The sequence below is a fragment of the Scardinius erythrophthalmus genome, assembly GCF_964197995.2.
Source record: "Scardinius erythrophthalmus genome assembly, chromosome: 14".
NCBI lineage: Eukaryota > Metazoa > Chordata > Actinopteri > Cypriniformes > Leuciscidae > Scardinius > Scardinius erythrophthalmus.
Genome location: NC_138234.1, coordinates 39,268,707 through 39,340,795, shown reverse-complemented (window position 1 = coordinate 39,340,795; position 72,089 = coordinate 39,268,707).

Here is a 72,089-nt window from a genome sequence, read left to right as displayed (position 1 = left end):
CCAGACAAAAGTCCATATTTGACATACCGAATTTTTTTCTGTCCAAGGAGTATTCGAAACTTGGGCTTTCTATACATACTCCTTCTGATGCTTCAAAAGCCATATATATGTCCATATCTGACCTTTTGAACTTATTTGTGGTCAAAGGGTCCTCAAAATGTTTTAAACTAAAGTTATATAATCCTTTTGATGATAAATCAGCTATTCAGAGCTTTTAACCTCCTGAACATATTTCTGGCCAAAGAGTCCTCGATCTTGGGCTTTCTATACATACTCATAGACTCCTTCTGATGCATCATAAGCCATATAGATGTCCATATCTGACCTTTTGAACTTATTTGTGGTCAATGGGTCCTCAAAAGTTTTCAAACTATATAAAGTTATAGAATTCTTTTGATGATAAATCAGCTATTTAGAGGTCATTTGACCTCCTGAACATATTTCTCGCCAAAGAGTCCTCGTTCTTGTGCTTTCTATATATACTCATAGACTCCCTCTGATGCTTCAAAAGCCATATAGATGTCCATATCTGACCTTTTGAACTTATTTGTGATCAAAGGGTCCTCAAAATGTTTTAAACTATATAAAGTTGTCGAATCCTTTTGATGATAAATCAGCTATTCAGCGGTTTTGACCTCCTGAAAATATTTCTGTCCAAAGAGTCCTCGATCTTGGGCTTTCTATACATACTCATAGTCTCCTTCTAATGCTTCATAAGCCATATAGATGTCCATATCTGACCTTTTGAACTTATTTGTGGTCAAAGTGTCCTCAAAATTTTTCAAACTATATAAAGTTATAGAATTTTTTTTATGATAAATCAGCTATTCAGAGGTCATTTGACCTCCTGAACATATTTCTGGCCAAAGAGTCCTCGATCTTGCGCTTTCTATATATACTCATAGACTCCCTTTGATGCTTCAAAAGCCATATAGATGTCCATATCTGACCTTTTGAACTTAGTTCTGGGTAAAGGGTCCTCAAAAGTTTTCAAACTATATAAAGTTATAGAATTCTTTTGATGATAAATCAGCTATTCAGAGGTCCCCTTTTGACCTCCTGAGCATATTTCTCGCCAAAGAGTCCTCGACCTTGGGCTTTCTATACATACTCATAGACTCCTTCTGATGCATCATAAGCCATATAGATGTCCATATCTGACCTTTTGAACTTATTTGTGGTGAAAGTGTCCTCAAAATTTTTCAAACTATATAAAGTTATAGAATTCTTTTTATGATAAATCAGCTATTCAGAGGTCCCCTTTTGACCTACTGAACATATTTCTGGCCAAAGAGTCCTCGATCTTGGGCTTTCTATACATACTCATAGACTCCTTCTGATGCTTCATAAGCCATATAGATGTCCATATCTGACCTTTTGAACTTTGGCCAGAAATATGCTCAGGAGGTCAAAAGGGGACGTCTGAATAGATGATTTATTATCAAAAGAATTCTATATCTTTATATAGTTTTAAAACTTTTGAGGACACTTTGACCACAAATATGTTCAAAAGGACAGATATAGACATCTATATGGCTTATGAAGCATCAGAAGGAGTCTATGAGTATGTATAGAAAACGTCTCCGGTTACTTAACTGTAACCTTGTTCCCTGAGAAAGCGGAACGAGATGCTGCGCTGCTCAGCGCATTGGGAACGTCTTTAGTCGTGACCAGCTGTGAATATTGTGTGTAACACGTCGATAGAATTGACCCGGAGGTAATATAGCCTCGGTCGATGACGTCATCGGCGCGCACCCGCAACACGAGGCTATAAATAGATGAGCCACAGGTGCATCGTCAGGATATTTTGTCTGAAGAGCAGTCCTGGGACATCTTCAGCACGGCAAAGTAGCGCAGCATCTCGTTCCGCTTTCTCAGGGAACAAGGTTACAGTTAAGTAACCGGAGACGTTCCCTTTCGAAAGCTACAATCGATGCTGCGCTGCTCAGCGCATTGGGAACGAGAATACCCACGCCGCCGTGCTCGAACATGTCTGGACCCCCACGGTTGTGCATGTGTGTTTCACAAGAACGCAAGAAGGCCTAGACATTAGCTTGCAGTGTTGGGCAAGTTACTTAAAAAAAGTAATTAGTTATAGTTACTAGTTACTTCTCACAAAAAGTAACTGCGTTAGTAACTGAATTACATCATTACAAAAGTAACTAATTACCGGGTAAAGTAACTATTGCGTTACTTTAAAAAAAAAAAAAAAAAAGTGTAAATATAAGAAATTTCTTGGATACCCCAATATGAAATGTTAAATGAATTAAATAGACACTAAATAGAACATGCTTCTTAAGAAATGTACCAAAAATAAATAAATTGTCATAGAAAATATAGCCTTCTTACACATACACTAGTGCATATCATTAAAATGATAAAACTCACACACCTTTACAACTGGTAGACTGTATTGCCTACTTGAAGTATTTTCTTCCTCACAATATTAAGTTTAACAAAAAGTGCTCTCAATATAATACTGAACAATGTACCAACATAAATAATAATAATAAAATATAATCTTTTGGGGCTTTATTTTTATAACCTACAGAGAACGTCATCATCAGAGGTTAGCCAAATTCTAGTCGTGTTAACAACCGGTCAAACAAATAGCCATGTTTGAACGTTCCCTGCAGGTTATTTTGGAGTTTATGTTAGGCTATATAAACTAATTAAAACATTGCATATGATACCAATATGCTACAGAGATTATTCTAATGCTGAAATGTGTAATTTATTTATAAAGTAAAGTATTCAAGTATTTATGCTCGTTGTTCGGACACATTCGGTCTCTGTCGCGCACTGTCGAGCGCGTTCTCGGACACACTCGGTCTCTCTCGCGCACTGTCGAGCGCTTTCTCGGGCACACTCGGTCTCTCTCGCGCACTGTCGAGCGCTTTCTCAGACACACTCGGTCTCTCTCGCGCACTGTCGAGCGCTTTCTCGGACACACTCGGTCTCTCTCGCGCACTGTCGAGCGCTTTCTCGGATAACGGTCTCTCTCTCGCACTGTCGAGCACGTGGACACACTCAGTCTCTCTCGCGCACTGTCGAGCGCGCTGGCTTAGAGAGAGCCTACTCGGATGAAAACCGCTTCAGTGAGCTCAATTATAGTAACGCCGCATTTTTATTGACAGTAACGGCAACGGCGTTGTAACGGAGGAAACAGTAATTAGTTTGATTACTCGTTACTGACAAAAATAACGCCGTTAGTAACGCCGTTTATTTATAACGCCGTTATTCCCATCACTGTTAGCTTGTGATGTCGACTCAAGGACATGAGAGCCCGGAGTGGCATGAACATCCAAACTATAAAATCTTATGAATGTGTGCGGAGAGGACCAACCTGCCGCATCACAAACCTGTTGTAGGGGGGCACCTCTTGCCAAAGCACTAGAAGATGCGACCCCCCTGGTGGAGTGAGCCCTAAGACCTTTAGGCGAAGCTTGACCGCGCGCCTCATAAGCAAGAGCAATAGCATCCCTAACCCAATGAGACATGGTCTGCTTGGTGGCAGCTGATCCTTTGTTACTACCACCATAACAGACGAAGAGTTGCTCTGACTTACGCCACTGGCTAGTGCGGTGGACGTAAGCCTGAAGAGCACGAACTGGACACAGTCTGTGAGATTTCTCCTGCTCCGGCGTTGTGAACGGTGGAGGGCAGAAGGCTTCTAGAATGACCGGATGTACAGCCGAAAATGGAACCTTAGGCAGGTAATCAGGATGAGGATGCAAAATCACTTTCACCATTCCTGGGGCAAAGTCTAAGCAGGATGGAGAGATAGACAGAGCCTGCATATCCCCAATTCTCTTCAAGGAAGTTATTGCCATTAGAAAAACCATTTTTAGAGTCAGAAGTTTATCAGACGCTGATTCTATAGGTTCAAAGGGGGTGTCAACCAGACCCTCGAGAACTGTAGCTAAGTCCCATGAAGGGATCTTGGTTTTTACTGGAGGCCTCAATCGCCTGGCCCCACGAAGGAAGCGAGAGAGCAGAGGGTGTCTCCCGAGCGGAGCCCCGTCTACCAAGGCGTGGCAAGCCGAAAGAGCGGCCACATAAACCTTAAGAGTAGCAGGGCATGTGCCCGTTGACAATTTCTCTTGCATGAAGTCCAGCACTGAAGCAACCTGGCAGTTGACTGGATCCACATTGTGTACAACACACCATCTTTCAAAAACACCCCATTTCTTGGCATAACTTTGTCTAGTGGAGGAAGCCCTAGCACTTAGAATGGTCTCAATAACGGCAGGCGAAAGCCCAGTGTCCCTCAGTTGGTTCCCATCAGGGGCCAAACGTGAAGATTCCACAGGTCGGGCCTGGGATGGAATATCGTGCCCTCCGCCTGAGACAGAAGGTCCCTCCTCTCCGGAATCGCCCACGGCGAGCCGTCGAGGAGAGATATTATCTCCGAGAACCATACTCTGTTCGGCCAACGCGGCGCTATCAGTAAGAGGCAAGACCCTTGTTGGCGAACCCTGGCTAGAACTCCCGGGAGCAGAGAAACTGGAGGAAACGCATACAGGCGCATTTTGGGCCATGTGTGCGCCATCGCATCCAGACCCAGAGGAGCTGGGTGACTCAGAGAGAAGTAAAGGGGACATTGCGCTGTCTGTTGTGAGGCGAAGAGGTCCACCTCCGCTTTGTAAAATTTGGTCCAAATCTGTTTCACTACTTCCGGGTGGAGTTTCCATTCCCCCGTCGGTAGTGTCTGTCTGGACAGTAAATCTGCTCCCACATTCAAATGCCCTGGAATGTATACTGCCCTGAGTGACAGGAACTTGTCCTGGGCCCAGAGAAAAATCTGCCTCGCTATTCTGTTCAGATTGCGTGAGCGCAGACCTCCCTGGTGATTTATATAAGAGACTGCAGCTGTGTTGTCCACCCGCACTAGGACATGACAACCCCTCAATTGATGGAGAAAATATTTCAGAGCCAGAAATACGGCCATCAGCTCGAGGCAATTGATGTGCCAATCGAGCTGATGGCCCTCCCATTCCCCTTGAGCTGGACGGCCACCTAAGACCGCTCCCCAGCCCATCAGGGAGGCGTCCGTCGTTAGCAGTCTGCGACGACACGGCGCCCCTAGAGTGGGACCCAAGGTTAGGAACCGGGGTCTGAGCCACAGAGATAGTGTACGAAGCCCGCGGCGCGTCACTTTTATTTGCCTTTGAGGATTGGCTCTTGGATGAAACCCTCTGGCTTTTAGCCACAACTGAAACGGTCTCATGTGCAACAGCCCCAGAGGAATCACCGTGGAGGCTGATGCCATGAGACCCAACATTCTTTGATACTGACGAACAGTACGAACTTGGCCTAGCTTGACTTTGGTCATGGTCTGCCGTATGGTCTCGACTCGAGCAGGAGACATTTGTGCCCGCATCGTAACCGAATCCCATACGATCCCGAGATAATTCGTTCTCTGAGCAGGAGAAAGAACACTTTTCTTGGTGTTGAGCTTCAGCCCTAGAGAAACTAGATGAGCTAACACGATATCTCTGTGTTGGAGCGCCATCTCTCGAGATTGTGCTAGAATTAACCAATCGTCTATGTAATTCAAAATGCGAATGCCCCGGAGTCGCATTGGAGCCAGTGCTGCATCCATGCACTTTGTGTATGTGCGGGGTGACAGTGCTAGACCGAACGGAAGAACCCGAAATTGGTACGCTTCGCCCCCGAAAGCGAACCTCAGGAATTTCCTGTGTTGTGGCAATATTTCTATGTGAAAATATGCGTCCTTCAGATCGATCGTGACGAACCAATCGTGATGTTGTATTTGCGACACGACCGTCTTGACGGTTAACATCTTGAACTTGAGTGCTTTGACTGTGCGGTTTAAGCCTCGAAGATCTAAGATTGGACGCAACCCCCCATCCTTTTTGGGTACTAGGAAGTATCTGCTGTAATAACCTGACTCCCTCTCTGGAAGAGGAACACGTTCTATGGCCTCTTTGATCAGAAGAGTTTGCAGCTCTTGCAACAGTACATGCATCTGCTCCGGTTTCACGGTAGTGAAAATCACGCCGTTGAAACGCGGAGGACGACGAATAAATTGGATTCTGTATCCTAACTGTACTGTGCTTAATACCCACGCAGAAACGCCCGGCAGAAGTTTCCACGCTGCCAGACTTTCCGAGAGTGGTATTAATTTTAATACTTCCTTTTGAGGGGATATTAGATGTTCCGTGTCCAGAATGACGGCCGGAAACGACGGAACATCTAATATTTCGCTGGAAACCGCTGCCCCCCGAGGCACGAGAGGTGGCGGGGATGGAGTGGTTTTGTGAGGGTAGCGGGAAGGGGCGAAGAGATCTTGAACGCGCCCCATCCCGCGGGGGACTACCCCCACTAGATTGGGCGCCAGACCATCAGGACTTTCTCTTTTTATTGATAATAGTCCTGAGGTCTGGTCTGGGAGGTTGCTGAGTCTGGCGAGTCTGTCTCCAGTCTTTCTGAGGGGGAGCACGACTTGCCACACTCTGCTTTTTCTCCTCCCTAGCTTTTGAAGGACCGGGGCGGGGCTGGGTGGCCGACGGCCCCTCCCCTTGAGTGCGGCGAGGAAGGAACTGAACATACGCCTCTTCGTGTTTTTTACGCTTCCTCATCGATCGTATTGCCTGCACTCAAATCCTTCAACAGGTCAGCCTGGTACGCCTGTAACACTGCCATAGTGTGCAGCGCAGCACCAGCCTGACCTGCAGCTTGATAAGCTTTCCCTACGAGCGCTGATGTTATTCTACATGGCTTCGAAGGGAGGGTAGGTCTCTTTAACGAAGATGCCGCGCCAGGCGAGAGATAGCCCGCGAGCGTCTCTTCAACCTGTGGCATCTCCGTATACCCCCGCGACTTCGCACCCACGATAGTCGAAAAAGTCGACGTCGAGGGTACAAAGACACGGGAAGTATATGGTTTACTCCATGACTTAGATAGTTCGTCATGGAGGTCCTCGAAAAAGGGGAGAGACTGATGTTGCGTTCTCTCCCCCTTGCCACCGGACAGAAACCTATCCCCTAGCTTAGACTGTTTGGGGGTCTCTTGTTCGCGTGGCCAGTCAAGCTGTAACCTGGCCACCGCGCGAGTAACCACCTCGAGTAATTCCTCGACAGATCTTTTATCACGAGTGGAATGCTCAGAGGCGGGCTGCTCGCGGTCCGAAGACCCAAGAGATATATCATCCCCCTCGTGAACCGAAGAGGCGCCGGAGCGCGCTTCGAGATCACCAGGAGGGATGCGTGGATCTGGTGATGCAGCAAGCGAAAGGGACGGACCCGTCTCTTGCTCATCATGCAGATCCATACGAGAGCCCCACGATGGTAATGCGGGTGCGGACTGGAAATAGTTCAGACGGGAGCGAAGCATCTTAACTGTGAGCTGGTCACAATGCTCGCACCCGCCTTTCTCTATAGCCAGAACCGCGTGCTCTTCCCCCAAACAAACAAAACAGTAATCGTGTGTATCCAGCTCAGACATGGGACGGGAGCATGGAGGAACACAACGCTTACTGATTTGTTGGCTCATTTCTCTTTCTTTTTTTACTTTTTAAACTCTTTGTTGTAACGTGAGAGAAAAAGATTTGAGAATGAGAAATTTCTGCACACTGCCTGACAAAAACTAACTCCTAACAAAGATCTGAGAACAGATGAGAGTAGAGAGAGTGTTTTCAACGCACACATGCACAGAATGGTCTGAAGACAAAAGACCTGACGATGCACCTGTGGCTCATCTATTTATAGCCTCGTGTTGCGGGTGCGCGCCGATGACGTCATCGACCGAGGCTATATTACCTCCGGGTCAATTCTATCGACGTGTTACACACAATATTCACAGCTGGTCACGACTAAAGACGTTCCCAATGCGCTGAGCAGCGCAGCATCGATTGTAGCTTTCGAAAGGGAACCCAAGATCGAGGACTCTTTCAGTAGCACCTCAATGCAGTACACAAGATCCGAGGGGAGGAGTCGGATCTTATATAAGGGGTGGAGATTGGTAGGTTTAGGGGTGGAGATGGGTAGGTTTAGGGGTGGGTTTAGGGATCAGGGGGTGGAGACGGGTAGGTTTAGGTATATGTAAGGTGGGAGGAGTTGGATTTTATCCAACTCCTCCCCCTGGATTTTATGCTCTGCATTGAGGACCATCTCGACTCTTTGGCCAGAAATATGTTCAGGAGGTCAAAAGAGACCTCTGAATAGCTGATTTATCATCAAAAGAATTCCATAACTGCATACAGTTTGAAAAATTTTGAGGACACTTTGACCACAAATAAGTTCAAAAGGTCAGATATGGACATCTATATGGCTTATGAAGCATCAGAAGTAGTATGTATAGAAAGCCCAAGTTTCGAATACTCCTTGGCCAGAAAAAAATTCAGTATGTCAAATATGGACTTTTGTCAGGAGGATATAGAATCCGAAGATATCAGTCTGAAGATATCAGTATTAATCTTGTAGGACTCTTTGGCCAGAAAAATGTTCCGTAGGTGAACAGGGGACCTCTGAATAGCTGATTTATCATCAAAAGATTCCTATAACTTTATAGAGTTTGAAAAATTTGGAGGACACTTTGACCACAAATAAGTTCAATAGGTCAGATATGGACATCTATATGGCTTATGATGCATCAGAAGGAGTCTATGAGTATGTATAGAAAGCCCAAGGTCGAGGACTCTTTGGCCAGAAATATGTTCAGGAGGTCAAAACCTCTGAATAGCTGATTTATCATAAAAAGGATTCTATAACTTTATATAGTTTGAAAAATTTTGAGGACACTTTGACCAGAAATAAGTTCAAAAGGTCAGATATGGACATCTACATGGCTTATGATGCATCAGAAGGAGTCTATGAGTATAGAAAGCCCAAGATCGAGGACTCTTTGGCCAGAAATATGTTCAGGATGTCAAAACCTCTGAATAGCTGATTTATCATCAAAAGGATTCTATAACTTTATATAGTTTGAAAAATTTGGAGGACACTTTTGACCACAAATAAGTTCAAAAGGTCAGATATGGACATCTATATGGCTTATGAAGCATCAGAAGGAATCAATGAGCATGTATAGAAAGCCCAAGATCGAGGACTCTTTGGCCAGAAATATGTTCAGGAGGACAAAACCTCTGAATAGCTGATTTATCATCAAAAGGATTCTATAACTTTATATAGTTTGAAAAATTTTGAGGACACTTTGACCACAAATAAGTTCAAAAGGTCAGATATGGACATCTACATGGCTTATGATGCATCAGAAGTAGTATGTATAGAAAGCCCAAGTTTCGAATACTCCTTGGCCAGAAAAAAAATTCAGTATGTCAACTATGGACTTTTGTCAGGAGGATATAGAATCCGAAGATATCAGTCTGAAGATATCAGTATTAATCTTTTAGGACTCTTTGGCCAGAAATATGTTCCGTAGGTCAACAGGGGACCTCTGAATAGCTGATTTATCATCAAAAGAATTCTATAACTTTATATAGTTTGTAAAATTTGGAGGACACTTTGACCACAAATAAGTTCAAAAGGTCAGATTTGGACATCTATATGGCTTATGAAGCCTTAGAAGGAGTCTATGAGTATGTATAGAAAGCCCAAGGTGGAGGACTCTTTGGCCAGAAATATGTTCAAGAGGTCAAAACCTCTGAATAGCTGATTTATCATCAAAAGGATTCTATAACTTTATATACTTTGAAAAATTTTGAGGACACTTTTGACCACAAATAAGTTCGAAAGGTCAGATATGGACATCTATATGGCTTATGAAGCATCAGAAGGAATCAATGAGCATGTATAGAAAGCCCAAGATCGAGGACTCTTTGGCCAGAAATATGTTCAGGAGGACAAAACCTCTGAATAGCTGATTTATCATCAAAAGGATTCTATAACTTTATATAGTTTGAAAAATTTTGAGGACATTTTGACCACAGATAAGTTCAAAAGGTCAGATATGGACATCTATATTGCTTTTGAAGCATCAGAGGGAGTCTATGGGTATATACAGAAAGCCCAAGATCGAGGACTCTTTGGCCAGAAATATGTTCAGGAGGTCAAAACCTCTGAATAGCTGATTTATCATCAAAAGTATTCTATAACTTTATATAGTTTGAAAAATTTTGAGGACACTTTGACCACAAATAAGTTCAAAAGGTCAGATATGGACATCTATATGGCTTATGAAGCATCAGAAGGAGTCTATGAGTATGTATAGAAAGCCCAAGGTGGAGGACTCTTTGGCCAGAAATATGTTCAGGAGGTCAAAAGAGGAACTCTGAATAGCTGATTTATCATCAAAAGAATTCTATAACTTTATATAGTTTGAAAAATTTTGAGGACACTTTGACCACAAATAAGTTCAAAAGGTCAGATATGGACATCTATATTTGGCTTATGAAGCATCAGAAGGAGTCTATGAGTATATATAGAAAGCCCAAGGTGGAGGACTGTTTGGCCAGAAATATGTTCAGGAGGTCAAAACCTCTCAATAGCTGATTTATCATCAAAAGGATTCTATAACTTTATATAGTTTGAAAAATTTTGAGGACACTTTGACCACAAAAAAGTTCAAAAGGTCAGATATGGACATATACATGGCTTATTAGAAGGAGTCTGAGTATAGAAAGCCCAAGATCGAGGACTCTTTGGCTAGAAATATGTTCAGGAGGTCAAAACCTCTGAATAACTGATTTATCATCAAAAGGATTCTATAACTTTATATAGTTTGAAAAATTTTGAGGACACTTTTGACCTCAAATAAGTTCAAAAGGTCAGATATGGACATCTATATTGCTTTTGAAGCATCAGAGGGAGTCTATGGGTATATATAGAAAGCCCAAGATCGAGGACTCTTTGGCCAGAAATATGCTCAGGAGGTCAAAAGGGGACCCATGAATAGCTGATTTAGCATCAAAAGGAGTCTATAACTTTATATAGTTTGAAAAATTTTGAGGACACTTTGACCACAAAGAAGTTCAAAAGGTCAGATATGGACATCTATATATGGCTTATGAAGCATCAGAAGGAGTCTATGAGTATATATAGAAAGCCCAAGGTGGAGGACTGTTTGGCCAGAAATATGTTCAGGAGGTCAAAAGAGGACCTCTGAATAGCTGATTTATCATCAAAAGAATTCTATAACTTTATATAGTTTGAAAAATTTTGAGGACACTTTGACCACAAAAAAGTTCAAAAGGTCAGATATGGACATATACATGGCTTATTAGTAGGAGTCTGAGTATAGAAAGCCCAAGATCGAGGACTCTTTGGCTAGAAATATGTTCAGGAGGTCAAAAGGGGACCCATGAATAGCTGATTTAGCATCAAAAGGAGTCTATAACTTTATATAGTTTGAAAAATTTTGAGGACACTTTGACCACAAATAAGTTCAAAAGGTCAGATATGGACATCTATATGGCTTATGAAGCATCAGAAGGAATCTATGACTATGTATAGATCGAGGACTCTTTGTCCAGAAATATGTTCAAGAGGTCAAAACCTCTGAATAGCTGATTTATCATCAAAAGGATTCTATAACTTTATATAGTTTGAAAAATTTTGAGGACACTTTGACCACAAATAAGTTCAAAAGGTCAGATATGGACATCTATATGGCTTGTGAAGCATGAGAAGGAGTCTATGAGTATGTATAGAAAGCCCAACATCGAGGACTCTTTGGCCTGAAAAATATTCCTTGGGTCATAAATGGAACACTGTATGGTTGACGTAACAGAAAGAAACAACGAGTATGTAGGGAAAGGTCAAGTTTCGAGTACTCCTTGGCCAGAAATATATTCAGTATGTCAAATATGGACTTTTGTCAAGATTATATAACATCCGAAGATATCAGTCTGAATGTATTGTATTAATCTTTTAGGACTCTTTGGCCAGAAATATGTTCTGGAGGTCAAAAGGGGACCTCTGAATAGCTGATTTATCATCAAAAAGATTCTATAACTTTATATTGTTTGAAAAATTTTGAGGACACTTTGACCACAAATAAATTCAAAAGGTCAGATATGGACATCTATATGGTTTATGAAGTATCAAAAGTATTCTATGAGTATTTATAGAAAGCCCAAGATCGACTCTTTGGCCAGAAATATTTTCAGCAGGTCAATTATGGACTTCTGTAAGGCTGATTTAACATCAGAAGGAGTCGATACGTTTATAATAGTAAAAATCATTTTGAGGATTCTTTGGCCAAACATATGTTCAATTGGTCTTATATGGTCTACAGTCTGGCTGATATAACATCATGAGAAGTCTGTATAGTTTGAGAAATATGTATAGTAAGGTAAATGTTCAAGGTCTCTGGCCAGAAATATGTTCAGAATGTCAAATATGGACTTCTGTATGGCTGATTTAAATTCAGAAGGAGTCTATTCGTTTATGGTAGACAACATCATTTGGAGAACTCTTTTGTCAATGATTTATTATCAGAAGGAGACTATAACTTTATATAGTTTGAAAAATTTTGAGGACACTTTGACCACAAATAAGTTTAAAAGGTAAGCCATAAGCCATATAGTTATCCATATAGATATCCATGGCTTATGAAGCATCAGGAGTCAATGATGTATGTATAGAAATCGAGGACTCTTTGGCCAGAAATATGTTACTTTGGTCAAATATGGACTTCTGTATTGGCTGATCAGGAGTCGAAGAGTATTTATAGAAAATTAACCTCAGTATAAGTAGATTAATTAATGTGCAGTAAAGGAAAATCATTGCACTGGCTTTTGAAACAATTAACTCATTCCGTTGGACAACGATAGAATGCACGGTAGAATAACGGAACATATAGATAATGCACTTTTCGCATTGCATTGCACACCAGAACTAACTCCTTCCCATGTTCTTTAAAGAGATAACATTTATGTTGTTGCATTGCATTGCACAAACGATCTAACGTTGTCCACTGAACAATAACATATAGGCTATGCACTTCTTGGATTGCATTGCATTGCGCACTACAACTAATTTATTCCCATGTTCATTAAACAGGAGGTCAAAAGTTGAAAAAAAAAAATTAACATATGTTGTTGCATTGCACAAACGATCTATCGTTGTGCATCATTGAAGAAAAACATATGCACTTCTATCCCTGCATTGCACACCAAAACTAACCCCTTCCCATGTTCATTAAAGAGATAACATCTGTTGTGCATTGCATTGCACAAAAGATCTAACGTTGTGCAATGAAGAGTAACATAGGCCATGCACTTTTTGCATTGCATTGCATTGCACACCAGATCAAACTCCTTCCCATGTTCAATAAAGAGATAATATGTTGCATTGCATTGCACAAACGATCTAACGTTGTTACACACCCGAACTAACTCCTTGACATGTTCATTAAACATGTTATGCAACATTGCTTTGCACAAACGATCTAACGATGTGCACTGAAGAATAACATTTATGCACTTTTTGCATTGCATTGCACAGCAGTACTAACCTCTTCCCATGTTCATAAAGAGATAACATTTTGCGTTGCATTGCACAAAACGATCGTTTGTCTCAACGATCAATGTTGTGCATTGGAGAATAACATATAGGCTAAATGCATGCATTGTATTGCATTGCACACCAGAACTAACTCCTTCCCATGTTCATTAAAGAGATAACACATGTTGCATTGCATTGCAGAAACGATCTAACGTTGTGCATTGAAGAATAACATTTATGTACTTTTTGCATTGCATTGCACACTGAAACTAACTCCTTCCCATGTTCAGTAAAGAGATAACATGTTGCATTGCATTGAATTGCATTGCATTGTAGAAACGATCTAACGTTGTGCACTGAAGAATAACATTTAGTGTGTGCACTTTTGGCATTGCATTGCATTGCACACCAGATCTTACTCCTTCAAATGTTTATTAAAGAGATAACATAGGCTATGCACTTTTTGAATTGCATTGCACATTAGAACTAACTCCTTCAAATGTTCATTGAAGAGATAACATTTTGCAATGCATTGCGCAAACGATCTAACGTTGTGCATTGAAGAGAAACATAGACCATGCACTTTTTGCATTGCATTGAATTGCACACCAGAACTAACTCTTTCCCATGTTCACTAAAGAGATAACATGTTGCATTGCATTGCATTGCATTGCAGAAACGATCTAATGTTGTGCACTGAATAATAACATTTATGCACTTTTTGCAGAACCAGCTCCTTCAAATGTTAGAAAAGTTAGTTATGGTGTGCAATGCAATGCAAAAAGTGAATAGCCAATGTTACATTTCAATGCAAAACGTTAGATCGTTTGTGCATAACATATGTTATCTCTTTAATAAACATAGGAAGGAGTTAGTTCGGGTGTGCAATGCAATACAATGCAAAAAGTGCATAAATGTTATTCAGTGCACAGCGTTAAATCGTTTGTGCAAAGCAATGCAACATATTATCTCTTTATTGAACATGGGAAGGAGTTAGTTCGGCTGTACATGCAACACAATCCATGCATTTAGTTATGTCAACTATGTCATTCTTCAATGCACAACGTTAGAGCGTTTGTGCAATGCAATGCAAAATGTTATCTCTTTAATAAAAATGGGAAGTAGTTACTTCTGGAGTGCAATGCAACGCAATAAGTGCACAGCCTATATGTTATTCTTCAGTGCACAGCGTTAGATCGTTTGTGCAAAGCAATGCAATGCAACATGTTATCCCTTTAATGAACACGGGAAGGAGCTAGTTCTGGTGTGCAATGCAATGCAAAGCAAAAAGTGAATAGCCTATGTTACTCTTCAATGCACAACGTTAGATCGTTTGTGCAAAACAATGAAATGTTGCATAACATATGTTATCTCTTTTATGAACATGGGAAGGAGTTAGTTCGGGTGTGCAATGCAATAAAATGCATGCATTTAGTCTATATGTTATTCTTCAATGCACAAAGTTAGATCATTTGTGCAATGCAATGCAAAATGTTATCTCTTTAATTAACATTTGAGGGGTAATTCTGGTGTGCAATGCAATGCAATGCAAAAAGTGCATAAATGTCATTCTTTAGTGCACAGCGTTAGGTCGTTTGTGCAATGCAATGCAAAATGTTATCTCTTTAATAAACATTTGAAGGAGTTAGTTCTGGTGTGCAATGCAATGCAATGCAAAAAGTGCATGGCCTATATGTTATTCTTCAGTGCACAACGTTAGATCGTTTGTGCAATGCAATGCAAAATGTTATCTCTTTAGTAAACATTTGAAGGAGTTAGTTCTGGTGTGCAATGCAATGCAAAAAGTGCATAAATGTTATTCTTTAGTGCACAGCGTTAGGTCGTTTGTGCAATGCAATGCAATGTTGCATAACATATCTTATCTCTTTACTGAACATGAGAAGGAGTTAGATCTGGTGTGCAATGCAATGCAAGAATTGCATAGCCTATATTATTCTTCAATGCACAACGTTAGATCGTTTGTTGCAATGCAATGCAAAATGTTATCTCTTTAATAAACATTTGAAGGAGTTAATTCTGGTGTGTAATGCAATGCAATGCAAGAATTGCATAGCCTATATTATTCTTCAATGCACAACGTTAGATCGTTTGTGCAATGCAATGCAAAATGTTATCTCTTTAGTAAACATTTGAAGGAGTTAGTTCTGGTGTGCAATGCAAAGCAATGCAAAAAGTGCACAAATGTTACTCTTTAGTGCACAGCGTTAGGTCGTTTTTGCAATGCAATCCAAGAAGTGCATAGCCTATATGTTATTGTTCAGTGGACAACGTTAGATCCTTTGAGCAATGCATAAATGTTATATCTTTAATGAACACGGGAAGGAGTTAGTTCTGGTGTGCAATGCAATGCAAAAAGTGCATGGCTATGTTACAATTCAATGCACAACGTTAGATCGTTTGTGCAATGCAATGCAAAATGTTATCTCTTTAGTAAACATTTGAAGGAGTTAGTTCTGGTGTGCAATGCAATGCAAAAAGTGCATAAATGTTATTCTTTAGTGCACAGCGTTAGGTCGTTTGTGCAATGCAATGCAATGTTGCATAACATATCTTATCTCTTTACTGAACATGGGAAGGAGTTAGATCTGGTGTGCAATGCAATGCAAGAATTGCATAGCCTATATTATTCTTCAATGCACAACGTTAGATCGTTTGTGCAATGCAATGCAAAATGTTATCTCTTTAGTAAACATTTGAAGGAGTTAGTTCTGGTGTGCAATGCAAAGCAATGCAAAAAGTGCACAAATGTTACTCTTTAGTGCACAGCGTTAGGTCGTTTTTGCAATGCAATCCAAGAAGTGCATAGCCTATATGTTATTGTTCAGTGGACAACGTTAGATCCTTTGTGCAATGCATAAATGTTATATCTTTAATGAACACGGGAAGGAGTTAGTTCTGGTGTGCAATGCAATGCAAAAAGTGCATGGCTATGTTACAATTCAATGCACAACGTTAGATCGTTTGTGCAATGCAACAACATTGCAACTTATCTGTTTAAAGAAAATGGGACTGAGTTAGTTCTTGTGTGCAATGCAAGAATTGCATAGCCTATATTATTCTTCAATACACAACGTTAGATCGTTTGTTACAATGCAATGCAAAGTGTTATCTCTTTAATAAACATTTGAAAGAGTTAGTTCTGGTGTGCAATGCAATGCAATGCAAGAATTGCATAGCCTATATTATTCTTCAATACACAACGTTAGATCGTTTGTTACAATGCAATGCAAAGTGTTATCTCTTTAATAAACATTTGAAAGAGTTAGTTCTGGTGTGCAATGCAATGCAATGCAAGAAATGTATAGCCTATATTATTCTGCAATGCACAACGTTAGATCGTTTGTGCAACGCAATGCAAAATGTTATCTCTTTAGTAAACATTTGAAGGAGTTAGTTCTGGTGTGCAATGCAAAGCAATGCAAAAAGTGCACAAATGTTATTGTTCAGTGGACAACGTTAGATCCTTTGTGCAATGCATAAATGTTATATCTTTAATGAACATGGGAAGTAGTTAGTTCTGGTGTGCAATGCAATGCGAAAAGTGCTTTATCTATATGTTTATTCTTCCGTGCATTCTAACGTTGCCCGACGACAGAATGCACTTAAGAATAAACATATAGACAGAGCACTTTTCGCATTGCATTGCACACGAGAACTAACTCCTATAGTTGTGTCCATTGTAAAGCAACAGCTAGTGCAATGATTTTCCTTCACTGCACATTAACCTACTTATATATTCAGTCAACTGATGTTAACTTTCTTTACATACTCTTCGACTCCTGATGTACGTAAGTACATGTTTGACCAAAGTAACATATTTCTAGCCAAACAGTCCTCGATTTCAATACATACTCATTGACTCCTGATGCTTCATAAGCCAATATAGATATCCATACAGATATGGCTTATGGCTTACCTCCTGAACATATTTCTGGCCAAAGAGTCCTCGATCTTGGGCTTTCTATATATACTCATAGACTCCCTCTGATGCTTCATAAGCCATATAGATGTCCATATCTGACCTTTTGAACTTATTTGTGGTCAATGGGTCCTCAAAACTTTTCAAACTATATAAAGTTATAGACTCTTTCTGATGATAAATCAGCTATTCAGAGGTCCCCTTTTGACCTACTGAACATATTTCTGGCCAAAGAGTCCTAAAAGATTAATACAATACATTCAGACTGATATCTTCGGATGATATATCCTCCTGACAAAAGTCCATATTTGACATACCAAATTTTTTTCTGGCCAAGGAGTATTCGAAACTTGGGCTTTCTATACATACTCTTTCTGATGCTTCATAAGCCATATATATGTCCATATCTGACCTTTTGAACTTATTTGTGGTCAAAGGGTCCTCAAAATGTTTTAAGCTAAAGTTATATAATCCTTTTGATGATAAATCAGCTATTCAGAGGTTTTGACCTCCTGAACATATTTCTGGCCAAAGAGCCCTCGATCTTGGGCTTCCTATACATACTCATAGACTCCTTCTGATGCATCATAAGCCATATAGATATCCATATCTGACCTTTTGAACTTATTTGTGATCAAAGGGTCCTCTAAATATTTTAAACTATATAAAGTTGTCGAATCCTTTTGATGATAAATCAGCTATTAAGCGGTTTTGACCTCCTGAACATATTTCTGGCCAAAGAGTCCTCGATCTTGGGCTTTCTATACATACTCATAGACTCCTTCTGATGCACCATAAGCAATATAGATGTCGATATCTAACCTTTTGAACTTATTCGTGGTCAAAGTGTCCTCAAAATTTTTCAAACTATATAAAGTTATAGAATTCTTTTGATGATAAATCAGCTATTCAGCGGTTTTGACCTCCTGAACATATTTCTGGCCAAAGAGTCCTCGATCATGGGCTTTCTATATATACTCATAGACTCCCTTTGATGCTTCAAAATCCATATAGATGTCCATATCTGACCTTTTGAACTTATTTCTGGTCAAGGGTCCTCAAAATTTTTCAAACTATATAAAGTTATAGAATTCTTTTTATGATAAATCAGCTATTCAGAGGTCCCCTTTTGACCTCCTGAACATATTTCTCGCCAAAGAGTCCTCGATCTTTGCTTTCTATATATACTCATAGACTCCCTCTGATGCTTCAAAAGCCATATAGATGTCCATATCTGACCTTTTGAACTTAGTTCTGGGTAAAGGGTCCTCAAAAGTTTTCAAACTATATAAAGTTATAGAATTCTTTTGATGATAAATCAGCTATTCAGAGGTCATTTGACCTCCTGAACATATTTCTGGCCAAAGAGTCCTCGATCTTGGGCTTTCTATACATACTCATAGACTCCTTCTGATGCACCATGAGCCATATAGATGTCGATATCTAACCTTTTGAACTTATTCGTGGTCAAAGTGTCCTCAAAATTTTTCAAACTATATAAACTTATAGACTCCTTTTGATGATAAATCAGTATTTCATGGGGCCCCTTTTGACCTCCTGAACATATTTCTGGCCAAAGAGTCCTCGATCTTGGGCTTTCTATATATACTCATAGACTCCCTCTGATGCTTCAAAATCCATATATATGTCCATATGACCTTTTGAACTTATTTCTGGTCAAAGGGTCCTCAAATTTTTTCAAAATATATAAAGTTATAGAATTCTTTTTCTGATAAATCAGCTATTCACAGGTCCCCTTTTGACCTCCTCAACATATTTCTGGCCAAAGAGTCCACGATCATGGGCTTTCTATATATACTCATAGACTCCTTCTGATGCACCATAAGCCATATAGATGTCAATATCTAACCTTTTGAACTTATTCGTGGTCAAAGTGTCCTCAAAATTTTTCAAACTATATAAAGTTATAGAATTCTTTTTATGATAAATCAGCTATTCAGAGGTCATTTGACCTCCTGAACATATTTCTGGCCAAAGAGTCCTCGATCTTGGGCTTTCTATACATACTCATAGACTCCTTCTGATGCACCATAAGCCATATAGATGTCGATATCTAACCTTTTGAACTTATTCGTGGTCAAAGTGTCCTCAAAATTTTTCAAACTATATAAACTTATAGACTCCTTTTGATGATAAATCAGTATTTCATGGGGCCCCTTTTGACCTCCTGAACATATTTCTGGCCAAAGAGTCCTCGATCTTGGGCTTTCTATATATACTCATAGACTCCCTCTGATGCTTCAAAATCCATATATATGTCCATATGACCTTTTGAACTTATTTCTGGTCAAAGGGTCCTCAAATTTTTTCAAAATATATAAAGTTATAGAATTCTTTTTCTGATAAATCAGCTATTCACAGGTCCCCTTTTGACCTCCTCAACATATTTCTGGCCAAAGAGTCCACGATCATGGACTTTCTATATATACTCATAGACTCCTTCTGATGCACCATAAGCCATATAGATGTCAATATCTAACCTTTTGAACTTATTCGTGGTCAAAGTGTCCTCAAAATTTTTCAAACTATATAAAGTTATAGAATTCTTTTGATGATAAATCAGCTATTCAGAGGTCCCCTTTTGACCTCCTGAACATATTTCTGGCCAAAGAGTCCTCGATCATGGGCTTTCTATATATACTCATAGACTCCCTTTGATGCTTCAAAATCCATATAGATGTCCATATCTGACCTTTTGAACTTATTTCTGGTCAAAGGGTCCTCAAAATATTTTAAACTATATAAAGTTGTCGAATCCTTTTGATGATAAATCAGCTATTCAGCGGTTTTGACCTCCTGAACATATTTCTGGCCAAAGAGTCCTCGATCTTTGGCTTTCTATACATACTCATAGACTCCTTCTGATGCACCATAAGCCATATAGATGTCGATATCTAACCTTTTGAACTTATTTGTGGTCAAAGGATCCTCAAAATTTTTCAAACTATATAACGTTATAGAATTCTTTTGATGATAAATCAGCTATTCAGAGGTCATTTGACCTCCTGAACATATTTCTGGCCAAAGAGTCCTCGATCTTGGGCTTTCTATACATACTCATAGACTTCTAATGCATCATAAGCCATATAGATGTCCATATCTGACCTTTTGAACTTATTTCTGGTCAAAGGGTCCTCAAAATGTTTTAAACTATATAAAGTTGTCGAATCCTTTTGATGATAAATCAGCTATTCAGCGGTTTTGACCTCCTGAACATATTTCTGGCCAAAGAGTCCTCGATCTTTGGCTTTCTATACATACTCATAGACTCCTTCTGATGCACCATAAGCCATATAGATGTCGATATCTAACCTTTTGAACTTATTTCTGGTCAAAGGGTCCTCAAAATGTTTTAAACTATATAAAGTTGTCGAATCCTTTTGATGATAAATCAGCTATTCAGCGGTTTTGACCTCCTGAACATATTTCTGGCCAAAGAGTCCTCGATCTTGGGCTTTCTATACATACTCATAGACTCCTTCTGATGCACCATAAGCCATATAGATGTCGATATCTAACCTTTTGAACTTATTCGTGGTCAAAGTGTCCTCAAAATTTTTCAAACTATATAAAGTTATAGAATTCTTTTGATGATAAATCAGCTATTCAGAGGTCCCCTTTTGACCTCCTGAACAAATTTCTGGCCAAAGAGTCCTCGATCATGGGCTTTCTATATATACTCATAGACTCCCTTTGATGCTTCAAAATCCATATAGATGTCCATATCTGACCTTTTGAACTTATTTCTGGTCAAGGGTCCTCAAAATTTTTCAAACTATATAAAGTTATAGAATTCTTTTTATGATAAATCAGCTATTCAGAGGTCCCCTTTTGACCTCCTGAACATATTTCTCGCCAAAGAGTCCTCGATCTTTGCTTTCTATATATACTCATAGACTCCCTCTGATGCTTCAAAAGCCATATAGATGTCCATATCTGACCTTTTGAACTTAGTTCTGGGTAAAGGGTCCTCAAAAGTTTTCAAACTATATAAAGTTATAGACTCCTTTTGATGATAAATCAGCTATTCATGGGTCCCCTTTTGACCTCCTGAACATATTTCTGGCCAAAGAGTCCTCGATCTTGGGCTTTCTATATACACTCATAGACTCTCTCTGATGCTTCAAAAGCCATATAGATGTCCATATCTGACCTTTTGAACTTATTTGTGGTCAAAGTGTCCTCAAAATTTTTCAAACTATATAAAGTTATAGACTCCTTTTGATGATAAATCAGTATTTCATGGGGCCCCTTTTGACCTCCTGAACATATTTCTGGCCAAAGAGTCCTCGATCTTGGGCTTTCTATATATACTCATAGACTCCCTCTGATGCTTCAAAATCCATATATATGTCCATATGACCTTTTGAACTTATTTCTGGTTAAAGGGTCCTCAAATTTTTTCAAAATATATAAAGTTATAGAATTCTTTTTCTGATAAATCAGCTATTCACAAGTCCCCTTTTGACCTCCTGAACATATTTCTGGCCAAAGAGTCCTCGATCTTGGGCTTTCTATATATACTCATAGACTCCCTCTGATGCTTCAAAACCCATATATATGTCCATATCTGACCTTTTGAACTTAGTTCTGGGTAAAGGGTCCTCAAAAGTTTTCAAACTATATAAAGCTATAGACTCCTTTTGATGATAAATCAGCTATTCATGGGTCCCCTTTTGACCTCCTGAACATATTTCTGGCCAAAGAGTCCTCGATCTTGGGCTTTCTATATACACTCATAGACTCTCTCTGATGCTTCAAAAGCCATATAGATGTCCATATCTGACCTTTTGAACTTATTTGTGGTCAAAGTGTCCTCAAAATTTTTCAAACTATATAAACTTATAGACTCCTTTTGATGATAAATCAGTATTTCATGGGGCCCCTTTTGACCTCCTGAACATATTTCTCGCAAAAGAGTCCACGATCTTTTGCTTTCTATATATACTCATAGACTCTCTCTGATGCTTCAAAAGCCATATAGATGTCCATATCTGACCTTTTGAACTTATTTGTGATCAAAGGGTCCTCAAAATATTTTAAACTATATAAAGTTGTCGAATCCTTTTGATGATAAATCAGCTATTCAGCGGTTTTGACCTCCTGAACATATTTCTGGCCAAAGAGTCCTCGATCTTGGGCTTTCTATACATACTCATAGACTTCTTCTAATGCATCATAAGCCATATAGATGTCCATATCTGACCTTTTGAACTTATTTCTGGTCAAAGGGTCCTCAAAATATTTTAAACTATATAAAGTTGTCGAATCCTTTTGATGATAAATCAGATATTCAGCGGTTTTGACCTCCTGAACATATTTCTGGCCAAAGAGTCCTCGATCTTGGGCTTTCTATACATACTCATAGACTCCTTCTGATGCACCATAAGCCATATAGATGTCGATATCTAACCTTTTGAACTTATTTGTGGTCAAAGGGTCCTCAAAATTTTTCAAACTATATAACGTTATAGAATTCTTTTGATGATAAATCAGCTATTCAGAGGTCATTTGACCTCCTGAACATATTTCTCGCCAAAGAGTCCTCGATCTTTTGCTTTCTATATATACTCATAGACTCTCTCTGATGCTTCAAAAGCCATATTGATGTCCATATCTGACCTTTTGAACTTATTTGTGATCAAAGGGTCCTCAAAATATTTTAAACTATATAAAGTTGTCGAATCCTTTTGATGATAAATCAGCTATTCAGCGGTTTTGACCTCCTGAACATATTTCTGGCCAAAGAGTCCTCGATCTTGGGCTTTCTATACATACTCATAGACTTCTTCTAATGCATCATAAGCCATATAGATGTCCATATCTGACCTTTTGAACTTATTTCTGGTCAAAGGGTCCTCAAAATGTTTTAAACTATATAAAGTTGTCGAATCCTTTTGATGATAAATCAGATATTCAGCGGTTTTGACCTCCTGAACATATTTCTGGCCAAAGAGTCCTCGATCTTGGGCTTTCTATACATACTCATAGACTCCTTCTGATGCACCATAAGCCATATAGATGTCGATATCTAACCTTTTGAACTTATTTGTGGTCAAAGGGTCCTCAAAATTTTTCAAACTATATAACGTTATAGAATTCTTTTGATGATAAATCAGCTATTCAGAGGTCATTTGACCTCCTCAACATATTTCTCGCCAAAGAGTCCTCGATCTTTTGCTTTCTATATATACTCATAGACTCTCTCTGATGCTTCAAAAGCCATATAGATGTCCATATCTGACCTTTTGAACTTATTTGTGATCAAAGGGTCCTCAAAATATTTTAAACTATATAAAGTTGTCGAATCCTTTTGATGATAAATCAGCTATTCAGCGGTTTTGACCTCCTGAACATATTTCTGGCCAAAGAGTCCTCGGTCTTGGGCTTTCTAAACATACTCATAGACTTCTTCTAATGCATCATAAGCCATATAGATGTCCATATCTGACCTTTTGAACTTATTTCTGGTCAAAGGGTCCTCAAAATGTTTTAAACTATATAAAGTTGTCGAATCCTTTTGATGATAAATCAGCTATTCAGCGGTTTTGACCTCCTGAACATATTTCTGGCCAAAGAGTCCTCGATCTTGGGCTTTCTATACATACTCATAGACTCCTTCTGATGCACCATAAGCCATATAGATGTCAATATCTAACCTTTTGAACTTATTCGTGGTCAAAGTGTCCTCAAAATTTTTCAAACTATATAAAGTTATAGAATTCTTTTGATGATAAATCAGCTATTCAAAGGTCCCCTTTTGACCTCCTGAACATATTTCTGGCCAAAGAGTCCTCGATCATGGGCTTTCTATATATACTCATAGACTCCCTCTGATGCTTCAAAATCCATATATATGTCCATATGACCTTTTGAACTTATTTCTGGTCAAAGGGTCCTCAAATTTTTTCAAAATATATAAAGTTATAGAATTCTTTTTCTGATAAATCAGCTATTCACAAGTCCCCTTTTGACCTCCTGAACATATTTCTGGCCAAAGAGTCCTCGATCTTGGGCTTTCTATATATACTCATAGACTCCCTCTGATGCTTCAAAAGCCATATAGATGTCCATATCTGACCTTTTGAACTTATTTCTGGTCAAAGGGTCCTCAAAATTTTTCAAACTGTATAAGGTTATAGAATTCTTTTGATGATAAATCAGCTATTCAGAGGTCCCCTTTTGACCTACTGAACATATTTCTGGCCAAAGAGTCCTAAAAGATTAATACAATACATTCAGACTGATATCTTCGGATGATATATCCTCCTGACAAAAGTCCATATTTGACACATTAAATTTTTTTCTGGCCAAGTTGTATTCGAAACTTGGGCTTTCTATACATACTCCTTCTGATGCTTCATAAGCCATATATATGTCCATATCTGACCTTTTGAACTTATTTGTGGTCAAAGGGTCCTTAAAATGTTTTAAACTAAAGTTATATAATCCTTTTGATGATAAATCAGCTATTCAGAGGTTTTGACCTCCTGAACATATTTCTTGCCAAAGAGTCCTCGATCTTGGGCTTCCTATACATACTCATAGACTCCTTCTGATGCATCATAAGCCATATAGATGTCCATATCTGACCTTTTGAACTTATTTGTGATCAAAGGGTCCTCAAAATATTTTAAACTATATAAAGTTGTCGAATCCTTTTGATGATAAATCAGCTATTCAGCGGTTTTGACCTCCTGAACATATTTCTGGCCAAAGAGTCCTCGATCTTGGGCTTTCTATACATACTCATAGACTTCTTCTAATGCATCATAAGCCATATAGATGTCCATATCTGACCTTTTGAACTTATTTCTGGTCAAAGGGTCCTCAAAATGTTTTAAACTATATAAAGTTGTCGAATCCTTTTGATGATAAATCAGCTATTCAGCGGTTTTGACCTCCTGAACATATTTCTGGCCAAAGAGTCCTCGATCTTGGGCTTTCTATACATACTCATAGACTCCTTCTGATGCACCATAAGCCATATAGATGTCGATATCTAACCTTTTGAACTTATTTGTGGTCAAAGGATCCACAAAATTTTTCAAACTATATAACGTTATAGAATTCTTTTGATGATAAATCAGCTATTCAGAGGTCATTTGACCTCCTGAACATATTTCTCGCCAAAGAGTCCACGATCTTTTGCTTTCTATATATACTCATAGACTCTCTCTGATGCTTCAAAAGCCATATAGATGTCCATATCTGACCTTTTGAACTTATTTGTGATCAAAGGGTCCTCAAAATATTTTAAACTATATAAAGTTGTCGAATCCTTTTGATGATAAATCAGCTATTCAGCGGTTTTGACCTCCTGAACATATTTCTGGCCAAAGAGTCCTCGATCTTGGGCTTTCTATACATACTCATAGACTTCTTCTAATGCATCATAAGCCATATAGATGTCCATATCTGACCTTTTGAACTTATTTGTGGTCAAAGGGTCCTCAAAATATTTTAAACTATATAAAGTTGTCGAATCCTTTTGATGATAAATCAGATATTCAGCGGTTTTGACCTCCTGAACATATTTCTGGCCAAAGAGTCCTCGATCTTGGGCTTTCTATACATACTCATAGACTCCTTTTGATGCACCATAAGCCATATAGATGTCGATATCTAACCTTTTGAACTTATTTGTGGTCAAAGGGTCCTCAAAATTTTTCAAACTATATAACGTTATAGAATTCTTTTGATGATAAATCAGCTATTCAGAGGTCATTTGACCTCCTCAACATATTTCTCGCCAAAGAGTCCTCGATCTTTTGCTTTCTATATATACTCATAGACTCTCTCTGATGCTTCAAAAGCCATATAGATGTCCATATCTGACCTTTTGAACTTATTTGTGATCAAAGGGTCCTCAAAATATTTTAAACTATATAAAGTTGTCGAATCCTTTTGATGATAAATCAGCTATTCAGCGGTTTTGACCTCCTGAACATATTTCTGGCCAAAGAGTCCTCGGTCTTGGGCTTTCTAAACATACTCATAGACTTCTTCTAATGCATCATAAGCCATATAGATGTCCATATCTGACCTTTTGAACTTATTTCTGGTCAAAGGGTCCTCAAAATGTTTTAAACTATATAAAGTTGTCGAATCCTTTTGATGATAAATCAGCTATTCAGCGGTTTTGACCTCCTGAACATATTTCTGGCCAAAGAGTCCTCGATCTTGGGCTTTCTATACATACTCATAGACTCCTTCTGATGCACCATAAGCCATATAGATGTCGATATCTAACCTTTTGAACTTATTCGTGGTCAAAGTGTCCTCAAAATTTTTCAAACTATATAAAGTTATAGAATTCTTTTGATGATAAATCAGCTATTCAAAGGTCCCCTTTTGACCTCCTGAACATATTTCTGGCCAAAGAGTCCTCGATCATGGGCTTTCTATATATACTCATAGACTCCCTCTGATGCTTCAAAATCCATATATATGTCCATATGACCTTTTGAACTTATTTCTGGTCAAAGGGTCCTCAAATTTTTTCAAAATATATAAAGTTATAGAATTCTTTTTCTGATAAATCAGCTATTCACAAGTCCCCTTTTGACCTCCTGAACATATTTCTGGCCAAAGAGTCCTCGATCTTGGGCTTTCTATATATACTCATAGACTCCCTCTGATGCTTCAAAAGCCATATAGATGTCCATATCTGACCTTTTGAACTTATTTCTGGTCAAAGGGTCCTCAAAATTTTTCAAACTGTATAAGGTTATAGAATTCTTTTGATGATAAATCAGCTATTCAGAGGTCCCCTTTTGACCTACTGAACATATTTCTGGCCAAAGAGTCCTAAAAGATTAATACAATACATTCAGACTGATATCTTCGGATGATATATCCTCCTGACAAAAGTCCATATTTGACACACCAAATTTTTTTCTGGCCAAGTTGTATTCGAAACTTGGGCTTTCTATACATACTCCTTCTGATGCTTCATAAGCCATATATATGTCCATATCTGACCTTTTGAACTTATTTGTGGTCAAAGGGTCCTTAAAATGTTTTAAACTAAAGTTATATAATCCTTTTGATGATAAATCAGCTATTCAGAGGTTTTGACCTCCTGAACATATTTCTTGCCAAAGAGTCCTCGATCTTGGGCTTCCTATACATACTCATAGACTCCTTCTGATGCATCATAAGCCATATAGATGTCCATATCTGACCTTTTGAACTTATTTGTGATCAAAGGGTCCTCAAAATATTTTAAACTATATAAAGTTGTCGAATCCTTTTGATGATAAATCAGCTATTCAGCGGTTTTGACCTCCTGAACATATTTCTGGCCAAAGAGTCCTCGATCTTGGGCTTTCTATACATACTCATAGACTTCTTCTAATGCATCATAAGCCATATAGATGTCCATATCTGACCTTTTGAACTTATTTCTGGTCAAAGGGTCCTCAAAATGTTTTAAACTATATAAAGTTGTCGAATCCTTTTGATGATAAATCAGCTATTCAGCGGTTTTGACCTCCTGAACATATTTCTGGCCAAAGAGTCCTCGATCTTGGGCTTTCTATACATACTCATAGACTCCTTCTGATGCACCATAAGCCATATAGATGTCGATATCTAACCTTTTGAACTTATTTGTGGTCAAAGGGTCCTCAAAATTTTTCAAACTATATAACGTTATAGAATTCTTTTGATGATAAATCAGCTATTCAGAGGTCATTTGACCTCCTCAACATATTTCTCGCCAAAGAGTCCTCGATCTTTTGCTTTCTATATATACTCATAGACTCTCTCTGATGCTTCAAAAGCCATATAGATGTCCATATCTGACCTTTTGAACTTATTTGTGATCAAAGGGTCCTCAAAATATTTTAAACTATATAAAGTTGTCGAATCCTTTTGATGATAAATCAGCTATTCAGCGGTTTTGACCTCCTGAACATATTTCTGGCCAAAGAGTCCTCGATCTTGGGCTTTCTAAACATACTCATAGACTTCTTCTAATGCATCATAAGCCATATAGATGTCCATATCTGACCTTTTGAACTTATTTCTGGTCAAAGGGTCCTCAAAATGTTTTAAACTATATAAAGTTGTCGAATCCTTTTGATGATAAATCAGCTATTCAGCGGTTTTGACCTCCTGAACATATTTCTGGCCAAAGAGTCCTCGATCTTGGGCTTTCTATACATACTCATAGACTCCTTCTGATGCACCATAAGCCATATAGATGTCGATATCTAACCTTTTGAACTTATTCGTGGTCAAAGTGTCCTCAAAATTTTTCAAACTATGTAAAGTTATAGAATTCTTTTGATGATAAATCAGCTATTCAGAGGTCCCCTTTTGACCTCCTGAACAAATTTCTGGCCAAAGAGTCCTCGATCATGGGCTTTCTATATATACTCATAGACTCCCTTTGATGCTTCAAAATCCATATAGATGTCCATATCTGACCTTTTGAACTTATTTCTGGTCAAGGGTCCTCAAAATTTTTCAAACTATATAAAGTTATAGAATTCTTTTTATGATAAATCAGCTATTCAGAGGTCCCCTTTTGACCTCCTGAACATATTTCTCGCCAAAGAGTCCTCGATCTTTGCTTTCTATATATACTCATAGACTCCCTCTGATGCTTCAAAAGCCATATAGATGTCCATATCTGACCTTTTGAACTTAGTTCTGGGTAAAGGGTCCTCAAAAGTTTTCAAATTATATAAAGTTATAGACTCCTTTTGATTATAAATCAGCTATTCATGGGTCCCCTTTTGACCTCCTGAACATATATCTGGCCAAAGAGTCCTCGATCTTGGGCTTTCTATATACACTCATAGACTCTCTCTGATGCTTCAAAAGCCATATAGATGTCCATATCTGACCTTTTGAACTTATTTGTGGTCAAAGTGTCCTCAAAATTTTTCAAACTATATAAACTTATAGACTCCTTTTGATGATAAATCAGTATTTCATGGGGCCCCTTTTGACCTCCTGAACATATTTCTGGCCAAAGAGTCCTCGATCTTGGGCTTTCTATATATACTCATAGACTCCCTCTGATGCTTCAAAATCCATATATATGTCCATATGACCTTTTGAACTTATTTCTGGTCAAAGGGTCCTCAAATTTTTTCAAAATATATAAAGTTATAGAATTCTTTTTCTGATAAATCAGCTATTCACAAGTCCCCTTTTGATCTCCTGAACATATTTCTGGCCAAAGAGTCCTCGATCTTGGGCTTTCTATATATACTCATAGACTCCCTCTGATGCTTCAAAAGCCATATAGATGTCCATATCTGACCTTTTGAACTTAGTTCTGGGTAAAGGGTCCTCAAAAGTTTTCAAACTATATAAAGTTATAGACTCCTTTTGATGATAAATCAGCTATTCATGGGTCCCCTTTTGACCTCCTGAACATATTTCTGGCCAAAGAGTCCTCGATCTTGGGCTTTCTATATACACTCATAGACTCTCTCTGATGCTTCAAAAGCCATATAGATGTCCATATCTGACCTTTTGAACTTATTTGTGGTCAAAGTGTCCTCAAAATTTTTCAAACTATATAAACTTATTGACTCCTTTTGATGATAAATCAGTATTTCATGGGGCCCCTTTTGACCTCCTGAACATATTTCTCGCCAAAGAGTCCACGATCTTTTGCTTTCTATATATACTCATAGACTCTCTCTGATGCTTCAAAAGCCATATAGATGTCCATATCTGACCTTTTGAACTTATTTGTGATCAAAGGGTCCTCAGAATATTTTAAACTATATAAAGTTGTCGAATCCTTTTGATGATAAATCAGCTATTCAGAGCGGTTTTGACCTCCTGAACATATTTCTGGCCAAAGAGTCCTCGATCTTGGGCTTTCTATACATACTCATAAACTTCTTCTAATGCATCATAAGCCATATAGATGTCCATATCTGACCTTTTGAACTTATTTCTGGTCAAAGGGTCCTCAAAATGTTTTAAACTATATAAAGTTGTCGAATCCTTTTGATGATAAATCAGCTATTCAGCGGTTTTGACCTCCTGAACATATTTCTGGCCAAAGAGTCCTCGATCTTGGGCTTTCTATACATACTCATAGACTCCTTCTGATGCACCATAAGCCATATAGATGTCGATATCTAACCTTTTGAACTTATTTGTGGTCAAAGGGTCCTCAAAATTTTTCAAACTATATAACGTTATAGAATTCTTTTGATGATAAATCAGCTATTCAGAGGTCATTTGACCTCCTCAACATATTTCTCGCCAAAGAGTCCTCGATCTTTTGCTTTCTATATATACTCATAGACTCTCTCTGATGCTTCAAAAGCCATATAGATGTCCATATCTGACCTTTTGAACTTATTTGTGATCAAAGGGTCCTCAAAATATTTTAAACTATATAAAGTTGTCGAATCCTTTTGATGATAAATCAGCTATTCAGCGGTTTTGACCTCCTGAACATATTTCTGGCCAAAGAGTCCTCGGTCTTGGGCTTTCTAAACATACTCATAGACTTCTTCTAATGCATCATAAGCCATATAGATGTCCATATCTGACCTTTTGAACTTATTTCTGGTCAAAGGGTCCTCAAAATGTTTTAAACTATATAAAGTTGTCGAATCCTTTTGATGATAAATCAGCTATTCAGCAGTTTTGACCTCCTGAACATATTTCTGGCCAAAGAGTCCTCGATCTTGGGCTTTCTATACATACTCATAGGCTCCTTCTGATGCACCATAAGCCATATAGATGTCGATATCTAACCTTTTGAACTTATTCGTGGTCAAAGTGTCCTCAAAATTTTTCAAACTATATAAAGTTATAGAATTCTTTTGATGATAAATCAGCTATTCAGCGGTTTTGACCTCCTGAACATATTTCTGGCCAAAGAGTCCTCGATCTTGGGCTTTCTATACATACTCATAGACTCCTTCTGATGCACCATAAGCCATATAGATGTCGATATCTAACCTTTTGAACTTATTTGTGGTCAAAGTGTCCTCAAAATTTTTCAAACTATATAAAGTTATAGAATTCTTTTGATGATAAATCAGCTATTCAGAGGTCCCCTTTTGACCTCCTGAACATATTTCTCGCCAAAGAGTCCTCGATCTTTGCTTTCTATATATACTCATAGACTCCCTCTGATGCTTCAAAAGCCATATAGATGTCCATATCTGACCTTTTGAACTTAGTTCTGGGTAAAGGGTCCTCAAAAGTTTTCAAACTATATAAAGTTATAGAATTCTTTTGATGATAAATCAGCTATTCAGAGGTCCCCTTTTGACCTACTGAACATATTTCTGGTTAAAAAGTCCTAAACGATTAATACAATACATTCAGACTGATATCTTCGGATGTTATATCCTCCTGACAAAAGATCATATTTTACATTTAGCTGATTTATCATAAAAAGAATTCTATAACTTGATATAGTTTGAAAACTTTTGAGGACCCTTTGACCAGAATTAAGTTCAAAAGGTCAGATATGGACATCTATATGGCTTTTGAAGCATCAGAGGGAGTCTATGAGTATATATAGAAAGCCCAAGATCGAGGACACTTTGGCCAGAAATATGTTCAGGAGGTCAAAAGATGACCTCTGAATAGCTGATTTATCATCAAAAGAATTTTATATCTTTATATAGTTTGAAAAATTTGGAGGACACTTTGACCACAAATAAGTTCAAAAGATCAGATATGGACATCTATATGGCTTATGAAGCATCAGAAGGAGTCTATGAGTAAGTGTAGAAAGCCCAAGATCGTGGAATCTTTGGCCAGAAATATGCTCAGGAGGTCAAGAGGGGACGTCTGAATAGATGATTTATCATCAAAAGAATTCTATATCTTTATATAGTTTGAAAAATTTGGAGGACACTTTGACCACAAATAAGTTCAAAAGGTCAGATATGGACATCTATATGGCTTATGAAGCATCAGAAGGAGTCTATGAGTATGTATAGAAAGCCCAAGATCGAGGACTCTTTGGCCAGAAATATGTTCAGGAGGTCAAAACCTCTGAATAGCTGATTTATCATCAAAAGGATTCTATAACTTTATATAGTTTGAAAAATTTTGAGGACACTTTGACCACAAATAAGTTCAAAAGGTCAGATATGGACATCTATATGGCTTATGAAGCATCAGAAGGAGTCTATGAGTATGTATAGAAAGCCCAAGGTGGAGGACTCTTTGGCCAGAAATATGTTCAGGAAGTCAAAAGAGGACCTCTGAATAGCTGATTTATCATCAAAAGAATTCTATAACTTTATATTGTTTGAAAAATTTTGAGGACACTTTGACGACAAATAAGTTCAAAAGGACAGATATGGACATATCTGCTTATGATGCATCAGAGGGAGTCTATGAGTATGTATAGAAAGCCCAAGATCGAGGACTCTTTGGCCAGAAATATGTTCAGGAGGTCAAAACCTCTGAATAGCTGATTTATCATCAAAAGGATTCTATAACTTTATATAGTTTGAAAATTTTTGAGGACACTTTGACCACAAATAAGTTCAAAAGGTCAGATATGGACATCTATATGGCTTATGAAGCATCAGAAGGAGTCTATGAGTTTGTGTAGCCCAAGATCGAGGACTCTTTGGCCAGAAATATGTTCAGGAGGTCAAAAGGGGACCTCTGAATAGATGATTTATCATCGAAAGAATTCTAAAACTTTATATAGTTTGAAAACTTTTGAGGACCCTTTGACCAGAAATAAGTTCAAAAGGTGAGATATGGACATCTATATTGCTTTTGAAGCATCAGAGGGGTATATATAGAAAGCTCAAGATCGAGGACTCTTTGGCCAGAAATATGTTCAGGAGGTCAAAAGGGGACCCATGAATAGCTGATTTAGCATCAAAAGGAGTCTATAACTTTATATAGTTTGAAAAATTTTGAGGACACTTTGACCACAAATAATTTCAAAAGGTCAGATATGGACATCTATATTGCTTTTGAAGCATCAGAGGGAGTCTATGGGTTTATATAGAAAGCCCAAGATCGAGGACTCTTTGGCCAGAAATATGTTCAGGAGGTCAAAACCTCTGAATAGCTGATTTATCATCAAAAGGATTCTATAATTTTATATAGTTTGAAAATTTTTGAGGACACTTAGACCACATATGAGTTCAAAAGGTCAGATATGGACATCTATATGGCTTATGAAGCATCAGAAGGAACCTATGAGTATGTATAGAAAGCCCAAGATCGAGGACTCTTTGGCCAGAAATATGTTCAGGAGGTCAAAACCTCTGAATAACTGATTTATCATCAAAAGGATTCTATAACTTTATATAGTTTGAAAAATTTTGAGGACACTTTGACCACAAATAAGTTCAAAAGGTCAGATATGGACATCTATATGGCTTATGAAGCATCAGAAGGAGTCTATGAGTATGTATAGAAAGCCCAAGGTGGAGGACTCTTTGTCCAGAAATATGTTAAGGAGGTCAAAACCTCTGAATAGCTTATTTATCATCAAAAGAATTATATAACTTTATATAGTTTGAAAAATTTTGAGGACACTTTGACCACAAATAGTTCAAAAGGTCAGATATGGACATCTATATGGCTTATGAAGCATCAGAAATAGTATGTATAGAAAGCCCAAGTTTCGAATACTCCTTGGCCGGAAAAAAAATTCAGTATGTCAAATATGGACTTTTGTCAGGAGGATTTAGAATCCGAAGATATCAGTCTGAAGATATCAGTATTAATCTTTTAGGACTCTTTGGCCAGAAATATGTTCCGTAGGTCAACAGGGGACCTCTGAATAGCTGAAAAATTTGAGGACACTTTGACCACAAATAAGTTCAAAAGGTCAGATATGGACATCTATATGGCTTATGAAGCATCAGAAGGAGTCTATGAGTATGTATAGAAAGCCCAAGGTCGAGGACTCTTTGGCCAGAAATATGTTCAGGAGGTCAAAAGAGGAACTCTGAATAGCTGATTTATCATCCAAAGAATTCTATAACTTTATATAGTTTGAAAAATTTGGAGGACACTTTGACCACAAATAAGTTCAAAAGGTCAGATATGGACATCTATGTTGCTTTTGAAGCATCAGAGGGAGTCTATGGTTATATACAGAAATCCCAAGATCGAGGACTCTTTGGCCAGAAATATGTTCAGGAGGTCAAAACCTCTGAATAGCTGATCATCAAAAGGATTCTATAACTTTATATAGTTTGAAAAATTTTGAGGACACTTTGACCACAAATAAGTTCAAAAGGTCAGATATGGAAATCTATATGGCTTTTGAAGCATCAGAAGGAGTCTATGAGTATATATAGAAAACCCAAGATCGAGGACTCTTTGGCCAGAAATAAGTTCAGGAGGTCAAAAGGGGACCCATGAATAGCTGATTTATCATCAAAAGGAGTCTATAACTTTATATAGTTTTAAAAATTTGGAGGACACTTTGACCACAAATAAGTTCAAAAGGTCAGATATGGACATCTATATGGCTTATGAAGCATCAGAAGGAGTATGTATAGAAAGCCCAAGTTTCGAATACTCCTTGGCTAGAAAAAATTCAGTATGTCAAATATGGACTTTTGTCATAAGGATATAGAATCCGAAGATATCAGTCTGAAGATATCATTATTAATCTTTTAGGGCTCTTTGGCCAGAAATATGGTCAAAAGGGGACGTATGAATAGATGATTTATCATTGAAAGAATTCTATAACTTTGTATACTTTTAAAACTTTTGAGGACCCTTTGACCAGAAATAAGTTCAAAAGGTCAGATATGGACATCTATATGGCTTATGAAGCATCAGAAGGAATCTATGAGTATGTATAGAAAGCCCAAGATCGAGGACTCTTTGGCCAGAAATATGTTCAGGAGGTCAAAACCCATTGAATAGCTGATTTATCATCAAAAGGATTCTATAACTTTATATAGTTTGAAAAATGTTGAGAACACTTTGACCACAAATAAGTTCAAAAGATCAGATATGGACATCTATATGGCTTATGAAGCATCAGAAGGAGTCTATGAGTAAGTGTAAAAAGCCCAAGATCGAGGACTCTTTGGCCAGAAATATGTTCAGGAGGTCAAAAGGGGACGTCTAAATAGATGATTTATCATCAAAAGAATTCTATAACTTTATATAGTTTTAAAACTTTTGAGGACCCTTTGACCAGAAATAAGTTCAAAAGGTCAGATATGGACATCTATATGGCTTTTGAAGCATCAGAGGGAGTCTATGAATAGAAAGCCCAAGATTGAGGACTCTTTGGCCAGAAATATGTTCAGGAGGTCAAAAGGGGACGTCTAAATAGATGATTTATCATCAAAAGGAGTCTATAACTTCATATAGTTTGAAAAATTTGGAGGACACTTTGACCACAAATAAGTTCAAAAGGTCAGATATGGACATCTATATGGCTTATGAAGCATCAGAAGGAGTATGTATAGAAAGCCCAAGTTTCGAATACTCCTTGGCTAGAAAAAATTCAGTATGTCAAATATGGACTTTTGTCAGGAGGATATAGAAAACGAAGATATCAGTCTGAAGATATCATTATTAATCTTTTAGGGCTCTTTGGCCAGAAATATGGTCAAAAGGGGACGTATGAATAGATGATTTATCATCAAAAGAATTCTATAACTTTATATAGTTTGAAAAATTTTGAAGACACTTTGACCAGAAATAAGTTCAAAAGGTCAGATATGGACATCTATATTTGGCTTATGAAGCATCAGAATGAGTCTATGAGTATGTATAGAAAGCCCAAGTTTGAGGACTCTTTGGCCAGAAATATGTTCAGGAGGTCAAAACCTCTGAATAGCTGATTTATCATAAAAAGAATTCTATAACTTTATATAGTTTGAAAAATTTTGAGGACACTTTGACCACAAATAAGTTCAAGAGGTCAGATATGGACATCTATATAGCTTATGAAGCATCAGAAGGAATCTATGAGTATGTATAGATCGAGGACTCTTTGGCCAGAAATATGTTCAGGTGGTCAAAACCTCTGAATAGCTGATTTATCATCAAAATAATTCTATAACTTTATATAGTTTGAAAAATTTTAAAGGACACTTTGACCAGAAATAAGTTTAAAAGGTAAGCCATAAGCCATATAGATATCCATATAGATAGCCATGGCTTATGAAGCATCAGGAGTCAATGATGTATCTATAGAAATGGAGGACTCTTTGGCCAGAAATATGTTACTTTGGTCAAATATGGACTTCTGTATTGGCTGATCAGGAGTCGAAGAATATGTATAGAAAGTTGACATCAGTTAACTGAATGTATAAATAGGTTAATGTGCAGTAAAGGAAAGTCATTGCACTGGCTTTTTCTTTACAATGGACACAATTAACATTCCGTTGGACAACGATAGAATGCACGGTAGAATACCGGAACATATAGATAATGCACTTTTCGCATTGCATTGCACTCCAGAACTAACTCCTTCCCATGTTCATTAAAGAGATAACATTTATGTTGTTTGCATTGCATTGCACAAACGATCTAACGTTGTCCACTGAACAATAACATATAGGCTATGCACTTCTTGGATTGCATTGCATTGCACACTACAACTAATTCATTCCCATGTTCATTAAAGAGATAACATATGTTGTTGCATTGCACAAACGATCTATCGCTGTGCATCATTGAAGAAAAACATATGCACTTCTATCCCTGCATTGCACACCAAAACTAACTCCTTCCCATGTTCATTAAAGAGATAACATCTGTTGTGCATTGCATTGCACAAACGATCTAACGTTGTGCAATGAAGAGTAACATAGGCCATGCACTTTTTGCATTGCATTGCACACCAGATCAAACTCCTTCCCATGTTCAATAAAGAGATAATATGTTGCATTGCATTGCACAAACGATCTAACGTTGTGCATTGAAGAATAACATATAGGCTAAATGCATGCATTGTATTTGCATTGCACACCCGAACTAACTCCTTCACGTTCATTAAACATGTTATGCAACATTGCATTGCTTTGCATAAACGTTCTAACGATGTGCACTGAAGAATAACATTTATGCACTTTTTGCATTGCATTGCACAGCAGAACTAACCTCTTCCCATGTTCATAAAGAGATAACATTTTGCTTTGCATTGCGCAAACGATTTAACGTTGTGCATTGAAGAGAAACATAGACCATGCACTTTTTGCATTGCATTGAATTGCACACCAGAACTAACTCTTTCCCATGTTCACAAAAGAGATAACATGTTGCATTTCATTGCATTGCAGAAACGATCTAATGTTGTGCACTGAATAATAACATTTATGCACTTTTTGCAGAACTAACTCCTTCAAATGTTAGAAAAGTTAGTTATGGTGTGCAATGCAATGCAAAAAGTGAATAGCCAATGTTAATCTTCAATGCAAAACGTTAGATCGTTTGTGCATAACATATGTTATCTCTTTAATAAACATGGGAAGGAGTGCATTGCATTGCACAAACGATCTAACGTTGTGCAATGAAGAGTAACATAGGCCATGCACTTTTTGCATTGCATTGCACACCAGATCAAACTCCTTCCCATGTTCAATAAAGAGATAATATGTTGCATTGCATTGCAATTATTCTTCAATACAATGCATGCATAGCCTATAAGATATTCTTCAATGCACAACGTTATGCAATGCACAATGCAATGCAAAATGTTATCTCTTTAATAAGGATTTGAAGGTGTTAGTTCTGGTGTGCAATGCAATGCAATGCAAAAAGTGCATAAATGTTATTCAGTGCACAGCGTTAAATCGTTTGTGCAACATATTATCTCTTTATTGAACATGGGAAGGAGTTAGTTCGGCTGTACATGCAACACAATCCATGCATTTAGTTATGTCAACTATGTCATTCTTCAATGCACAACGTTAGATCGTTTGTGCAATGCAATGCAAAATGTTATCTCTTTAATAAACATGGGAAGTAGTTAGTTCTGGAGTGCAATGCAATGCAATGCAAAAGTGCATAGCCTATATGTTATTCTTCAGTGCACAGCGTTAGATCGTTTGTGCAATGCAATGCAATGCAACATGTTATCCCTTTAATGAACATGGGAAGGAGCTAGTTCTGGTGTGCAATGCAATGCAAAGCAAAAAGTGAATAGCCTATGTCACTCTTCAATGCACAACGTTAGATCGTTTGTGCAAAACAATGAAATGTTGCATAACATATCATATAATCTCTTTAATGAACATGGGACGGAGTTAGTTCGGGTGTGCAATGCAATACAAAGCATGCATATTTAGCCTATATGTTATTTCTTCAATGCACAACGTTAGATCGTGCAAAATGTTATCTCTTAAATAAACATTTGAAGGAGTTAGTTCTGGTGTGCAATGCAATGCAAAAAAATGCATAAATGTTATTCTTTAGTGCACAGTGTTAGATCGTTTGTGCAAAGCAATAGAATGTTGCATAACATATGTTATCGTTTGTGCAATGCAATACAACATCATTGCATCTTATTTCTTATTAGATCGTAACGTTAGATAGATACAAACGTTAGATCGTTTATGCAATGCAAAATGTTATCTCTTTAATAAATATTTGAAGGAGTTAGTTCTGGTGTGCAATGCAATACAATGCAAAAAGTGCATAAATATTCTTCAGTGGACAACGTTAGATCGTTTCTGCAAAACAATAAAATGTTGCATAACATATGTTATCTCTTTTATGAACATGGGAAGGAGTTAGTTCGGGTGTGCAATGCAATACAATGCATGCATTTAGTCTATATGTTATTCTTCAGTGCACAAAGTTGGATCGTTTGTGCAATGCAATACAAAATGTAATCTCTTAAATAAACATTTGAAGGAGTTAATTCTGGTGTGCAATGCAATGCAATGCAATGCAAAACGTGCATAAATGCTATTCTTTAGTGCACAGCGTTAGGTCATTTGTTGCAATGCAATGCAAAATGTTATCTCTTTAATAAACATTTGAAGGAGTTCGTTCTGGTGTGCAATGCAATGCAATGCAAAATGTACATGGCCTATATGTTATTCTTCAGTGCACAACGTTAGATCGTTTGTGCAATGCAATGCAAAATGTTATCTCTTTAGTAAACATTTGAAGGAGTTAGTTCTGGTGTGCAATGCAATGCAATGCAAAAAGTGCATAAATGTTATTCTTTAGTGCACAGCGTTAGGTCGTTTGTGCAATGCAATGCAAAATGTTATCTCTTTAATAAACATTTGGAGGAGTTAGTTCTGGTGTGCAATGCAATGCAATGCAAAAAGTGCATAAATGCTATTCTTTAGTGCACAGCGTTAGGTCGTTTGTTCAAAACTATGCAATGTTGCATAACATATGTTATCTCTTTACTGAACATGGGAAGGAATAAGATCTGGTGTGCAATGCAATGCAAAAAGTGCATGGCTATGTTACAATTCAATGCACAACGTTAGATCGTTTGTGCAATGCAATGCAACAACATTGCAACTTATCTGTTTAAAGAAAATGGGACTGAGTTAGTTCTTGTGTGCAATGCAAGAATTGCATAGCCTATATTATTCTTCAATGCACAACGTTAGATCGTTTGTTGCAATGCAATGCAAAATGTTATCTCTTTAATAAACATTTGAAGGAGTTAGTTCTGGTGTGCAATGCAATGCAATGCAAGAATTGCATAGCCTATATTATTCTTCAATGCACAACGTTAGATCGTTTGTGCAACGCAATGCAAAATGTTATCTCTTTAGTAAACATTTGAAGGAGTTAGTTCTGGTGTGCAATGCAAAGCAATGCAAAAAGTGCACAAATGTTATTCTTTAGTGCACAGCGTTAGGTCGTTTTTGCAATGCAATGCAATCCAAGAAGTGCATAGCCTATATGTTTTTGTTCAGTGGACAACGTTAGATCCTTTGTGCAATGCATAAATGTTATATCTTTAATGAACATGGGAAGGAGTTAGTTCTGGTGTGCAATGCAATGCTCCTATAATTGTGTCCATTGTAAAGCAACAGCTAGTGCAATGATTTTCCTTCACTGCACATTAACCTACATACATTCAGTCAACTGATGTTAACATTCTATACATAATCTTCGACTCCTGATGTACGTAAGTACATGTTTGACCAAAGTAACATATTTCTAGCCAAACAATCCACGATTTCAATACATACTCATTGACTCCTGATGCTTCATAAGCCAATATAGATATCCATACAGATATGGCTTATGGCTTACCTCCTGAACATATTTCTGGCCAAAGAGTCCTCGATCTTGGGCTTTCTATACATATTCATAGATTCCTTCTGATGCTTCATAAGCCATATAGATGTCCATATCTGACCTTTTGAACTTATTTGTGGTCAAAGTGTCCTCAAAAAATTTTCAAACTATATAAAGTTCCTTTTGATGATAAATCAGCTACTCAGAGGTCCCCTTCTGACCTACTGAACATATTTCTGGCCAAAGAGTCCTAAAAGGTAAATACAATACATTCAGACTGATATCTTCGGATGTTATATCCTCATAACAAAAGTCCATATTTGACATACTGAATTTTTTTCTGCCCAATGAGTATTCAAAACTTGGCCTTTCAATACATACTCGATGACTCTTTCTGATGTTACGTCAACCATACAGAAGTCCATTTTTGACCCAAGGAATATATTTCTGGCCATAGAGTCCTCGATCTTGGGCTTTCTGTACATACTCATAGGACTCCCTCTGATGCTTCATATCTGACCTTTTGAACTTATTTGTGGTCAAAGTGTCCTCAAAATTTTTCAAACTATATAAATTTATAGAATTCTTTTGATGATAAATCAGCTATTCAGAGGTACCACTTTGACCTCCTGAACATTTTTCTGGCTATAGAGTCCTCGATCTTGGGCTTTCTATACATACTTATATGACTCCCTCTGATGCTTCATATCTGACCTTTTGAACTTATTTGTGGTCAAAGTGTCCTCAAAATTTTTCAAACTATATAAAGTTATAGAATTCTTTTGATGATAAATCAGCTATTCAGAGGTCCCCTTTTGACCTCCTGAACATATTTCTGGCAACTTTCTATACATTCTCATAGACTCCATCTGATGGTTCATAAGCCATATAGATGTCCATATATGAAATTCTGAACTTATTTGTGGTCAAAGTGTCCTCAAAAATTTTCAAACTTATATAAAGTTATAGACTCCTTTTGAGGATAAATCAGTATTTCATAGGGCACCTTTTGACCTCCTGAACATTTTTCTGGCCAAAGAGTCCAAGATCTTGGGCTTTCTATACTCATAGACTCCCTCTGATGCTTAAAAGTCCATATAGATGTCCAAATCTGACCTTTTGAACTTATTTGTGGTCAAAGGGTCCACAAAATGTTTTAAACTAAAGTTATATAATCCTTTTGATGATAAATCAGCTAAATCAGGTTTTTACCTCCTGAACATATTTCTGGCCAAAGAGTCCTCGATCTTGGGCTTTCTATACATACTCATAGACTCCCTCTGATGCTTCAAAAGCCATATAGATGTCCATATCTGACCTTTTGAACTTATTTGTGGTCAAAGGGTCCTCAAATTTTTCAAACTATATAAAATTATAGACTCTTTCTGATGATAAATCAGCTATTCAAAGGTCCCCTTTTGACCTACTGAACATATTTCTGGACAAAGAGTCCTAAAAGAGTAATACAATACATTCAGACTGATATCTTCGGATGATATATCCTCCTGACAAAAGTCCATATTTGACATACCGAATTTTTTTTCTGGCCAAGGAGTATTCGAAACTTGGGCTTTCTATACATACTCCTTCTGATGCTTCATAAGCCATATATTTATGTCCATATCTTACCTTTTGAACTAATTTGTGGTCATAGGGTCCTCAAAATGTTCTAAACTAAAGTTATATAATCCTTTTGATGATAAATCAGCTATACAGAGGTTTTGACCTCCTGAACATATTTCTGGCCAAAGAGTCCTCGATCTTGGGCTTTCTATACATACTCATAGACTCCTTCTGATGCTTCAAAAGCCATATAGATGTACATATCTGACCTTTTGAACTTATTTGTGATCAAAGTGTCCTCAAAATTTTTCAAAATTTATAAAGTTGTCGAGTCCTTTTGAGGATAAATCAGCTATTCAGCGGTTTTGACCTCCTGAACATATTTCTGGCCAAAGAGTCCTCGATCTTGCGCTTTCTATATATACTCATAGACTCCCACTGATGCTTCAAAAGCCATATATATGTCCATATCTGACCTTTTGAACTTATTTGTGGTCAAAGGGTCCTCAAAATTTTTCAAAATATATAAAGATATAGAATTCTTTTTATGATAAATCAGCTATTCAGAGGTCCCCTTTTGACCTCCTGAACATATTTCTGGCCAAAGAGTCCTCGATATTGGGCTTTCTATTCATACTCATAGACTCCTTCTGATGCTTCATAAGCCATATGGATGTCCATATCTGACCTTTTGAACTTATTTGTGGTCAAGGTGTCCTCAAAATTTTTCAAACTATATAAAGTTATAGAATTCTTTTGATGATAAATCAGCTATTCAGAGGTCCCCTTTTGACCTCCTGAACATATTTCTTACAAAAGAGTCCTCGATCTTGGGCTTTCTATATATACTCATAGACTCCCTCTGATGCTTCAAAAGCCATATAGATGTCCATATCTGACCTTTTGAACTTATTTCTGGTCAGAGGGTCCTCAAAATTTTTCAAACTGTATAAAGTTATAGAATTCTTTTGATGATAAATCAGCTATTCAGAGGTCCCCTTTTTTTTTTGTGACTTATTTTTTTTTATTAACTATTATTTTTGTGTACAACATTCCCAAGAACCGCCCAAGAAAACAAATATACATATATTTTAAAAGATAAAGGTATATTCATGTAAGAAAAAAAAAGAAAAAAAAAAAAAAAAACACTCTGGAAAACAATGAATCAAAATCCTTAATATAGCTGTTTTAGTTGTCTGATAGATTAGCAATGAAGTCCATCCAAAACTGTATCGTTTTCCCAGGGGCACCAAGAATCCTTGCAGTAGTACATTCCAGACGGGTAATGTCCAACAGATAAGATCTCCATATGCCAGAGGTCCCCTTTTGACCTCCTGAACATATTTCTGGCCAAAGACTCCTCGATCTTGGGCTTTCTATATATACTCATGGACTACCTCTGATGCTTCAAAAGCCATATATATGTCCATATCTGACCTTTTGAACTTATTTCTGGTCAAAGGGTCCTCAAAATTTTTCAAACTGTATAAAGTTATAGAATTCTTTTGATGATAAATCAGCTATTCAGAGGTCCTCTTTTGACCTCCTGAACATATTTCTGGCCAAAGACTCCTCGATCTTGGGCTTTCTATACATACTCATAGACTCCTTCTAATGCTTCATAAGCCATATAGATGTCCATATCTGACCTTTTGAACTTATTTGTGGTCAAAGTGTCCTCAAAATTTTTCAAACTATATAAAGTTATAGAATTCTTTTGATGATAAATCAGCTATTGAGAGGTCCTCTTTTGACCTCCTGAACATATTTCTGGCCAAAGAGTCCTCGATCTTGGGCTTTCTATACATACTCATAGACTCCCTCTGATGCTTCAAAAGCCATATAGATGTCCATATCTGACCTTTTGAACTTATTTGTGGTCAAAGGGTCCTCAAAAGTTTTCAAACTATATAAAGTTATAGACTCTTTCTGATGATAAATCAGCTCTTCAGAGGTCCCCTTTTGACCTACTGAACATATTTCTGGCCAAAGAGTCCTAAAAGATTAATACAATACATTCAGACTGATATCTTCGGATGATATATCCTACAGACAAAAGTCCATATTTGACATACCGAATTTTTTTCTGTCCAAGGAGTATTCGAAACTTGGGCTTTCTATACATACTCCTTCTGATGCTTCAAAAGCCATATATATGTCCATATCTGACCTTTTGAACTTATTTGTGGTCAAAGGGTCCTCAAAATGTTTTAAACTAAAGTTATATAATCCTTTTGATGATAAATCAGCTATTCAGAGGTTTTGACCTCCTGAACATATTTCTGGCCAAAGAGTCCTCGATCTTGGGCTTTCTATACATACTCATAGACTCCTTCTGATGCATCATAAGCCATATAGATGTCCATATCTGACCTTTTGAACTTATTTGTGGTCCAAGGGTCCTCAAAAGTTTTCAAACTATATGAAGTTCTAGAATTCTTTTGATTATTAATCAGCTATTCAGAGGTCCCCTTTTGACCTCCTGAACATATTTCTGGCCAAAGAGTCCTCGATCTTGGGCTTTCTATATATACTCATAGACTCCCTCTGATGCTTCAAAAGCCATATATATGTCCATATCTGACCTTTTGAACTTATTTGTGGTCAAAGGGTCCTCAAAAGTTTTCAAACTGTAGTTATAGAATTCTTTTTATGATAAATCAGCTATTCAGAGGTCCTCTTTTGACCTCCTGAACATATTTCTGGCCAAAGAGTCCTCGATCTTGGGCTTTCTATACATACTCATAGACTCCTTCTAATGCTTCATAAGCCATATAGATGTCCATATCTGACCTTTTGAACTTATTTGTGGTCAAAGTGTCCTCAAAATTTTTCAAACTATATAAAGTTATATAATCCTTTTGATGATAAATCAGCTATTCAGAGGTTTTGACCTCCTGAACATATTTCTGGCCAAAGAGTCCTCGATCTTGGGCTTTCTATACATACTCATAGACTCCTTCTGATGCATCATAAGCCATATAGATGTCCATATCTGACCTTTTGAACTTATTTGTGGTCAAAGGGTCCTCAAAAGTTTTCAAACTATATGAAGTTCTAGAATTCTTTTGATTATAAATCAGCTATTCAGAGGTCCCCTTTTGACCTCCTGAACATATTTCTTACGAAAGAGTCCTCGATCTTGGGCTTTCTATATATACTCATAGACTCCCTCTGATGCTTCAAAAGCCATATAGATGTCCATATCTGACCTTTTGAACTTATTTCTGGTCAAAGGGTCCTCAAAATTTTTCAAACTGTATAAAGTTATAGAATTCTTTTGATGATAAATCAGCTATTCAGAGGTCCCCTTTTGACCTCCTGAACATATTTCTGGCCAAAGAGTCCTGGATCTTGAGCTTTCTATATATACTCATAGACTCCCTCTGATGCTTCAAAAGCCATATATATGTCCATATCTGACCTTTTGAACTTATTTGTGGTCAAAGGGTCCTCAAAAGTTTTCAAACTGTAGTTATAGAATTCTTTTTATGATAAATCAGCTATTCAGAGGTCCTCTTTTGACCTCCTGAACATATTTCTGGCCAAAGAGTCCTCGATCTTGGGCTTTCTATTCATACTCATAGACTCCCTCTGATGCTTCATAAGCCATATAGATGTCCATATCTGACCTTTTGAACTTATTTGTGGTCAAAGTGTCCTCAAAACTTTTCAAACTATATAAAGTTATAGAATTCTTTTTATGATAAATCAGCTATTCAGAGGTCCCCTTTTGACCTCCTGAACATATTTCTGGCCAAAGAGTCCTCGATCTTGGGCTTTCTATACATACTCATAGACTCCTTCTGATGCTTCATAAGCCATATAGATGTCCATATCTGACCTTTTGAACTTTGGCCAGAAATATGCTCAGGAGGTCAAAAGGGGACGTCTGAATAGATGATTTATTATCAAAAGAATTCTATATCTTTATATAGTTTTAAAACTTTTGAGGACACTTTGACCACAAATATGTTCAAAAGGACAGATATAGACATCTATATGGCTTATGAAGCATCAGAAGGAGTCTATGAGTATGTATAGAAAACCCAAGATCGAGGACTCTTTGGCCAGAAATATGTTCAGGAGGTCAAAAGAGACCTCTGAATAGCTGATTTATCATCAAAAGAATTCCATAACTGCATACAGTTTGAAAAATTTTGAGGACACTTTGACCACAAATAAGTTCAAAAGGTCAGATATGGACATCTATATGGCTTATGAAGCATCAGAAGTAGTATGTATAGAAAGCCCAAGTTTCGAATACTCCTTGGCCAGAAAAAAATTCAGTATGTCAAATATGGACTTTTGTCAGGAGGATATAGAATCCGAAGATATCAGTCTGAAGATATCAGTATTAATCTTGTAGGACTCTTTGGCCAGAAAAATGTTCCGTAGGTGAACAGGGGACCTCTGAATAGCTGATTTATCATCAAAAGATTCCTATAACTTTATAGAGTTTCGAAAAATTTGGAGGACACTTTGACCACAAATAAGTTCAATAGGTCAGATATGGACATCTATATGGCTTATGATGCATCAGAAGGAGTCTATGAGTATGTATAGAAAGCCCAAGGTCGAGGACTCTTTGGCCAGAAATATGTTCAGGAGGTCAAAACCTCTGAATAGCTGATTTATCATAAAAAGGATTCTATAACTTTATATAGTTTGAAAAATTTTGAGGACACTTTGACCAGAAATAAGTTCAAAAGGTCAGATATGGACATCTACATGGCTTATAATGCATCAGAAGGAGTCTATGAGTATAGAAAGCCCAAGATCGAGGACTCTTTGGCCAGAAATATGTTCAGGATGTCAAAACCTCTGAATAGCTGATTTATCATCAAAAGGATTCTATAACTTTATATAGTTTGAAAAATTTGGAGGACACTTTTGACCACAAATAAGTTCAAAAGGTCAGATATGGACATCTATATGGCTTATGAAGCATCAGAAGGAATCAATGAGCATGTATAGAAAGCCCAAGATCGAGGACTCTTTGGCCAGAAATATGTTCAGGAGGACAAAACCTCTGAATAGCTGATTTATCATCAAAAGGATTCTATAACTTTATATAGTTTGAAAAATTTTGAGGACACTTTGACCACAAATAAGTTCAAAAGGTCAGATATGGACATCTACATGGCTTATGATGCATCAGAAGTAGTATGTATAGAAAGCCCAAGTTTCGAATACTCCTTGGCCAGAAAAAAAATTCAGTATGTCAACTATGGACTTTTGTCAGGAGGATATAGAATCCGAAGATATCAGTCTGAAGATATCAGTATTAATCTTTTAGGACTCTTTGGCCAGAAATATGTTCCGTAGGTCAACAGGGGACCTCTGAATAGCTGATTTATCATCAAAAGAATTCTATAACTTTATATAGTTTGTAAAATTTGGAGGACACTTTGACCACAAATAAGTTCAAAAGGTCAGATTTGGACATCTATATGGCTTATGAAGCCTTAGAAGGAGTCTATGAGTATGTATAGAAAGCCCAAGGTGGAGGACTCTTTGGCCAGAAATATGTTCAAGAGGTCAAAACCTCTGAATAGCTGATTTATCATCAAAAGGATTCTATAACTTTATATACTTTGAAAAATTTTGAGGACACTTTTGACCACAAATAAGTTCGAAAGGTCAGATATGGACATCTATATGGCTTATGAAGCATCAGAGGGAGTCTATGGGTATATACAGAAAGCCCAAGATCGAGGACTCTTTGGCCAGAAATATGTTCAGGAGGTCAAAACCTCTGAATAGCTGATTTATCATCAAAAGTATTCTATAACTTTATATAGTTTGAAAAATTTTGAGGACACTGACCACAAATAAGTTCAAAAGGTCAGATATGGACATCTATATGGCTTATGAAGCATCAGAAGGAGTCTATGAGTATGTATAGAAAGCCCAAGGTGGAGGACTCTTTGGCCAGAAATATGTTCAGGAGGTCAAAAGAGGAACTCTGAATAGCTGATTTATCATCAAAAGAATTCTATAACTTTATATAGTTTGAAAAATTTTGAGGACACTTTGACCACAAATAAGTTCGAAAGGTCAGATATGGACATCTATATGGCTTATGAAGCATCAGAGGGAGTCTATGGGTATATACAGAAAGCCCAAGATCGAGGACTCTTTGGCTAGAAATATGTTCAGGAGGTCAAAACCTCTGAATAGCTGATTTATCATCAAAAGGATTCTATAACTTTATATAGTTTGAAAAATTTTGAGGACACTTTTGACCACAAATAAGTTCGAAAGGTCAGATATGGACATCTATATGGCTTATGAAGCATCAGAGGGAGTCTATGGGTATATACAGAAAGCCCAAGATTGAGGACTCTTTGGCCAGAAATATGTTCAGGAGGTCAAAACCTCTGAATAGCTGATATATCATCAAAAGTATTCTATAACTTTATATAGTTTGAAAAATTTTGAGGACACTTTGACCACAAAAAAGTTCAAAAGGTCAGATATGGACATATACATGGCTTATTAGAAGGAGTCTGAGTATAGAAAGCCCAAGGTGGAGGACTCTTTGGCCAGAAATATGTTCAAGAGGTCAAAACCTCTGAATAGCTGATTTATCATCAAAAGGATTCTATAACTTTATATACTTTGAAAAATTTTGAGGACACTTTTGACCACAAATAAGTTCGAAAGGTCAGATATGGACATCTATATGGCTTATGAAGCATCAGAGGGAGTCTATGGGTATATACAGAAAGCCCAAGATCGAGGACTCTTTGGCCAGAAATATGTTCAGGAGGTGAAAACCTCTGAATAGCTGATTTATCATCAAAAGTATTCTATAACTTTATATAGTTTGAAAAATTTTGAGGACACTTTGACCACAAATAAGTTCAAAAGGTCAGATATGGACATCTATATGGCTTATGAAGCATCAGAAGGAGTCTATGAGTATGTATAGAAAGCCCAAGGTGGAGGACTCTTTGGCCAGAAATATGTTCAGGAGGTCAAAAGAGGAACTCTGAATAGCTGATTTATCATCAAAAGAATTCTATAACTTTATATAGTTTGAAAAATTTTGAGGACACTTTGACCACAAATAAGTTCGAAAGGTCAGATATGGACATCTATATGGCTTATGAAGCATCAGAGGGAGTCTATGGGTATATACAGAAAGCCCAAGATCGAGGACTCTTTGGCCAGAAATATGTTCAGGAGGTCAAAACCTCTGAATAGCTGATTTATCATCAAAAGAATTCTATAACTTTATATAGTTTGAAAAATTTTGAGGACACTTTGACCACAAAAAAGTTCAAAAGGTCAGATATGGACATATACATGGCTTATTAGAAGGAGTCTGAGTATAGAAAGCCCAAGATCGAGGACTCTTTGGCTAGAAATATGTTCAGGAGGTCAAAACCTCTGAATAGCTGATTTATCATCAAAAGGATTCTATAACTTTATATAGTTTGAAAAATTTTGAGGACACTTTTGACCACAAATAAGTTCGAAAGGTCAGATATGGACATCTATATGGCTTATGAAGCATCAGAGGGAGTCTATGGGTATATACAGAAAGCCCAAGATCGAGGACTCTTTGGCCAGAAATATGTTCAGGATGTCAAAACCTCTGAATAGCTGATTTATCATCAAAAGGATTCTATAACTTTATATAGTTTGAAAAATTTGGAGGACACTTTTGACCACAAATAAGTTCAAAAGGTCAGATATGGACATCTATATGGCTTATGAAGCATCAGAAGGAATCAATGAGCATGTATAGAAAGCCCAAGATCGAGGACTCTTTGGCCAGAAATATGTTCAGGAGGACAAAACCTCTGAATAGCTGATTTATCATCAAAAGGATTCTATAACTTTATATAGTTTGAAAAATTTTGAGGACACTTTGACCACAAATAAGTTCAAAAGGTCAGATATGGACATCTACATGGCTTATGATGCATCAGAAGTAGTATGTATAGAAAGCCCAAGTTTCGAATACTCCTTGGCCAGAAAAAAAATTCAGTATGTCAACTATGGACTTTTGTCAGGAGGATATAGAATCCGAAGATATCAGTCTGAATATATCAGTATTAATCTTTTAGGACTCTTTGGCCAGAAATATGTTCCGTAGGTCAACAGGGGACCTCTGAATAGCTGATTTATCATCAAAAGAATTCTATAACTTTATATAGTTTGTAAAATTTGGAGGACACTTTGACCACAAATAAGTTCAAAAGGTCAGATTTGGACATCTATATGGCTTATGAAGCCTTAGAAGGAGTCTATGAGTATGTATAGAAAGCCCAAGGTGGAGGACTCTTTGGCCAGAAATATGTTCAAGAGGTCAAAACCTCTGAATAGCTGATTTATCATCAAAAGGATTCTATAACTTTATATACTTTGAAAAATTTTGAGGACACTTTTGACCACAAATAAGTTCGAAAGGTCAGATATGGACATCTATATGGCTTATGAAGCATCAGAGGGAGTCTATGGGTATATACAGAAAGCCCAAGATCGAGGACTCTTTGGCCAGAAATATGTTTAGGAGGTCAAAACCTCTGAATAGCTGATTTATCATCAAAAGTATTCTATAACTTTATATAGTTTGAAAAATTTTGAGGACACTGACCACAAATAAGTTCAAAAGGTCAGATATGGACATCTATATGGCTTATGAAGCATCAGAAGGAGTCTATGAGTATGTATAGAAAGCCCAAGGTGGAGGACTCTTTGGCCAGAAATATGTTCAGGAGGTCAAAAGAGGAACTCTGAATAGCTGATTTATCATCAAAAGAATTCTATAACTTTATATAGTTTGAAAAATTTTGAGGACACTTTGACCACAAATAAGTTCGAAAGGTCAGATATGGACATCTATATGGCTTATGAAGCATCAGAGGGAGTCTATGGGTATATACAGAAAGCCCAAGATCGAGGACTCTTTGGCTAGAAATATGTTCAGGAGGTCAAAACCTCTGAATAGCTGATTTATCATCAAAAGGATTCTATAACTTTATATAGTTTGAAAAATTTTGAGGACACTTTTGACCACAAATAAGTTCGAAAGGTCAGATATGGACATCTATATGGCTTATGAAGCATCAGAGGGAGTCTATGGGTATATACAGAAAGCCCAAGATCGAGGACTCTTTGGCCAGAAATATGTTCAGGAGGTCAAAACCTCTGAATAGCTGATATATCATCAAAAGTATTCTATAACTTTATATAGTTTGAAAAATTTTGAGGACACTTTGACCACAAAAAAGTTCAAAAGGTCAGATATGGACATATACATGGCTTATTAGAAGGAGTCTGAGTATAGAAAGCCCAAGGTGGAGGACTCTTTGGCCAGAAATATGTTCAAGAGGTCAAAACCTCTGAATAGCTGATTTATCATCAAAAGGATTCTATAACTTTATATACTTTGAAAAATTTTGAGGACACTTTTGACCACAAATAAGTTCGAAAGGTCAGATATGGACATCTATATGGCTTATGAAGCATCAGAGGGAGTCTATGGGTATATACAGAAAGCCCAAGATCGAGGACTCTTTGGCCAGAAATATGTTCAGGAGGTGAAAACCTCTGAATAGCTGATTTATCATCAAAAGTATTCTATAACTTTATATAGTTTGAAAAATTTTGAGGACACTTTGACCACAAATAAGTTCAAAAGGTCAGATATGGACATCTATATGGCTTATGAAGCATCAGAAGGAGTCTATGAGTATGTATAGAAAGCCCAAGGTGGAGGACTCTTTGGCCAGAAATATGTTCAGGAGGTCAAAAGAGGAACTCTGAATAGCTGATTTATCATCAAAAGAATTCTATAACTTTATATAGTTTGAAAAATTTTGAGGACACTTTGACCACAAATAAGTTCGAAAGGTCAGATATGGACATCTATATGGCTTATGAAGCATCAGAGGGAGTCTATGGGTATATACAGAAAGCCCAAGATCGAGGACTCTTTGGCCAGAAATATGTTCAGGAGGTCAAAACCTCTGAATAGCTGATTTATCATCAAAAGTATTCTATAACTTTATATAGTTTGAAAAATTTTGAGGACACTTTGACCACAAAAAAGTTCAAAAGGTCAGATATGGACATATACATGGCTTATTAGAAGGAGTCTGAGTATAGAAAGCCCAAGATCGAGGACTCTTTGGCTAGAAATATGTTCAGGAGGTCAAAACCTCTGAATAGCTGATGTTTTTTTGAGGAAAAATTTTGAGGACACTTTGACCACAAATAAGTTCAAAAGGTCAGATATGGACATCTATATTGCTTTTGAAGCATCAGAGGGAGTCTATGGGTATATATAGAAAGCCCAAGATCGAGGACTCTTTGGCCAGAAATATGCTCAGGAGGTCAAAAGGGGACCCATGAATAGCTGATTTAGCATCAAAAGGAGTCTATAACTTTATATAGTTTGAAAAATTTTGAGGACACTTTGACCACAAAAAAGTTCAAAAGGTCAGATATGGACATATACATGGCTTATTAGTAGGAGTCTGAGTATAGAAAGCCCAAGATCGAGGACTCTTTGGCTAGAAATATGTTCAGGAGGTCAAAAGGGGACCCATGAATAGCTGATTTATCATCAAAAGAATTCTATAACTTTATATAGTTTGAAAAATTTTGAGGACACTTTGACCACAAAAAAGTTCAAAAGGTCAGATATGGACATATACATGGCTTATTAGTAGGAGTCTGAGTATAGAAAGCCCAAGATCGAGGACTCTTTGGCTAGAAATATGTTCAGGAGGTCAAAAGGGGACCCATGAATAGCTGATTTAGCATCAAAAGGAGTCTATAACTTTATATAGTTTGAAAAATTTTGAGGACACTTTGACCACAAATAAGTTCAAAAGGTCAGATATGGACATCTATATGGCTTATGAAGCATCAGAAGGAATCTATGACTATGTATAGATCGAGGACTCTTTGTCCAGAAATATGTTCAAGAGGTCAAAACCTCTGAATAGCTGATTTATCATCAAAAGGATTCTATAACTTTATATAGTTTGAAAAATTTTGAGGACACTTTGACCACAAATAAGTTCAAAAGGTCAGATATGGACATCTATATGGCTTGTGAAGCATGAGAAGGAGTCTATATGAGTATGTATAGAAAGCCCAACATCGAGGACTCTTTGGCCTGAAAAATATTCCTTGGGTCATAAATGGAACACTGTATGGTTGACGTAACATCAGAAAGAAACAACGAGTATGTAGGGAAAGGTCAAGTTTCGAGTACTCCTTGGCCAGAAATATATTCAGTATGTCAAATATGGACTTTTGTCAAGATTATATAACATCCGAAGATATCAGTCTGAATGTATTGTATTAATCTTTTAGGACTCTTTGGCCAGAAATATGTTCTGGAGGTCAAAAGGGGACCTCTGAATAGCTGATTTATCATCAAAAAGATTCTATAACTTTATATTGTTTGAAAAATTTTGAGGACACTTTGACCACAAATAAATTCAAAAGGTCAGATATGGACATCTATATGGTTTATGAAGTATCAAAAGTATTCTATGAGTATTTATAGAAAGCCCAAGATCGACTCTTTGGCCAGAAATATTTTCAGCAGGTCAATTATGGACTTCTGTAAGGCTGATTTAACATCAGAAGGAGTCGATACGTTTATAATAGTAAAAATCATTTTGAGGATTCTTTGGCCAAAAATATGTTCAATTGGTCTTATATGGTCTACAGTCTGGCTGATATAACATCATGAGAAGTCTGTATAGTTTGAGAAATATGTATAGTAAGGTAAATGTTCAAGGTCTCTGGCCAGAAATATGTTCAGAATGTCAAATATGGACTTCTGTATGGCTGATTTAAATTCAGAAGGAGTCTATTCGTTTATGGTAGACAACATCATTTTGAGAACTCTTTTGTCAATGATTTATTATCAGAAGGAGACTATAACTTTATATAGTTTGAAAAATTTTGAGGACACTTTGACCACAAATAAGTTTAAAAGGTAAGCCATAAGCCATATAGTTATCCATATAGATATCCATGGCTTATGAAGCATCAGGAGTCAATGATGTATGTATAGAAATCGAGGACTCTTTGGCCAGAAATATGTTACTTTGGTCAAATATGGACTTCTGTATTGGCTGATCAGGAGTCGAAGAGTATTTATAGAAAGTTAACCTCAGTATAAGTAGATTAATTAATGTGCAGTAAAGGAAAATCATTGCACTGGCTTTTGAAACAATTTAACTCATTCCGTTGGACAACGATAGAATGCACGGTAGAATAACGGAACATATAGATAATGCACTTTTCGCATTGCATTGCACACCAGAACTAACTCCTTCCCATGTTCTTTAAAGAGATAACATTTATGTTGTTGCATTGCATTGCACAAACGATCTAACGTTGTCCACTGAACAATAACATATAGGCTATGCACTTCTTGGATTGCATTGCATTGCACACTACAACTAATTTATTCCCATGTTCATTAAACAGGAGGTCAAAAGTTGAAAAAAAAAAAATTAACATATGTTGTTGCATTGCACAAACGATCTATCGTTGTGCATCATTGAAGAAAAACATATGCACTTCTATCCCTGCATTGCACACCAAAACTAACCCCTTCCCATGTTCATTAAAGAGATAACATCTGTTGTGCATTGCATTGCACAAAAGATCTAACGTTGTGCAATGAAGAGTAACATAGGCCATGCACTTTTTGCATTGCATTGCATTGCACACCAGATCAAACTCCTTCCCATGTTCAATAAAGAGATAATATGTTGCATTGCATTGCACAAACGATCTAACGTTGTGCATTGAAGAATAACATACAGGCTAAATGCATGCATTGTATTGCATTGCACACCCGAACTAACTCCTTCACATGTTCATTAAACATGTTATGCAACATTGCATTGCTTTGCACAAACGATCTAACGATGTGCACTGAAGAATAACATTTATGCACTTTTTGCATTGCATTGCACAGCAGTACTAACCTCTTCCCATGTTCATAAAGAGATAACATTTTGCGTTGCATTGCACAAAACGATCGTTTGTCTCAACGATCAATGTTGTGCATTGGAGAATAACATATAGGCTAAATGTATGCATTGTATTGCATTGCACACCAGAACTAACTCCTTCCCATGTTCATTAAAGAGATAACACATGTTGCATTGCATTGAATTGCATTGCATTGTAGAAACGATCTAACGTTGTGCACTGAAGAATAACATTTAGTGTGTGCACTTTTGGCATTGCATTGCATTGCACACCAGATCTTACTCCTTCAAATGTTTATTAAAGAGATAACATAGGCTATGCACTTTTTGAATTGCATTGCACATTAGAACTAACTCCTTCAAATGTTCATTGAAGAGATAACATTTTGCAATGCATTGCGCAAACGATCTAACGTTGTGCATTGAAGAGAAACATAGACCATGCACTTTTTGCATTGCATTGAATTGCACACCAGAACTAACTCTTTCCCATGTTCACTAAAGAGATAACATGTTGCATTGCATTGCATTGCATTGCAGAAACGATCTAATGTTGTGCACTGAATAATAACATTTATGCACTTTTTGCAGAACCAGCTCCTTCAAATGTTAGAAAAGTTAGTTATGGTGTGCAATGCAATGCAAAAAGTGAATAGCCAATGTTACATTTCAATGCAAAACGTTAGATCGTTTGTGCATAACATATGTTATCTCTTTAATAAACATAGGAAGGAGTTAGTTCGGGTGTGCAATGCAATACAATGCAAAAAGTGCATAAATGTTATTCAGTGCACAGCGTTAAATCGTTTGTGCAAAGCAATGCAACATATTATCTCTTTATTGAACATGGGAAGGAGTTAGTTCGGCTGTACATGCAACACAATCCATGCATTTAGTTATGTCAACTATGTCATTCTTCAATGCACAACGTTAGAGCGTTTGTGCAATGCAATGCAAAATGTTATCTCTTTAATAAAAATGGGAAGTAGTTACTTCTGGAGTGCAATGCAATGCAACGCAATAAGTGCACAGCCTATATGTTATTCTTCAGTGCACAGCGTTAGATCGTTTGTGCAAAGCAATGCAATGCAACATGTTATCCCTTTAATGAACACGGGAAGGAGCTAGTTCTGGTGTGCAATGCAATGCAAAGCAAAAAGTGAATAGCCTATGTTACTCTTCAATGCACAACGTTAGATCGTTTGTGCAAAACAATGAAATGTTGCATAACATATGTTATCTCTTTTATGAACATGGGAAGGAGTTAGTTCGGGTGTGCAATGCAATAAAATGCATGCATTTAGTCTATATGTTATTCTTCAATGAACAAAGTTAGATCGTTTGTGCAATGCAATGCAAAATGTTATCTCTTTAATTAACATTTGAGGGGTAATTCTGGTGTGCAATGCAATGCAATGCAAAAAGTGCATAAATGTCATTATTTAGTGCACAGCGTTAGGTCGTTTGTGCAATGCAATGCAAAATGTTATCTCTTTAATAAACATTTGAAGGAGTTAGTTCTGGTGTGCAATGCAATGCAATGCAAAAAGTGCATGGCCTATATGTTATTCTTCAGTGCACAACGTTAGATCGTTTGTGCAATGCAATGCAAAATGTTATCTCTTTAGTAAACATTTGAAGGAGTTAGTTCTGGTGTGCAATGCAATGCAAAAAGTGCATAAATGTTATTCTTTAGTGCACAGCGTTAGGTCGTTTGTGCAATGCAATGCAATGTTGCATAACATATCTTATCTCTTTACTGAACATGGGAAGGAGTTAGATCTGGTGTGCAATGCAATGCAAGAATTGCATAGCCTATATTATTCTTCAATGCACAACGTTAGATCGTTTGTTGCAATGCAATGCAAAATGTTATCTCTTTAATAAACATTTGAAGGAGTTAATTCTGGTGTGTAATGCAATGCAATGCAAGAATTGCATAGCCTATATTATTCTTCAATGCACAACGTTAGATCGTTTGTGCAATGCAATGCAAGAATTGCATAGCCTATATTATTCTTCAATGCACAACGTTAGATCGTTTGTTGCAATGCAATGCAAAATGTTATCTCTTTAGTAAACATTTGAAGGAGTTAGTTCTGGTGTGCAATGCAAAGCAATGCAAAAAGTGCACAAATGTTACTCTTTAGTGCACAGCGTTAGGTCGTTTTTGCAATGCAATCCAAGAAGTGCATAGCCTATATGTTATTGTTCAGTGGACAACGTTAGATCCTTTGTGCAATGCATAAATGTTATATCTTTAATGAACACGGGAAGGAGTTAGTTCTGGTGTGCAATGCAATGCAAAAAGTGCATGGCTATGTTACAATTCAATGCACAACGTTAGATCGTTTGTGCAATGCAATGCAAAATGTTATCTCTTTAGTAAACATTTGAAGGAGTTAGTTCTGGTGTGCAATGCAATGCAAAAAGTGCATAAATGTTATTCTTTAGTGCACAGCGTTAGGTCGTTTGTGCAATGCAATGCAATGTTGCATAACATATCTTATCTCTTTACTGAACATGGGAAGGAGTTAGATCTGGTGTGCAATGCAATGCAAGAATTGCATAGCCTATATTATTCTTCAATGCACAACGTTAGATCGTTTGTTGCAATGCAATGCAAAATGTTATTGTTCAGTGGACAACGTTAGATCCTTTGTGCAATGCATAAATGTTATATCTTTAATGAACACGGGAAGGAGTTAGTTCTGGTGTGCAATGCAATGCAAAAAGTGCATGGCTATGTTACAATTCAATGCACAACGTTAGATCGTTTGTGCAATGCAACAACATTGCAACTTATCTGTTTAAAGAAAATGGGACTGAGTTAGTTCTTGTGTGCAATGCAAGAATTGCATAGCCTATATTATTCTTCAATACACAACGTTAGATCGTTTGTTACAATGCAATGCAAAGTGTTATCTCTTTAATAAACATTTGAAAGAGTTAGTTCTGGTGTGCAATGCAATGCAATGCAAGAATTGCATAGCCTATATTATTCTTCAATACACAACGTTAGATCGTTTGTTACAATGCAATGCAAAGTGTTATCTCTTTAATAAACATTTGAAAGAGTTAGTTCTGGTGTGCAATGCAATGCAATGCAAGAAATGTATAGCCTATATTATTCTTCAATGCACAACGTTAGATCGTTTGTGCAACGCAATGCAAAATGTTATCTCTTTAGTAAACATTTGAAGGAGTTAGTTCTGGTGTGCAATGCAAAGCAATGCAAAAAGTGCACAAATGTTATTCTTTAGTGCACAGCGTTAGGTCGTTTTTGCAATGCAATGCAATCCAAGAAGTGCATAGCCTATATGTTATTGTTCAGTGGACAACGTTAGATCCTTTGTGCAATGCATAAATGTTATATCTTTAATGAACATGGGAAGTAGTTAGTTCTGGTGTGCAATGCAATGCGAAAAGTGCTTTATCTATATGTTTATTCTTCAGTGCATTCTAACGTTGCCCGACGACAGAATGCACTTAAGAATAAACATATAGACAGAGCACTTTTCGCATTGCATTGCACACGAGAACTAACTCCTATAATTGTGTCCATTGTAAAGCAACAGCTAGTGCAATGATTTTCCTTCACTGCACATTAACCTACTTATATATTCAGTCAACTGATGTTAACTTTCTATACATACTCTTCGACTCCTGATGTACGTAAGTACATGTTTGACCAAAGTAACATATTTCTAGCCAAACAGTCCTCGATTTCAATACATACTCATTGACTCCTGATGCTTCATAAGCCAATATAGATATCCATACAGATATGGCTTATGGCTTACCTCCTGAACATATTTCTGGCCAAAGAGTCCTCGATCTTGGGCTTTCTATATATACTCATAGACTCCCTCTGATGCTTCATAAGCCATATAGATGTCCATATCTGACCTTTTGAACTTATTTGTGGTCAATGGGTCCTCAAAACTTTTCAAACTATATAAAGTTATAGACTCTTTCTGATGATAAATCAGCTATTCAGAGGTCCCCTTTTGACCTACTGAACATATTTCTGGCCAAAGAGTCCTAAAAGATTAATACAATACATTCAGACTGATATCTTCGGATGATATATCCTCCTGACAAAAGTCCATATTTGACATACCAAATTTTTTTCTGGCCAAGGAGTATTCGAAACTTGGGCTTTCTATACATACTCTTTCTGATGCTTCATAAGCCATATATATGTCCATATCTGACCTTTTGAACTTATTTGTGGTCAAAGGGTCCTCAAAATGTTTTAAGCTAAAGTTATATAATCCTTTTGATGATAAATCAGCTATTCAGAGGTTTTGACCTCCTGAACATATTTCTGGCCAAAGAGTCCTCGATCTTGGGCTTCCTATACATACTCATAGACTCCTTCTGATGCATCATAAGCCATATAGATGTCCATATCTGACCTTTTGAACTTATTTGTGATCAAAGGGTCCTCTAAATATTTTAAACTATATAAAGTTGTCGAATCCTTTTGATGATAAATCAGCTATTAAGCGGTTTTGACCTCCTGAACATATTTCTGGCCAAAGAGTCCTCGATCTTGGGCTTTCTATACATACTCATAGACTCCTTCTGATGCACCATAAGCAATATAGATGTCGATATCTAACCTTTTGAACTTATTCGTGGTCAAAGTGTCCTCAAAATTTTTCAAACTATATAAAGTTATAGAATTCTTTTGATGATAAATCAGCTATTCAGTGGTTTTGACCTCCTGAACATATTTCTGGCCAAAGAGTCCTCGATCATGGGCTTTCTATATATACTCATAGACTCCCTTTGATGCTTCAAAATCCATATAGATGTCCATATCTGACCATTTGAACTTATTTCTGGTCAAGGGTCCTCAAAATTTTTCAAACTATATAAAGTTATAGAATTCTTTTTATGATAAATCAGCTATTCAGAGGTCCCCTTTGACCTCCTGAACATATTTCTCGCCAAAGAGTCCTCGATCTTTGCTTTCTATATATACTCATAGACTCCCTCTGATGCTTCAAAAGCCATATAGATGTCCATATCTGACCTTTTGAACTTAGTTCTGGGTAAAGGGTCCTCAAAAGTTTTCAAACTATATAAAGTTATAGAATTTTTTTGATGATAAATCAGCTATTCAGAGGTCATTTGACCTCCTTAACATATTTCTGGCCAAAGAGTCCTCGATCTTGGGCTTTCTATACATACTCATAGACTCCTTCTGATGCACCATAAGCCATATAGATGTCGATATCTAACCTTTTGAACTTATTCGTGGTCAAAGTGTCCTCAAAATTTTTCAAACTATATAAACTTATAGACTCCTTTTGATGATAAATCAGTATTTCATGGGGCCCCTTTTGACCTCCTGAACATATTTCTGGCCAAAGAGTCCTCGATCTTGGGCTTTCTATATATACTCATAGACTCCCTCTGATGCTTCAAAAGCCATATATAGATGTCCATATCTGACCTTTTGAACTTAGTTCTGGGTAAAGGGTCCTCAAAAGTTTTCAAACTATATAAAGTTATAGAATTCTTTTGATGATAAATCAGCTATTCAGAGGTCATTTGACCTCCTGAACATATTTCTGGCCAAAGAGTCCTTGATCTTGGGCTTTCTATATACACTCATAGACTCTCTCTGATGCTTCAAAAGCCATATAGATGTCCATATCTGACCTTTTGAACTTATTTTTGGTCAAAGTGTCCTCAAAATTTTTCAAACTATATAAACTTATAGACTCCTTTTGATGATAAATCAGTATTTCATGGGGCCCCTTTTGACCTCCTGAACATATTTCTGGCCAAAGAGTCCTCGATCTTGGGCTTTCTATATATACTCATAGACTCCATCTAATGCTTCAAAATCCATATATATGTCCATATGACCTTTTGAACTTATTTCTGGTCAAAGGGTCCTCAAATTTTTTCAAAATATATAAAGTTATAGAATTCTTTTTCTGATAAATCAGCTATTCACAGGTCCCCTTTTGACCTCCTGAACATATTTCTGGCCAAAGAGTCCTCGATCTTGGGCTTTCTATATATACTCATAGACTCCCTCTGATGCTTCAAAAGCCATATAGATGTCCATATCTGACCTTTTGAACTTATTTCTGGTCAAAGGGTCCTCAAAATTTTTCAAACTGTATAAAGTTATAGAATTCTTTTGATGATAAATCAGCTATTCAGAGGTCCCCTTTTGACCTCCTGAACATATTTCTGGCCAAAGAGTCCTCGATCTTGGGCTTTCTATATATACTCATAGTACTCATACTCATACTCAAGAATTATAGAATTCTTTTGATGATAAATCAGCTATTCAGAGGTCCCCTTATGACCTCCTGAACATATTTCTGGCCAAAGAGTCCTAAAAGATTAATACAATACATTCAGACTGATATCTTCGGATGATATATCCTCCTGACAAAAGTCCATATTTGACATACCAAATTTTTTTCTGGCCAAGTTGTATTCGAAACTTGGGCTTTCTCTACATACTCCTTCTGATGCTTCATAAGCCATATATATGTCCATATCTGACCTTTTGAACTTATTTGTGGTCAAAGGGTCCTCAAAATGTTTTAAACTAAAGTTATATAATCCTTTTGATGATAAATCAGCTATTCAGAGGTTTTGACCTCCTGAACATATTTCTTGCCAAAGAGTCCTCGATCTTGGGCTTCCTATACATACTCATAGACTCCTTCTGATGCATCATAAGCCATATAGATGTCCATATCTGACCTTTTGAACTTATTTGTGATCAAAGGGTCCTCAAAATATTTTAAACTATATAAAGTTGTCGAATCCTTTTGATGATAAATCAGCTATTCAGGGGTTTTGACCTCCTGAACATATTTCTGGCCAAAGAGTCCTCGATCTTTGGCTTTCTATACATACTCATAGACTCCTTCTGATGCACCATAAGCCATATAGATGTCGATATCTAACCTTTTGAACTTATTTGTGGTCAAAGGATCCTCAAAATTTTTCAAACTATATAACGTTATAGAATTCTTTTGATGATAAATCAGCTATTCAGAGGTCATTTGACCTCCTGAAAATATTTCTGGCCAAAGAGTCCTCGATCTTGGGCTTTCTATACATACTCATAGACTTTTTAATGCATCATAAGCCATATAGATGTCCATATCTGACCTTTTGAACTTATTTCTGGTCAAAGGGTCCTCAAAATGTTTTTAACTATATAAAGTTGTCGAATCCTTTTGATGATAAATCAGCTATTCAGCGGTTTTGACCTCCTGAACATATTTCTGGCCAAAGAGTCCTCGATCTTGGGCTTTCTATACATACTCATAGACTCCTTCTGATGCACCATAAGCTATATAGATGTCGATATCTAACCTTTTGAACTTATTTGTGGTCAAAGGGTCCTCAAAATTTTTCAAACTTTATAACGTTATAGAATTCTTTTGATGATAAATCAGCTATTCAGAGGTCATTTGACCTCCTGAACATATTTCTCGCCAAAGAGTCCTCAATCTTTTGCTTTCTATATATACTCATAGACTCTCTCTGATGCTTCAAAAGCCATATAGATGTCCATATCTGACCTTTTGAACTTATTTGTGATCAAAGGGTCCTCAAAATATTTTAAACTATATAAAGTTGTCGAATCCTTTTGATGATAAATCAGCTATTCAGCGGTTTTGACCTCCTGAACATATTTCTGGCCAAAGAGTCCTCAGTCTTGGGCTTTCTAAACATACTCATAGACTTCTTCTAATGCATCATAAGCCATATAGATGTCCATATCTGACCTTTTGAACTTATTTCTGGTCAAAGGGTCCTCAAAATGTTTTAAACTATATAAAGTTGTCGAATCCTTTTGATGATAAATCAGCTATTAAGCGGTTTGGACCTCCTGAACATATTTCTGGCCAAAGAGTCCTCGATCTTGGGCTTTATATACATACTCATAGACTCCTTCTGATGCACCATAAGCCATATAGATGTCGATATCTAACCTTTTGAACTTATTCGTGGTCAAAGTGTCCTCAAAATTTTTCAAACTATATAAAGTTATAGAATTCTTTTGATGATAAATCAGCTATTCAGAGGTCCCCTTTTGACCTCCTGAACAAATTTCTGGCCAAAGAGTCCTCGATCATGGGCTTTCTATATATACTCATAGACTCCCTTTGATGCTTCAAAATCCATATAGATGTCCATATCTGACCTTTTGAACTTATTTCTGGTCAAGGGTCCTCAAAATTTTTCAAACTATATAAAGTTATAGAATTCTTTTTATGATAAATCAGCTATTCAGAGGTCCCCTTTTGACCTCCTGAACATATTTCTCGCCAAAGAGTCCTCGATCTTTGCTTTCTATATATACTCATAGACTCCCTCTGATGCTTCAAAAGCCATATAGATGTCCATATCTGACCTTTTGAACTTAGTTCTGGGTAAAGGGTCCTCAAAAGTTTTCAAACTATATAAAGTTATAGACTCCTTTTGATGATAAATCAGCTATTCATGGGTCCCCTTTTGACCTCCTGAACATATTTCTGGCCAAAGAGTCCTCGATCTTGGGCTTTCTATATACACTCATAGACTCTCTCTGATGCTTCAAAAGCCATATAGATGTCCATATCTGACCTTTTGAACTTATTTGTGGTCAAAGTGTCCTCAAAATTTTTCAAACTATATAAAGTTATAGACTCCTTTTGATGATAAATCAGTATTTCATGGGGCCCCTTTTGACCTCCTGAACATATTTCTGGCCAAAGAGTCCTCGATCTTGGGCTTTCTATATATACTCATAGACTCCCTCTGATGCTTCAAAATCCATATATATGTCCATATGACCTTTTGAACTTATTTCTGGTCAAAGGGTCCTCAAATTTTTTCAAAATATATAAAGTTATAGAATTCTTTTTCTGATAAATCAGCTATTCACAGGTCCCCTTTTGACCTCCTGAACATATTTCTGGCCAAAGAGTCCTCGATCATGGGCTTTCTATATATACTCATAGACTCCCTTTGATGCTTCAAAATCCATATAGATGTCCATATCTGACCTTTTGAACTTATTTCTGGTCAAGGGTCCTCAAAATTTTTCAAACTATATAAAGTTATAGAATTCTTTTTATGATAAATCAGCTATTCAGAGGTCCCCTTTTGACCTCCTGAACATATTTCTCGCCAAAGAGTCCTCGATCTTTGCTTTCTATATATACTCATAGACTCCCTCTGATGCTTCAAAAGCCATATATAGATGTCCATATCTGACCTTTTGAACTTATTTCTGGTCAAAGGGTCCTCAAAATTTTTCAAACTGTATAAAGTTATAGAATTCTTTTGATGATAAATCAGCTATTCAGAGGTCCCCTTTTGACCTCCTGAACATATTTCTGGCCAAAGAGTCCTCGATCTTGGGCTTTCTATATATACTCATAGTACTCATACTCATACTCAAGCATTATAGAATTCTTTTGATGATAAATCAGCTATTCAGAGGTCCCCTTTTGACCTCCTGAACATATTTCTGGCCAAAGAGTCCAAAAAGATTAATACAATACATTCAGACTGATATCTTCGGATGATATATCCTCCTGACAAAAGTCCATATTTGACATACCAAATTTTTTTCTGGCCAAGTAGTATTCGAAACTTGGGCTTTCTCTACATACTCCTTCTGATTCTTCATAAGCCATATATATGTCCATATCTGACCTTTTGAACTTATTTGTGGTCAAAGGGTCCTCAAAATGTTTTAAACTAAAGTTATATAATCCTTTTGATGATAAATCAGCTATTCAGAGGTTTTGACCTCCTGAACATATTTCTGGCCAAAGAGTCCTCGATCTTGGGCTTCCTATACATACTCATAGACTCCTTCTGATGCATCATAAGCCATATAGATGTCCATATCTGACCTTTTGAACTTATTTGTGATCAAAGGGTCCTCAAAATATTTTATATAAAGTTGTCGAATCCTTTTGATGATAAATCAGCTATTCAGCGGTTTTGACCTCCTGAACATATTTCTGGCCAAAGAGTCCTCGATCGTTGGCTTTCTATACATACTCATAGACTCCTTCTGATGCACCATAAGCCATATAGATGTCGATATCTAACCTTTTGAACTTATTTGTGGTCAAAGGATCCTCAAAATTTTTCAAACTATATAACGTTATAGAATTCTTTTGATGATAAATCAGCTATTCAGAGGTCATTTGACCTCCTGAACATATTTCTGGCCAAAGAGTCCTCGATCTTGGGCTTTCTATACATACTCATAGACTTCTAATGCATCATAAGCCATATAGATGTCCATATCTGACCTTTTGAACTTATTTCTGGTCAAAGGGTCCTCAAAATGTTTTAAACTATATAAAGTTGTCGAATCCTTTTGATGATAAATCAGCTATTCAGCGGTTTTGACCTCCTGAACATATTTCTGGCCAAAGAGTCCTCGATCTTGGGCTTTCTATACATACTCATAGACTCCTTCTGATGCACCATAAGCTATATAGATGTCGATATCTAACCTTTTGAACTTATTTGTGGTCAAAGGGTCCTCAAAATTTTTCAAACTATATAAAGTTATAGAATCCTTTTGATGATAAATCAGCTATTCAGCGGTTTTGACCTCCTGAACATATTTCTGGCCAAAGAGTCCTCGATCTTGGGCTTTCTATATATACTCATAGACTCTCTCTGATGCTTCAAAAGCCATATAGATGTCCATATCTGACCTTTTGAACTTATTTGTGATCAAAGGGTCCTCAAAATATTTTAAACTATATAAAGTTGTCGAATCCTTTTGATGATAAATCAGCTATTCAGCGGTTTTGACCTCCTGAACATATTTCTGGCCAAAGAGTCCTCGGTCTTGGGCTTTCTAAACATACTCATAGACTTCTTCTAATGCATCATAAGCCATATAGATGTCCATATCTGACCTTTTGAACTTATTTCTGGTCAAAGGGTCCTCAAAATGTTTTAAACTATATAAAGTTGTCGAATCCTTTTGATGATAAATCAGCTATTCAGCGGTTTTGACCTCCTGAACATATTTCTGGCCAAAGAGTCCTCGATCTTGGGCTTTCTATACATACTCATAGACTCCTTCTGATGCACCATAAGCCATATAGATGTCGATATCTAACCTTTTGAACTTATTCGTGGTCAAAGTGTCCTCAAAATTTTTCAAACTATATAAAGTTATAGAATTCTTTTGATGATAAATCAGCTATTCAGAGGTCCCCTTTTGACCTCCTGAACATATTTCTCGCCAAAGAGTCCTCGATCTTTGCTTTCTATATATACTCATAGACTCCCTCTGATGCTTCAAAAGCCATATAGATGTCCATATCTGACCTTTTGAACTTAGTTCTGGGTAAAGGGTCCTCAAAAGTTTTCAAACTATATAAAGTTATAGAATTCTTTTGATGATAAATCAGCTATTCAGAGGTCCCCTTTTGACCTACTGAACATATTTCTGGTTAAAAAGTCCTAAACGATTAATACAATACATTCAGACTGATATCTTCGGATGTTATATCCTCCTGACAAAAGATCATATTTTACATTTAGCTGATTTATCATAAAAAGAATTCTATAACTTGATATAGTTTGAAAACTTTTGAGGACCCTTTGACCAGAATTAAGTTCAAAAGGTCAGATATGGACATCTATATGGCTTTTGAAGCATCAGAGGGAGTCTATGAGTATATATAGAAAGCCCAAGATCGAGGACACTTTGGCCAGAAATATGTTCAGGAGGTCAAAAGATGACCTCTGAATAGCTGATTTATCATCAAAAGAATTTTATATCTTTATATAGTTTGAAAAATTTGGAGGACACTTTGACCACAAATAAGTTCAAAAGATCAGATATGGACATCTATATGGCTTATGAAGCATCAGAAGGAGTCTATGAGTAAGTGTAGAAAGCCCAAGATCGAGGACTCTTTGGCCAGAAATATGCTCAGGAGGTCAAGAGGGGACGTCTGAATAGATGATTTATCATCAAAAGAATTCTATATCTTTATATAGTTTGAAAAATTTGGAGGACACTTTGACCACAAATAAGTTCAAAAGGTCAGATATGGACATCTATATGGCTTATGAAGCATCAGAAGGAGTCTATGAGTATGTATAGAAAGCCCAAGGTCGAGGACTCTTTGGCCAGAAATATGTTCAGGAGGTCAAAAGAGGAACTCTGAATAGCTGATTTATCATCAAAAGAATTCTATAACTTTATACAGTTTGAAACATTTTGTGGACACTTTGACCACAAATAAATTCAAAAGGTCAGATATGGACATCTATATGGCTTATGAAGCATCAGAAGGAGTCTATGAGTATGTATAGAAAGCCCAAGATCGAGGACTCTTTGGCCAGAAATATGTTCAGGAGGTCAAAACCTCTGAATAGCTGATTTATCATCAAAAGGATTCTATAACTTTATATAGTTTGAAAAATTTTGAGGACACTTTGACCACAAATAAGTTCAAAAGGTCAGATATGGACATCTATATGGCTTATGAAGCATCAGAAGGAGTCTATGAGTATGTATAGAAAGCCCAAGGTGGAGGACTCTTTGGCCAGAAATATGTTCAGGAAGTCAAAAGAGGACCTCTGAATAGCTGATTTATCATCAAAAGAATTCTATAACTTTATATTGTTTGAAAAATTTTGAGGACACTTTGACCACAAATAAGTTCAAAAGGACAGATATGGACATATCTGCTTATGATGCATCAGAGGGAGTCTATGAGTATGTATAGAAAGCCCAAGATCGAGGACTCTTTGGCCAGAAATATGTTCAGGAGGTCAAAACCTCTGAATAGCTGATTTATCATCAAAAGGATTCTATAACTTTATATAGTTTGAAAAATTTTGAGGACACTTTGACCACAAATAAGTTCAAAAGGTCAGATATGGACATCTATATGGCTTATGAAGCATCAGAAGGAGTCTATGAGTTTGTGTAGCCCAAGATCGAGGACTCTTTGGCCAGAAATATGTTCAGGAGGTCAAAAGGGGACCTCTGAATAGATGATTTATCATCGAAAGAATTCTAAAACTTTATATAGTTTGAAAACTTTTGAGGACCCTTTGACCAGAAATAAGTTCAAAAGGTGAGATATGGACATCTATATTGCTTTTGAAGCATCAGAGGGGTATATATAGAAAGCTCAAGATCGAGGACTCTTTGGCCAGAAATATGTTCAGGAGGTCAAAAGGGGACCCATGAATAGCTGATTTAGCATCAAAAGGAGTCTATAACTTTATATAGTTTGAAAAATTTTGAGGACACTTTGACCACAAATAATTTCAAAAGGTCAGATATGGACATCTATATTGCTTTTGAAGCATCAGAGGGAGTCTATGGGTATATATAGAAAGCCCAAGATCGAGGACTCTTTGGCCAGAAATATGTTCAGGAGGTCAAAACCTCTGAATAGCTGATTTATCATCAAAAGGATTCTATAATTTTATATAGTTTGAAAATTTTTGAGGACACTTAGACCACATATGAGTTCAAAAGGTCAGATATGGACATCTATATGGCTTATGAAGCATCAGAAGGAACCTATGAGTATGTATAGAAAGCCCAAGATCGAGGACTCTTTGGCCAGAAATATGTTCAGGAGGTCAAAACCTCTGAATAACTGATTTATCATCAAAAGGATTCTATAACTTTATATAGTTTGAAAAATTTTGAGGACACTTTGACCACAAATAAGTTCAAAAGGTCAGATATGGACATCTATATGGCTTATGAAGCATCAGAAGGAGTCTATGAGTATGTATAGAAAGCCCAAGGTGGAGGACTCTTTGTCCAGAAATATGTTAAGGAGGTCAAAACCTCTGAATAGCTTATTTATCATCAAAAGAATTATATAACTTTATATTAGTTTGAAAAATTTTGAGGACACTTTGACCACAAATAGTTCAAAAGGTCAGATATGGACATCTATATGGCTTATGAAGCATCAGAAGTAGTATGTATAGAAAGCCCAAGTTTCGAATACTCCTTGGCCGGAAAAAAAATTCAGTATGTCAAATATGGACTTTTGTCAGGAGGATTTAGAATCCGAAGATATCAGTCTGAAGATATCAGTATTAATCTTTTAGGACTCTTTGGCCAGAAATATGTTCCGTAGGTCAACAGGGGACCTCTGAATAGCTGAAAAATTTGAGGACACTTTGACCACAAATAAGTTCAAAAGGTCAGATATGGACATCTATATGGCTTATGAAGCATCAGAAGGAGTCTATGAGTATGTATAGAAAGCCCAAGGTCGAGGACTCTTTGGCCAGAAATATGTTCAGGAGGTCAAAAGAGGAACTCTGAATAGCTGATTTATCATCCAAAGAATTCTATAACTTTATATAGTTTGAAAAATTTGGAGGACACTTTGACCACAAATAAGTTAAAAAGGTCAGATATGGACATCTATATGGCTTATGAAGCATCAGAAGGAGTCTATGAGTATGTATAGAAAGCCTGAGGTCGAGGACTCTTTGGCCAGAAATATGTTCAGGAGGTCAAAAGATGACCTCTGAATAGCTGATTTATCATAAAAAGGATTTATTAACTTTATATATTTTGAAAAATTTTGAGGACACTTTGACCACAAATAAGTTCAAAATGTCAGATATGGACATCTATATGGCTTTTGAAGCATCAGAGGGAGTCTATGAGTATATATAGAAAGCCCAAGATCGAGGACACTTTGGCCAGAAATATGTTCAGGAGGTCAAAAGATGACCTCTGAATAGCTGATTTATCATCAAAAGAATTTTATATCTTTATATAGTTTGAAAAATTTGGAGGACACTTTGACCACAAATAAGTTCAAAAGATCAGATATGGACATCTATATGGCTTATGAAGCATCAGAAGGAGTCTATGAGTAAGTGTAGAAAGCCCAAGATCGAGGACTCTTTGGCCAGAAATATGCTCAGGAGGTCAAGAGGGGACGTCTGAATAGATGATTTATCATCAAAAGAATTCTATATCTTTATATAGTTTGAAAAATTTGGAGGACACTTTGACCACAAATAAGTTCAAAAGGTCAGATATGGACATCTATATGGCTTATGAAGCATCAGAAAGAGTCTATGAGTATGTATAGAAAGCCCAAGGTCGAGGACTCTTTGGCCAGAAATATGTTCAGGAGGTCAAAAGAGGAACTCTGAATAGCTGATTTATCATCAAAAGAATTCTATAACTTTATACAGTTTGAAACATTTTGTGGACACTTTGACCACAAATAAGTTCAAAAGGTCAGATATGGACATCTATATGGCTTATGAAGCATCAGAAGGAGTCTATGAGTATGTATAGAAAGCCCAAGATCGAGGACTCTTTGGCCAGAAATATGTTCAGGAGGTCAAAACCTCTGAATAGCTGATTTATCATCAAAAGGATTCTATAACTTTATATAGTTTGAAAAATTTTGAGGACACTTTGACCACAAATAAGTTCAAAAGGTCAGATATGGACATCTATATGGCTTATGAAGCATCAGAAGGAGTCTATGAGTAAGTGTAGAAAGCCCAAGATCGAGGACTCTTTGGCCAGAAATATGCTCAGGAGGTCAAGAGGGGACGTCTGAATAGATGATTTATCATCAAAAGAATTCTATATCTTTATATAGTTTGAAAAATTTGGAGGACACTTTGACCACAAATAAGTTCAAAAGGTCAGATATGGACATCTATATGGCTTATGAAGCATCAGAAGGAGTCTATGAGTATGTATAGAAAGCCCAAGGTCGAGGACTCTTTGGCCAGAAATATGTTCAGGAGGTCAAAAGAGGAACTCTGAATAGCTGATTTATCATCAAAAGAATTCTATAACTTTATACAGTTTGAAACATTTTGTGGACACTTTGACCACAAATAAGTTCAAAAGGTCAGATATGGACATCTATATGGCTTATGAAGCATCAGAAGGAGTCTATGAGTATGTATAGAAAGCCCAAGATCGAGGACTCTTTGGCCAGAAATATGTTCAGGAGGTCAAAACCTCTGAATAGCTGATTTATCATCAAAAGGATTCTATAACTTTATATAGTTTGAAAAATTTTGAGGACACTTTGACCACAAATAAGTTCAAAAGGTCAGATATGGACATCTATATGGCTTATGAAGCATCAGAAGGAGTCTATGAGTATGTATAGAAAGCCCAAGGTGGAGGACTCTTTGGCCAGAAATATGTTCAGGAAGTCAAAAGAGGACCTCTGAATAGCTGATTTATCATCAAAAGAATTCTATAACTTTATATTGTTTGAAAAATTTTGAGGACACTTTGACCACAAATAAGTTCAAAAGGACAGATATGGACATATCTGCTTATGATGCATCAGAGGGAGTCTATGAGTATGTATAGAAAGCCCAAGATCGAGGACTCTTTGGCCAGAAATATGTTCAGGAGGTCAAAACCTCTGAATAGCTGATTTATCATCAAAAGGATTCTATAACTTTATATAGTTTGAAAAATTTTGAGGACACTTTGACCACAAATAAGTTCAAAAGGTCAGATATGGACATCTATATGGCTTATGAAGCATCAGAAGGAGTCTATGAGTTTGTGTAGCCCAAGATCGAGGACTCTTTGGCCAGAAATATGTTCAGGAGGTCAAAAGGGGACCTCTGAATAGATGATTTATCATCGAAAGAATTCTAAAACTTTATATAGTTTGAAAACTTTTGAGGACCCTTTGACCAGAAATAAGTTCAAAAGGTGAGATATGGACATCTATATTGCTTTTGAAGCATCAGAGGGGTATATATAGAAAGCTCAAGATCGAGGACTCTTTGGCCAGAAATATGTTCAGGAGGTCAAAAGGGGACCCATGAATAGCTGATTTAGCATCAAAAGGAGTCTATAACTTTATATATGTGGTGGGAAAGCCCTTTACTTTCCCTTATAATTATAGGTGGATCGTAAGCCAATTAGCTGTCCCTATGGGGATATAAAGTGCGATA